We start from the raw sequence: 54,228 nt of genomic DNA on the forward strand, positions 1-54,228 counted from the left end.
CATGGAGGGCTCCTCAACATAAAGGAACACTTGTTCCCTTATCTCAGGGCTGCACTGCAGCTGAATCGGTGCTTGAAAGTTGGATAGGATTGTGCCCTAAATCACCTGCCAAAAATGAAATCTTAGCATTTTAATAGCTTTTTTCCCCATTTATAAGAGCATTACTATGTAGCAGCCAGCAATAATTTTAATAGTTGTGGTCTTGCTGTTTTCTGGCTGTTATTTATTTGTTTCATTTCAGCTCTCTGTATTGCATCCTTATTCTCTATTATGATAATTAAGGTGGCAAGCAATACACTGTGTAACAAAAATTGTTTAACTTGAATTTCTAATGTGTCTTATAGAATTATACATCTGGGAGAATGGGCTGCAAAATGGCAGATGCATTTCAATGTAAGTAAGTGTAAAGTAATGCACATTGGGGCAAAAACCCAAAACTTCACATTTAGGCTAATGGGTTCTGAGCTGTCTGTGACTGATCAGGAGAGAGATCTCGGGGTGCTGATGGACTGCTCGATGAAAGTGTCAACCCAATGTGCAGCAGCGACAAAGAAGGCTGATTTCATGCTTGGGATCATTAGAAAAGGTATTGAGAATAAAACAGTTAACCTTATAATGGCATTGTAAAAATGGATGGTAAGGCCACACCTGGAGTATTGCATCCAGTTCACCACATCTCAGAAAGGATATGGTGGAAATGGAAAAGGTACAGAAGAAAGTGACAAAAATGATTACTGGGCTGGGACACCTTCCTTATGAGGAAGGCTACAGTGTTTGCAGCTCTTCAGGCTAGAAAAAAGGCGCTTGAGGGGGGACATGATTGAGACATACAAAATTATGCAGGGTATGGAGAGAGTGGATAGAAGGATGTTTTCTTTTCCCTTTCACACAATACCAGAACCAGAGGCCAATTGAGTGTTGGAAGAGTTAGAACAGAAAAAGAAAATATTTATTTATCCAGTGTGTAATTGGTGAGTGGAACTCCTTGTCACAGGATGTGGTGATGGTATCTGGCCTAGATGCCTTAAAAGAGAATTGGACAAATTTCTGGAGGAAAAGTCCATTATAGGTTACAAGCCATGATGGGTATGTGCAACCTCCTGATTTTAGAAATGGGCTACCTCAGAATGCAAGATGCAAGGGAGGGCACCAGGATACAGGTCTCTTGTTGTCTTGTGTACTCCCTAGGGCATTTGGTGGGCCACTGTGAGATACAGAAAGCTGGACTAGATGGGCCTTGGCCTGATCCAGTGGAGCTCTTCTTATGTCCTTAATTCAGAGGCACAGAAAGTTTTGTATCATCAAAAATTTTTTAGTTATCCTAAATTTTTTGTTTGTATCTATCCTATTAATACTTGTACGTATTATACAACTGTATCGTGTGAATTGTAACTAAACTATTGATGCCATGCCAAAAATAGCGCACACCAAGATTAATAAAGGAACATCAAAATATTCAGATAAGCACAAATTGTTCAAATGTTATTACACAGTGACATAGTTAAGAACAATCATACTGTGGGGCTAAAAGTTGTAACTAAATATTTAAGACAGTGGCCGTCACACAGTATCAAATATATTGAATGGAAACAGGATGCTGAACAGCAACTAGTGTTACTATACCTTCTTGGGGGCAGCAGTGATGGCTGTTATCTGCCCCTCCCTATCTCCCTCCCTCACCTGCATTGTGACTCTTGATTTTGCATTGCTGTGGTAGTATTGTCATGACTCATGTTACATTGACCTGTATCTTACAGGCTGTTATAAAGATTTACTGAGATAGTGTATACAAAGCACTTTGAACCCTGGTTATGTGTCATGTGAGTGCTAATTATGATTATTAATCGCAAGGATGATGGCCCAGGCAGACAGGAACAACTAATTAGGCTTTGGCTCCATGACATGCCAAAATAGAAAGAGAAATCCAGGATTTCTTATTCACTCCAATGCCAATGTTTGTGCATAATGTGTAAAAAGTTTATGGTTAACAGTTTCTCTAGATTGGTAGGGCAAATACTGGCAACTTTGGCACACCAATGTTGACAAGGGTTTGCTAACCTGTAATCTGTAATGAGATTCTTCAGGTGTGTCACATCTCAGTCAAATGTAAGAATGTTCATATTGGGTTGGACCTCCCATAGCTCTATTGTCTTGCTCTTGGGATGGGCAGTACTAGATGCTTATGAAGGAAGCTGGAACAATTTTCCCAAGCATTGGGGCAATTATCCATTGATCAGGCAGTTCAAACAGCCACACCTATGACTGTTCTGGTCTGTGATCTTCTTAGAGCAGAAGAGACCGTGTTTCTGTATCCAGGCCTTTCAGGACTTGATACTGCTGCCACCTCATTCTGGGATAGAGGCCTCTTGGTTCTTACAGTTTTGTAGCACAAAACAAAATATAACTTACAGAAATAACCAGTTTAAAAAGAAAAACACCAAAAGGCTTAGTATGCTAGTATAGAACTGAATGAATCCAAAGTAGGCACCCAACATTTTATTTCCTTGAAACTCATTTTTTTTAAAAGGGCTGTATTTTGTTTTAAAGGACTGTAACAGCCACCAGGGTATAAAGATGCAGATGTAAAACCTAGACACCAATAATGATCTTAACTCTGCCCACAAAGCAGTTTATAGAGCACAAATAAATAAATGGTCCCCTGTCCCAAAATGGCTCACAATCTAAAAAGAAACAGAAGACACACCAGCAAACGGCCACTAGACAAGACACTGCGCTGGGGTGAATAAGGATAGTTGCTCTCCCCCTGCTGAATAAGAGACCCACCATTTTAGAAGCTACCTCTGCTTAGTTAGCAAGAACTTTATTAAAAGTGTTTTGAAAGACAATATGCATTGTCTGTTCATATGCCTGTTCATACTCTCAAAGAAAACTAAAAGGTTAGTGAGGCAGGACATACCTTTGCAGATGTCATGTTGATTCTCTATGGGCACAATCCTAACCAACTTTCCAGCACTGGCATAGCTGTGCCAGTGGGACATGTGTTGCATCCTGTAGTTAGGGGGCATTCACAAAGGCCTCTCAAGGTAAGGCAATGTTTGTTCCCTTTCCTCAAAGTTGCATTACTCTTATTTCAGTGCTGGAAAGTGGGTTAGGATTGCACCCTGCCTCATAATTTTATCTTTAATTATACTTCCTACTAAAGTCATTAAGGGTGCAATCCTAACCCCTTATGTCAGTGCTTTCAAGCACTGCCAAAGCTGTGCCAATGGGACATGTGCTGCATCGTGCAGTTGGGTGGCACTCACAGAGGCCTCCTCAAAGTAAGGGAATGTTTGTTCCCTTACCTCAGAGCTGCATTGCCCTTATGTCAGTGCTGGAAATCACTGACATAAGGGATTAGGATTGCACCCTAAACTAATCAGCCTGTAATTTCTCAGATACCCCTCAGATACCTTTTTGACTAATTTATCTTACAGGGCTCTTATAATAACTACATGTGAAGTGCTTCAGAAACTTGAATGCGCCACACACGTGCTAAGTGTGATGAATATTATTTTTATTATTATTTAGGCAGTGCAATCCTAGCTTGCCCCTGAGTTCCCACTGGCTCTCAAGTGTAGCAGCATGTTCGTGGATACTCAGAACAGGCAAGGCTAGCACAAGGACATGCATTTGCCTAGCAGCACCAGATCCATGCCCGGACATGTGCCAGCCTGGGCAGGACGGCACAGGGGGTGGGAGAAGGTGGCAGGAGGGCAGAATGAAGGGGAAGGGGGGATTTAGGGTGGGAAGAGGATGGACAGGAGGTGGATTGGGCCCAGGAGGGGGGGCAGGACTGGCTGCGACAGTGCAGGCCATATTCTAACACCCATCCCCAGCCCAACCAGCATTACATGTGCTGCTCAGATTTGTGAAACTGCAGGCGCAGATCTGAGTAGCCCCAGAGGACTGGCATGCAACAAGGGGCAAGGGAACAAAAATCCCCTTACTCCGAGTTACTCTGGACACAGCACAGGTAACTCGGCCTGCCTGTTCTAGCACAAGTTAGGATTGTGCCCTCAGTTGAATATCTCAACCTAGCCTACAATACTCAACAAAAGTCTGTTACTGTTGTTATACACTGTCTGTGACTGGAACAAACATTGGAGGTGTTTACAGTGGGACATACATTCATTGGAAACAGGTGGTCAGAATTGGGTACTTTACCCCAAGAGCTGCCATGGACAGGTTTTAACACTTTCTCAACTCACCCATTCCCCAGCAAGGTAGGCTGGGCAGGTTCCAATGGTGAGGTGCCCCTCTAAAAGATGTAGGAGACTGAAGGACTGCAAGGAGCAGGGCTGGAAAACACAAGATATTGGAAGCTGTAGATATTGGGAGCTGAGATAGTATGGGGCAAAATGGCACACAACTGATTCATATATATGAAGGTGTTTTTTGAAATGGGAGGTGCAGATAACAGCTGTGATCATTTATATATATATTCTCCCATTGACTCTGCCATTTTCTACTCAAGACAACTTTTTACTGCATAGAAGTGGTACAGCTCACATTAAGTTGTGACACCTCTGCACCAGCTATGGGCTTGATTACAACATAGTCACGTTTGCTCTCCTATCTGGCTCTCACATGCTGCCTATCCTGGGTGGATATCATCATCTTTCTTGCTATCTAGACTAGCCGCAAAAACATACGGGTGAATGAGGGAAGGGAAAGGGACTTGTGTGTGAATTGCAGCCCATGTGAGACTGGCAATATTTCTTGGGCTGGCTCTCTCCTCCCTATTGGTCTTCTCTAGAAGGCTGTTGTTATTGTTATTCAATCTGATCTTTCCCACCTCAGTTTCTGTTGGCTGCTTTTTCTGTTCTTTTTGTTTGCTGAGTAATCTGCTCTGCTGTCATTTTTTATAGGTTTTAATGCTATATTTACTTCTGCTTTCATATTGTATTTTTAGGTATTGGTTTTAATGGCTGATTGCTGCTTTTATTGAGATTTGTTTTCTATTATATTGTATTTTAATTTATGATTGCATAATGCCCTGAGCACCCTGAAGGTCGCAAGGCAGAGGAGTCGGAACATCAGTCTTTTAAAGAAATAAAGTTAGTGGCAGAGTATCCCGGGATACTGAAGTGTTCCCCGACCTGTTTCTGATTGAAGGCAATAACAATGTGGTAGATAGACCAGCTTCCATCAGACCCTTTTTGTAGACAGCCTCTTGCCCCATCAGTCCCTATCATCTATTTTTGTTTACCATCCAGCCAAAAGAAAAGTCCCCCCAAATGCATGGCTTTGTGACCTGTTCACTCAGGCTGCAATGCTATGCACAAGGGCTCACCAGATTGTGTCTCATGAGCCACATGCAGCACTTTGACATATAAGGTGCAGCTCTTGGAAATATTTTGGCTGAGTTCCTTTTTGCATCACAATGAATGTAAAAGGTGAATAAGAAATTTTCAAGCTTTATAAAGTTGGTCCTTGGCATTCGAGGGGCTTGGTTCCCAGAACCCTTGCAGATGCCAAAACCCATGGATAACAAAATCCATGGGTCAGGGCACTCACCTGCAGACAAAACTGGAAGTGCCTTCTAGTCGCATCCAGAGGGATCGCACTTTCAGTTTTAGGAAAAACTGGAAGTACCCTTCTGACTCCTCCAGGGGGCTTTCTGAGGCCTGGAGAGGCTGCACACAACTTCCCCAGAACTTGGAAAGCCTCCTGGGCATGACTGGAAGACACTTCCAATCACATCCAGGAGGTCAGGTGGAGCCCTCCACTGTGGATTTGGAACCCACAGTGAGTCAAATCTGCAGGTTCCGAACCTGTGGATAAAAAAGGCCCAGCTATAATTATTTACCGGGTATAAACTGAGAGTCTACTGCAGGGTGACCAACCCGAAATATGCCACGTGCTACTTTTGATGCAGAGAATCTTTGAATGTATCACTCTACCAACCTCGGAAGGTATTCCTGCTGGGTGTGATACCCCACATTGTTCAGAGGGGGTGGGGCCTGGCACCACTTGCTCTGCCTGTGGCTAGACCTATTGCACTTTGACCCACCCTGCTGCACCAAACGCACCAAGGGCTACCAGTCACCCATGCCAAACACTCGGCCAGGGAGGTAGCACCCCAGCATGCCTTGCATGCAGGTGACTGGTGGCCAACTGACCTGTGCTAGTCCTGGCTTGGAGACAGCCTTTGTGCAGAGCCCATCTGCATGGTCAGGCAAGGAAGCTTTGCCCATGCCACTGATTTTGGGATTGGTACAGCTGCATGTGCCATTTATAAAGTGCCCCATTGACTGTAATGGGACTTGCTTCTGAGCAGGCAGGCATAGGCTGGGGCTCTGAGGCTGCCATCCTCTCCACACTTTCCTGGGAGTGAGCCCCATTGACTCTAATGTGGCTTACTTCTGAGTAGACAGGCATAGGCTGGGGCTCTGAGGCTGCCATCCTCTCCACACTTTCCTGGGAGTGAGCCCCATTGACTCTAATGGGGCTTACTTCTGAGTAGACAGGCAGAGGCTGGGGCTCTGAGGCTGCCATCCTCTCCACACTTTCCTGGGAGTGAGCCCCATTGACTCTAATGTGGCTTACTTCTGAGTAGACAGGCAGAGGCTGGGGCTCTGAGGCTGCCATCCTAGCCACACTTTCCTAGGAGTAAGCCCCATTCGCTATAATGGGACTTGCTTCTGAGGAGACAGGCAGAGGCTGGGGCTGCTGATCCCACTGACATCAACGGGGTGACTCCTGCCTAGAGGCACTAAGAGGACTGTCAGTCAGTCCTCTCCCCGCCCCCTCCCTCACTGCCAAGGCCCCGCTTTCGAGGAAACCTGCCCCTCCCTCGGCCGGCCCGTTTCCCCTCCCCCTCGTTCCATCCTTCCGAACGCCGCGTTCTGATTGGTGGCGCCCTGTCACGTGCCGCCGGTCCCCACTCGTTTCCTCTCGCCGCCCGGCAGCGGCGGCTTCGGCCGGGCGGCTGTAACCGGTTTGGGGCTGTCGGGGAGGGAGAGGCGCCGGCTGGCAGGCAGCCTGTCATCCTCCGCGCCGCCAGTTGTGGGTCGCCGACGCTGCCGCCGGTCGCGGGGAAGGAAGCGCCTGAGGGGGGAGAGGGCGAGCGCCGCCGTCAGAACGAGCCTCGCTCCGTCCCTCCCTCCCTCCCTCCCTCCCGGCCAGGTTCGTCACAAAGCCGGCTGAGGAGCCCGCGCGGGCGGGGGGCGAAGAGCCGCGGGGCGCGGGCGAAGGGGGGTCCCTGTGGGGCGCCGCCCTGAGGATGCTGCGGGATGAGCCGCCGCTCTGCTCTGCTCTGCTTCCCGCCCCCTCCAGCAGCACCTTCCCCACTGCAGGCGGGGGCTTCCTTCTGCTGCAGCCCTAGTCCTTACTCTTCCCTAGGAGTAAGTCCCACTGAGCTCAGTGCGGCTCACTTCTGAGTAGGCGGCATGCATAGGGTTGGGCTGCAAAACCACAACCCTGGGGTAGAGCGGAAATCCTATACGTGCACCTTTTGTGGAGGGTGACACCCCATAAACTAAGAGCCCCATCCTGTTCATGTCTACTCAGAAGTAAGTCCCATTAGAGTCTATTGTGGGGCTTACTCCCAGGTAAGTGTTGGGTAGGATGGAAGCCTCAGAGCCCAGTCCTATGCCTGTCTACTCAGAAGTAAGTCCCATTCTAGTCAATGGGGCTTACTCGCAGGTAAGTGTGGATAGGATTGCAGCCAAAGGGACTTACTTCTGAGTGGATGTGCATAGGGTTGTGTGCTATAGCGAGACTGGCTCTGTGTTCAAAGTGTGTGTGTGTGTGGTAGGTTTTTAACCCCATGTTTTGCCTTTCCTTAAGAATCCTGAACTGTGCAAGGTGGTTCTCTCTGCCCCCCACCCTACTTTTAATGTCAAATTGTGTGAGTGTGTGAGTGAGTGAGAGAGAGAGAGAGAGAGATTGTGTGTGCTTGTGCCTATGAGAGAGAGTATGTTTGTGTGTGCCTGTGAAAGAGACTGTATAATCCAAGGCCACTTGCCCAATAATCTTAATAGTTCAGTGGGAATCTGAAGCTGGCTTCTTCTGGTCAGCTCTATCCCATATTCTTCTACTTTTCAAACTGTGAGACGTAGATTGCCTTTAATCTACCCCTGTATGATGCAACATTGTTTAAGTTGTTTTCAGCATGTGTTCCTCTTTCTCTTTTGTCAAGAACAATCAGATGCAAAAGAGGATACAGTATTAACAGCAGTGCAGATGATGGAATTTCAGCAGGTGCAGCTTGCTATGCAGGGTGACAGACCCTGCACTTGATGAAATCACCTTTACTATACAACTGTTGGGAACACATGAGCCTTGTCCTCCTTAGCACTGGTAGCTCCCTCTTTCTGTTTTGTTTAGTCATGCCACTGGGTCCACCGTCTTATAAACTAGCACCATCACAGTGGTGCATAGTTTTTCTTCTCCACTGCCTTTTTATAAAGAAATGGTTGGTGTTACTCGGAGAAGGGACACAATCTAACTTATAAAGCACAGCAGGTGGGGCAAGCAGTGGTAGATTCTGTCTTGCTGGCACTCCCATCTTCTCCTCTTCCTTCCCAGAGGCAGTTGAGGTGTGTGTGTGTGTTGCAGGGGACAAAGGGCAGTATTGACTAGATTCAATGCCAGTTATAACTTAATAGCACAGGTCTTCAGTTAAGCTGTTGGTTTGCAGTGGAGTTGTGAGACAAGTGAGAGCAGGATTCAGCAAGATAAGTGATTGTTCTCTTCCACACTTCCTGCTTTGTAGAACAGGTGCCCCCTTACCCTCCCTATTTTAAACTCTGTAGTAGGTTTCTGTGGAAAGTTGTATGCCCTGTTTGAAAATCTTATCTTTCTTTTTAATCTCACTGAAGTCTCAAGTGGGTGCTTGTATGATTGAATGCCCCCACCCTGAAAAGGATTCCTGTAAATGGAAGACAGCAAGGAGGAAAGCTAGGTTAAATTCCTTCGCCCTGACATGTCAGCTTTCTGTGTGGTGAGAAACTTTTTGGTATGGAAAAGTGTGCAGTCAGTTAAATTCTCGCTTGCACTTTGGATCAGCCCAGACAGAATGAACACCTTGTGAGAACTAGACCTTTGCAGTGCAATCCTCAGTATGCTTTCGCAGAAGCAAACATAGTTGAATTGGGCTTACACCCAAGGTAGTGTGTGTAGGATTGCATCCCTCAGCCTTTCTCTGGAACCTGATGTGCAAAACAAGCAAGTGCTTCTTTACCAGTGGTTTGTTAGATTCCTTTGTTTCTTGTTCAGCAGAATCCTATTGGACAGGTACTTGGTTGATTCATAGTGTTCTTGGTTAATCTGGTCACTCTCTGACCTGTAGAGGAAGGAGGCAAAACAGACAAGAGGTGTGGCTCTTATTTTGATTCCTTTGTCCCTGTGCTGGGAAGCACGAAGCACGTGGTTGAGTATGATGGATCCTGATATAGAGCTGGGAGAAGAAAGAACAACTTTAGTGCTTAATTATTTGTGCTTGCCCTTGGTTATAGCTGTGCAGATGAGGGTAGGAAAGAAATGCGTTAAAGATATTTCCACATTATGTAATGTATATTATGATAAAGAGAGTCTTGTGTTGCTATAGCCAGCTGATATGGAACAACTGACTGGGGAAGAACGCAACCTCTTTGAGAGCCTTTTAAGATGGTGCTTATATTATGGTCAAATTCTTAGGAACAGTATTTATTACCTAACATATGAGAACAAGCATTTCAGAAGCGAACAGCATTTTAAAAAATCGAATCCATTAAGTGGAGTGCTCTGGGTAGGTTCCTTTTCTGTACTGTAGGAAAACTACATTACACTGTTTGTTTGTACTTAAGGTAATCTCTAGTGAAATCTAATACTATAGTTTTGGTGTGCCCAACTTCTAACCTTGTGTTCATTTTGATACGTTTCACTTCTGTGGCCAGATACTATTGCATTAATAGTAGGCCATTGGGGTTTATTGCCTTAATTATGGTGTTTGCTCTGTGTTATGCATGCTTCAGTTCCAATGATTTTTAAACAGAATTACATTGGCTCAGGATCATGGAACTTGAGCATAAATACAAATTTCAGAATAGCTGGCATATTCTGTTAATGGAAATATAGAAGATCCAGTTATAAACCAATGTATAATCATATATTCCTAATGCCAGCAATGCAAACAGTTCATTGGACAATCAATTTGAAGCAATTGTATGCTAACTTTTGTTAGTAACTATTCAAATTGCTGTAACTCCTTGAGCATTTGAAGCATCTGTTTTAAAAGGACAGATAGGTCTCAACATGACTTAAGGCCTTAGACCAGGAGTGTCAAACATAAGGCCCAGGGGCCGGATGCGGCCCGCAGAAGCATTTTATACGGCCCTCATGCTCTCAGCTGCTGAGCAATGCTGAGGTGTTACTGCTGTAAGGGCAGCCCACTTGAAAACTGGGCTCTCTTATACCTTGAAATATGATCAAGATTTGTGTATTTTCTCTTCTGTCATTTGCAGCTGATGAGTTCTTAAGTGAGAAAAAGTGCCTATTTTTGGTTATGAACTGTTTAATGACATCACTTTCTGCCTAATGTCATCACTTTTGGCCCTCAGCAGTATCATGAATGCTGTTCGGCCCTGGTATGAAACGAGTTTGACACCCCTGCCTTAGACCATGTGTACATTTACCTTATCCTGGAAAAATTAAACTAGGATTTTTTTTCTAATCCATTGCTCATTTGCTTATCTTTTCTCTAAAACCAATGAAATGGCTAAGAGAGGCTTGCAGCAATGTATGGCAATTATGTTTTTCCATACAAAACATAACTAGTTAGTAAGTTGTGGTGCCAATTAATTTCCTCTGTAATGTGTCTCTGCAGCAGTACCTTGGTTTTAGTTTGCCACCTTCCTATGGTTTTGTGGTTTTTATTATGGTTTTATTTTTTGGCTTTATATATTGTATATTTTAGTTTGGAATTGTAAACTGCCTTGGGCATGTACTCTGGCATGGGAAAGGTAGGGTATAAATCATTTAAATAAAAATATAGTTTTTCAGCTGTAACTGCTCTACTTGCAATGGCATCTGAAATAAGGACAGGCAACTGGAGATGGGGAGGAGGCAAATCTGACCGCTGGAGACTTTCTTCTAATTCCCACTGTAGTTCCTGATTCCAAGGACCAGTTCACTTGCCTTCACTACTATATTATGCATCTCAAACGTCTTCCCAAATTGAGACACAGGCAAAAGGTCCTTTAACCTTTTTCTGTACTGTAAACAAAATTAGAAACTTTATCAGGATGCTCCACTTATTATGCATTTTGGTTGCTCACTTTCATGAGCATGTCAAGACACAGGCAAGTAGAGAGCAGTTGAAGTAACTAAAGAAGGGATTGATCATAGTGTCTGTTGCTGTGTGTGTTGGGTAGGAAGGCATCATAGACAAGTTCATTGTCTATGTCTTGGCTCAAATGGTTTTGTATCAATAAATGGAGTCAGTGTTGCTGGGCCCTCAGCCCTTGCTCAAAATATGGCCCTTGTTAATTGCTGACTAGGGAGCTAGACTACTGTATGAGCACCTTAATCCTAAATACGCTTAAAGTGCAATCCTGTGCACATTTACTCAGAAGTCCCACTATGTTCAATGGGGCTTGCTCCCAAGTAAGTGTACAAAGGATTGCAGCCTTAGATCATACCCCATCAAGTGAAGGGCTTAAGGTCACTTCCTGTTGGTACTTAAGACATACTTTATGAAACATTTTTTCCCAATTAGATGTAAAATTCAATCTAAGACTTCTGATCAGAAGGGCTTTAAAGTGGAAAAAAACACAACAGCTTATTTCTGGTTTATAAGATGCATTCTATCTCTTATGCAATACTATGTGTGCCTGCCACCCAAACTTGAGCAGACAGTGATACTGCAATGCAGTACTGGAGCTGGAGAACACTCTGATTTTTTTTTCCTGTCAAAGCAAGGAGGAATGAGAGTAGATTAAAAATGCAACATTCTCAAGGCTGCTTTCACAACTGCGGTAGAACTCTAGTCACATGACTTCAGCAAAATGAAAGTTTATGGAAGTTATGTAATTTCAGATGCCACTTTCATTTAAATAGTTTGTTCTAGTTTTAATGCACAATTTGTATCTAATTTTCCCCCTTCTCCCACATAACTGTGCTCAGTCCCTCAATGTTGCTCACTTCCCACTTTGTGTTGTGGTGTTTCAATATCTTTTTGCTTAAAATTAGGGAATACTGTATAGAAGTGCAGAGTGTAATTGAAATCAATATTTTTTCTGTCCCTGCCAGAGGAAGGTACCAGGAGAGACCAGGCTTACCAAAGAAAGTAGCATCTGATGGTTAGTGCACATGCACCTCTTCCTGCTCTCCACTTTCTCTTTACCAGGTTAGCAGCTGAATTAGGAGGGAAACTGGTAGTTCTGTCTGTTTCCACAATTCCAGGCTACAGAGATCAGGCAGAGGGAAAATCTAGGGAAAATTCCCTTCCAGAAGATCACAAGACTCCAGGGGTTCTTAATAAAAAAGCAAATTTCAGTAGTGCCCATGAGCAATCATGACTCATGACAACCCACTAACAACCCACTGATTCATGACAATCCACTGTATTACCCATGAATCTGAATTAGACAGATGGACTCAAATTAATATATATAAACATTGAAAAGAAAAATAATTAAACAAAATGGGGGTGGAAACAGTACAAACAAGTTAATGGAAAATGTCTGAGCTCAGCTGGATGGACACAAAGAAAAAGCTTGCCCAAATGGGTACAATAAGTAGTAACCCCAGCAGAAGAAAGTGGAGTGCAACTCAAGAGCAAGCTCACAAGAATGAAAGGAACCAACAATACAAAATTAATTCCCTGAATGCATCTAGCTAGGGTTAGAGTCCCTTTCACTAGCAACTTACATTACACCAGGAATCCTGGCCCCTTACTGGAAAGTAAGTGGTTGTGCTTCCTGCAAACCAATATGACGAGGGTTGCCCAGAAAGTAATGCACCACATTTTTTTTTCTTCAACAATTATTTATTGAACACAATGAAACTTACACACAAGAAAGAATGATGTTTCTTCTACACTCCCTATTTTTCCACGTAATCTCCGTCCAGTTCTATGGCCTTCCTCCAGCGAGACACAAGGGCATGTATGCCCTGTCGGTACCACTCCTTGTCCTGGCCACGAAGCCATTTCTGCACTGTGCGAATCACCTCTTCGTCATCCTCAAAATGTCTTCCGCGAATGGCATCCTTTAATGGCCCAAACAAGAGGAAGTCTGAGGGAGCTAGGTCAGGGCTGTAGGGTGTATGGGGTAACACAGTCCAACCCTGTTTAGTGATGTGTTCCGAAGTCCTCAAACTTGTGTGAGGCCGAGCATTATCATGTTGAATCAAACATTCACCTGGGTTGTTATGGCGCCGAAGTCGCTGGAAGCGCTTCTTGAGTTTGGTTAATGTCTTCACATAAGCTTCAGAATTAATGGTGCTGCCTCTTGGCATCACATCAATGAGTATGACGCCCTCACAGTCCCAAAACACAGTGATCATGACCTTACTGGCGGAAGCAGTTGCTTTGAATTTTTTCTTTTGTGGAGATTGAGGATGACGCCATTCCATCGACTGTCGTTTTGTTTCGGGCTCAAAATGGTGAACGCAGGTTTCATCACCTGTCACAATCCTGGACAAGAACGCTTCCCCCTCATCTTCAAAACGTTTCAGCAACTCAGAAGAAATGTTTTTTCTGGGAGTTTTGTGGTCCACCGTAAGCGCAGAACCCATCATGCACACACTTTTGAGTAATCAAGAGCACGGATGATTGCATCCACACTTCCTTTGCTGATTGACAGCTTCAGCGCCAACTGCCTAGTCGTTATGTGTCGGTCCTCGCGAATGAGCACATCAGCAAGCTGTGTCTTGTCAGGTGTGACAGTTGTGGATGGCCGCCCCGAATGCTGCATATCTTGGAGCTCTGCCGAACTGCCTTCTAATGGCCTCACCCTCTGTGCCCAGCGACTAACCGTACTTCTGTAGACTGCAGATTCTCCATAAACTGTACACAAACGTTTGTGAATGTTCCCAACAGTTTCTTTCTCCGCAGTGAGAAATTCAATGACAACACGCTGCTTGTAACGTACGTCACTTACAGATGACAGTTTTCAAAACACTGCTGCAGCTACGCTATCTGTCTGAAGAAACCAAAAATTTGTGTGCGCACTCCTGAAAATTCAAATAATGTATATCTAAAGTTTCGCATTCGAACCATTACTGTAGGCTGAGAAAAAAAATGTGGCGCATTACTTTCTGGGCGACCCTCGTAGATTCCAGAGCAGACCTAGCAGAAACACACATGAGCATCCCTGTGTTTTAAATTAATCTAAATTTGCTGCCAGAGAATTGCCTGACTGGAGGAGAGGAGCCCATCTGGCCATTCTGTCCCACCCCTTTACTTAGACAAACATGTCTTGCTGCCCAGTTGGTAGGTACATGTCACAATTAGTAGGTGGCTTGGCTACTCCAGCCACAAAGGATTCTCAATCTACAAAAGCACATAGCTTGGTGATAATGGCATTTCAAACAAAGGCTGCTGCAGGAATATTCCCTAGCAACCTTTTAGGCTGCTGAGCCAGCACAGAGCTTCTGGAGGATTGGTTAGTGTCCAAAAATGAGGAAAATTAGGCAATGGGAAATGGGACACTTATAATCCCTTCTGTGCTTTATGAGACATTTTGTCCTGTCATGTATATCTGCATGCATCTTGAAATTATGCAAGGAGAAGAACATGAAAAATGTACTGTATTTTCTTCAGCATAAGAGCTGCTTCTGAATGCCATCAAAGCCCAGTGTGATTTCAGTCCCTGTTCTTCTCCCAAGTTTGGTCCTAAAGTGAAATGTTGGAGGCTTGTTCTGGATCATGCTCTGGTTTAGCTGTGATGACCCCTCATCAGGTAGATTGACAATGATTTTATAGAAAGAAAAGAAGGTACAGAGTATTTGATAATTGTAGCAAACTCATCAATAAACGTAGATTTGGAATTTATGGTTAGTGACCTTGGATGCAAACCAGAAGCGAGTCATGATTGCTATTTTTAGAAATTCAGAGACTTGGGGAGCCTTGCAGAGGAATCCGGGTTCTCTGCACCCTCTAGGAGACTCATGCGGCCACTGGTAAATACTAACCTCCCCCATTTGTCCCTGGCAATGACACAATCCTGTCAATTGTGTTGCTGCCTTTGCCCATCCCCCACAACAACTTATGGTGGTTCCCAAACTTTTGCCGAGTTTGGGAACTGCTACGTTAAGAGTTTTGTTATTCAAACCATAAATGAGAAGATTAAAATGTGGTCATATTTTGCTCAGCTTTAAGTGATAATGATCAGCGAGTTTATCTTGTTGCTCTCCCCTAAAGTTAAATATATTTGTTTTTGCTCGAAAAAACAAGTGGCACAATCTAAGCAGACAGTTGCTCAGATTTCTCCATTGACATCAATGGAACATGACAATGAAATCAGTAAGCGTTGAGAATATTGAAAATTGGATGCCACCCTATAAGCATTGTTAGCTCACACATCTGTATTGGATAGTATAATGGTAATACCAAAATGATTTTGAGAAGGAATAATTTGAATGCAAATTATTGTTGTTACAGTTCTGTTAAGTGGTCACACTACTTTTGCTTTAGTGCAACACAATTACATGGCTTTTTTGTTATGGAGAAAATTTGCTATAGGACCGGATAAGGTGTAAACCTGGAAGATCAGGTTCAAATCTCTGCTCAACCATGAAGCTTCTTAGGTGACTTTGGGCCAGTCACTCTCAGTCTCGCTTACCTCACAGGGTTGTTGTAAGGACAAAAGCAGTGAAGTAACTATGTACATTGCCCAGAGCTTCTTGGAAAAAGGGTGGTATAAAAATTTGAAAAATATACAGCTGAAGAGAGATACATGCTGTGTGTATATACAGTGGGCCCTTTTTATCCATGGGTTTGGCACCCATGAATTTGACCGAACACAGGTGCTGACCCGAAACTGGAGGGCCTCACATGATCTCTTGGACGCAACCGAAAGTGCCTTCTTGTTGCATTGAGGAGGTGTTCTGAGGTCTCATAAAGCCTGCTGTTGGCTTCTGACAGCCACTTCTGTTTTTTAGGCCTTGCAGATTTCATTATCTGGATATTGGTATTTGTGGAAGGGGGCATCTGGGCACAGATCCCCTAAGGATACTGAGCGTCAACTGTGTATACACAGTAAATAAGGGAGCATGAAAATGCACAAATGCAAGACAAAGGTAAAAGTTGTGATGTCTTCCTTTATAATGTGAGAATTTAATATATTGATTTTAAGGTGCTGTGTTGGTCAAGAACAAGTTAGGGAAGAATTTGGCACAATGAATGTATGTTTATTTTTGCCTGATGTATCTTGTATTTGATCATGTACAAACCAATGGTGATTAAACCACTTATCCTCAAGAAGTTCATGGTAGAGGTGTTACTGAAAACACAAGCTATCAACTACTACTCTGCTATGTGTAGCATTTCTTTAGTTTCTGAGACTTCCTTAAAACTTGCTTAGAACTTGATGAGCAGCAATATTACCTTTCCAGTCAATGTATGTACTGTATAACTAACTAAAATTAATATACCAGCTCTCAAGATTCATACTGGATTAGGGTAGTGTTAACTGAAATATAATGCCTGTTTTCTTCTTCCACAGGCTAGAGTTGCCACTGAACAGTATTCACAATCATGTCGCCCTGTCGGGTTACTTTTCAAGTGAGAGGATCAACTCCACCAGGTACACTATTTGATATTGCTGTCATGTAATTCATGTAATGTCAGAATTCTGAGGCAAAGGATTCAATCAGCCTCATGACTGGGTCAGTCCTGCTTAATGTGTAAGATTGGACTCTGGCATTAATGGACAGGCCACATAAGTGTTGTAGCTTTGAAAATGAAGTTGCTGCTAGTCCCACACCTTGCAAACATTTATTTTGATAAAAAGGAATGGGTGTTGAAATGCAAGTTGGGTTGATGATACGTGAGACCATTATGAGCAAGGTCCAAATTCTTAGATATGGTTCAGGCTTGACTTATGGTATGGTTAGGTTTCTACCCTCAGTTCCAAGCTTCACTGCTGTTTTCAGCCCCATGGTATTTTCTTTTCCATCCTTCAGATATTCTTTTTACTAGGTACTTTGTCTCTTTGGTTCTCTTAGCACACCTTCTCTTCCTCTCTTGCTGTTCCTGCTGCTCTTTCCCACCCAGTGCTGGTTGTTGTGGGCCTTGGGGTAAAGTTCAGCATTGGACTCTCATGGCACTTCTCACCCACCACTGATAGCATGTTGGGTGCTACCACTGCCAGCAGCACAAAGTGATTGCAGGTGTCCTCAGCCAGTGTTTGATCTTGCAGCCCTCATTCCCACTGCCTATTTTGTTTGTTTTGCCAACAATGTAGTTTCTCCATTTCTAGATCATTGGGAAGACTTTTCTGCCACCGAAACTAGTCTTACATCACTGTCATAATAGTTTGCTACTGATCCTCTATACTCAGCAGATACCATGCTCTGGAATATTATATAACTTAACAAGCCCAACTGGTGGCAGATAAGGTGGTGGTGTTAGTGACTCAAATAACTGGAGTTGGCTGTTTTTAGCCTAGTATGTGTGACCTTCTGTATATCGATATTTGCAAGGCTACTAATATATGAATGTGTTGTACATACATTCCTTTAAGGCACACTATGATCTGAATGGAATATCAGCATGCCTTTGACTTTAGCATATCAGTGTATCCCTCGCTCTTCTTTCCTCCACCCCTGTTGGATTCATGTGGTGCCACATGACTCCATCAAGTTGTTTAGGTCAGTCTTTTTACATTCCAAAAACAAATCATCAGCCTCTTGTAATTGCCACTGATGCTTCATTACTACAGAACAACCTGTGTTAGAGTGTTCTAATTAAATTGCAAATCTTGGTTTACAAATTTGGGGTGCTGGAGAAATCTGCAAACAGAAAGTTGCATATTCCAGACCTTCTGCAGACAACATTTTATTGCCCCACCATCTAATAGGGTGATGAAACTATGGCCGTAAGAAAGTAAAATGGAGACATTGCCTGTGAATTTGTCTTGTCTAAAGTTTTGTGACAACCACACAGTTATATAGGCAAGGGCAGGCACGTGTGCGCCATCTTCTGCCAGTATAGGACTTTTCTTTGTATATCACTTTGAGTGTTTTTAATAGAAAAACAGTCTAGAAGTTCTGAAATCTGAACTCTGAAACATTGGTTATGTTTGAAAGCTCTTTTGTGCCCTTTATAATGAATATATTGATCTTCCTAGGAGAAGTTTTGGCCATATGTGGAAGCTGCAGTTCTTTGGGAAGCTGGGATCCTCGAGGTTCAGTAATCCTTCAGCCAGAGGATGATGCTGGTGATGTGTACGTTTCTTTTATTAATAAGTATAAAAATGCACAGCCTTATCCAGACACACTGCAAGAATGACTACCCAGTTCATGTTTTGTTACAGTGGGCCCTTGGTATCCATGGGAGATCTGTTCATGACCCCTGCAGATACTGAAATCCACAGATGCTGAAATCTGTGGGGGCGGACAGGGTCATGGTGCTGCAATAACTTAGAGGCTGCACCTCTGAAGCTTCCTCCAAGGGCCTCTTGGATGCAACCAGAAACCACTTCCTGTTGCATCCAGGAAGTTGCTGGCATGGACTAGAGGTGGCTTCCATTTGCATCTGAGAAGCGTACAATCTTCCCACACCTCAGAATACCTCCCTGTTGTGACCAGAAGTCACCAGTATGGATCAGTTGTGGCCTCCAGTTGTGTTCAGCAGGCCCCTCCAAAGCATGGGCTCAGCATCTTCTGATACTAAACCTGCAGATAGGAGGGTTGTTGTTCTTTTCCTCAACAGCAGAAGACCTCATTTTAGAAAACAAACAGTAGTTCTGACATTTCTAGCAATATTGCTTGCTGCATACTTGGATCCTGCTTAAGGCCTTTGTATTGCTTATATTTGGCTTGGTGTGCCCATGATAAAAAAATTTTTCCTGAATCATCTGCATGGCTCCTATTTAAAATGTCAAAATGGTGTCTTTATTGGGTTCATTCCATACCACACACCCTTCCACTATGTTTTTTTATTTGTTTGTGAATCTTTAAAGAAGCATGCTCACTTTGATCTAACAAGGAGCTTTCTTTGCGTGGAAACAATCTCACATATGCATAAAGACCCACATGTTCCAGTTAGCTTTTGGTGAATGGGTGCTGTAGGATAACATGGTGGTTCCCTGGTTTTGTTGCTTGATTTCTTAGCGTAATGTGTGTGTTTTAAACATGTTAAATATTTTTTAATTTATAATTGCACTTTATTGTTGACTGTCTTAGTTGGTAAAGTGGGATATAAAATAAGAAGTCCATGGGGGGGGGGGGGAAGAGAATGAGGTTAAAATAGAAATGCCTCTTTCCTAGTAGCTTCATGTTGTTCATGCAGCTCTGACCTTAATTCAGTGGTTCAAAAACACAACTGTATCCTCCACATTCATTTTTGTACACTTTTCCTCTTTTCTTTCCTCTCCCTCATCATCTGTTTACTGGAGGATGGAAGCTGGTAGAGCTCCATGGGCTCTGCTGCTCTTGTGGATGTTTGAATTAAGTCAATTATTATTTCCAGTGTGTAGCAAAACCAGCACTTTTACTTCTTTGAGCCACTAACTGTCCTGTGAGGTATTGACTCCATGATCCAGAGTGCAGCACAGTACAGGTCCAGCCTATTTATACACGGATTTGACTTAACACTAATGGCCCCTGCAAATGAGAAGGAATGTGCTGATCCCTGGAGAAGGGGAAAAATGTACTCCTTTAAAATCGGTTTTTAAAACTGAACAGTCCTTTAACAATAGCCTCCTTAATGAAAGAGAGAGAGAGAGAGGGCAGCTGGCTGACAATCCATCAATCCTTCTCTCTCCAGCGGCCCCTCCCTTCCCCCCCCCCCCAGCATTGGTTGGAGGAGGACTGATTTATGGATTGTCTTCTTAATGACTCTTATCTTAGAGTCAAAAGGTCAGCAAGGCTGTTTTTCAATCACTGGAGCAAAGAAACTTTGTTTTTTAAATTGATTTGCTATAGTGCCATCCACATAGTTTTTTGCCATCCACATGAACTCGAATAAGAATAGTCTCAGCCTGTATACTCCACGCAGGCTGTTGATTTTCTTTTTCCAGCCAGGCAGCCCCCTGTGCCACTTGAGACTTGACACAAGATCGAAGATCAAGAATGTGTATATGTGTATGCCTGTGTACACTCGCTTGCTTTTTTCCCTTTGAAGCTTTTGGATTGGTGGTTCCATCTAGTTCTCCTTTTGGGAAACTGGTTGCACATAGTGTTTTCATAATATGTTAGTGTGCTGGTTTCTGAATATTCTGCTAAGAAAACTGTATGTTAGTATTCCACACAAAGTTTTTTTTGTGGATATGTCATGCAGTTGATTTTTAAATGACCTCCAGTGTTATATAAAATGGTCCTTTGAAGCAATTCAGGAAGGAAAAAGTTTTAAAAGTTCCACTATATTTGCCTGTAACTTTGTGCATGCACCTGAAAGTGTTCTTGAGCTCACAGCCGGTGTTCTTCTTAAGCATATGTTCTTGTTTGTTGTTCATCCAATATTTTTTCATAAAATGATCTCAAACATTTTTTTCAGTCTGTTATGGAAAACAACTGTTGACCTTCCTAGAGGAGATCTTATTCGCTATCGATACTTTCAAGGGACTTTTTTAGAACCGCAGGTATGTATACATAAGCACCAGTATTTCTTGTAGACTAGTTCTGAGTTCTTAATAGTATGCATTTGGGAACAGTCTACAATATACAGTAGTCAACTGTTTTGATACATTTTTCTTCAGTTCTCCTGGTGCCAAACTGTATTTTGCTTCAAAAAATGTTCCCAACATGGAGAGCATATATGTAAGCATGAAACCCATGTGAAGATCACAGTGCATGTACTTGGATGTCACAACTGGTCACTGCTTTCCAGCACATGTACTTAAATAAAAGGCACATGTATAGCAGATGCATGCAGTGATCTGTACATCTTAGTTTTTCCTACATGTGTGCTTTGTACAACTTATGAAGCTCCATTTATATCAAGCTTAAATTATATTTAAAATTATGTGTAGGGCTTTAAATTTAAATGGAAATCTTAAATGGGGCACAGGCACTTAATGTGCTAAGCATCACAAGTTCGTAGAAGTTAGGTTGCCATTCTACTTAGCCTGTGACTTCAGTGTATTAAATGGCTTTGCAACACAGTAGAAATTGATGAAAGCACATGGGCTTTGAAAGGCAAGAAATGCAATAAGCTTAGACTCTTGCCACAGTTTTGTTATCTGTGTGCATTCTAATTTGTTAGAAGTCTAAAGCATTGGTCTGCAAATGGGAAATTGCTGTGTCCCAAAAAAGCCCTCCCTGTCCCCAATGGCGGTTACTGTTCTGCCACAGTGATGTGTGACTTTCAAGCTGATCTGGGCACAGGGTTGCAGAATGGTGAGTGCTGCTTGGGGGGGGGGGCAGGCTTTTTTCGGAGTCCCGGATCTGGCCTGCGGGCCAGGGTTTGGAGAGACCTAATCTAAAGTATGGGAGAACACAACCTAGTGTTAAACTTATTTGCTATAATAAGACAATTCCTTTGTAATACATGCAGACTTCACAGTATGTATTGGTGAGTGTGTTTCCTTTGAGTAGGTGCTCTGTATCGTGCACACTGTAAGTACCGTGTGATGCAGGGGCTTCTATGGTAAGTATCAATTTTATGGCTTAGCACAGAGCAGGCATTTGTAAAGTACCTTTTTGATAGCCAACATGTGCCCAGGGCCTAGGAGTTAAGTTTGTCTTGGGGGACTGTTCTTCAGTGAGGAGTGCATATGTTCCACTTCGTAGGTATTTTATAGTGAAAGTGAAATTCAGAGAGATGTATTTTCACCCATTTCTGCCCAGCCCACAAGTGCACACATTTGATCCCTGTTGCGTATATGCAAAGTTGGCCAGAAATGGCCTAAGAATGGGAAAATGGAGCATTGTGAGTTAATATAACTTAATCAGATGCTCTCATGTTATTGAATTGATGATCAAGGTCAAAACTCTTATTAAATGTGCCTTCCTAGCATATATTTCTATCTTTCACTGTTTCACTTACCCTTCATTGCTTTTAATGTTTGAATGATTTGATCTGAAACTGAGTTCACAGTCGTTGGCATTTAATATACCTGAGCAACTACCTGTGTCCAGACTTGCTTGGAATAAAAACCCAATTAGATTTTTGAACCCAGAAGTAATACTTCAAGTTTATAGAAGTATTTTTGCAAATGATAGTAAATCTGGATTAAGAGATGAGGCAGACTGTCTGTGGCTTCTTTTACAGTGTTAACCTTTGAAAACTTTCTTGGAAACAATTCCACTATGTTCAGTTATATCATTATTGCAGTAGCATTTGAGAAAGTCAACAGGTTTGGGGGATTTTAGACTTTGACCGGGAATGGTGGTATATCTTTAACCATGATTAATGTTACAGACCCTCTTATTGTGAGACAGCAATGGCAAAGTTAATATGTGCACCCCCAGCAATATCTACATAGTTAAAGGGAACTTTATTCTTAGCCTCTGATTAGAAATCAAAAAATTGATTAATATAGACCTGATTTACTTGGGAAGTGTGCATGAATTCAGCTCTGGTTTCAGATATTTGGGGCTCTGACATGAGCCTATTAATCCTTTTTAATTATTGGTAAGAAAACAGGCGATTTGTTCAGCATGAGCATACGCTGCAGCCGCTGTTAAGAAATCCTTATGTTTTGTTCTGGATTAATCTGAATGAATCAGTAAGTTTTATTATTGTGAGAAACTGTCCACTAGCTTTGATATAGCAAAACATATTGTCTGAATTTTAGTGGAAGCAGCAACTTATCAAGTTAGGAAGTTCCTTGAACTTCAGTAGCTTGACAGAAAATGCAAGACAGTGCATTACCTCAAGATGCAAGACAAATACAAGATAGTGCATTACACAGTGCAAGACAGTGAAAGGGTTGTTGGCAACCTTCAGTCTCGAAAGACTATGGTATTGCGCTCTGAAAGGTGGTTCTGGAACAGCGTCTAGTGTGGCTGAAAAGGCCAATTCGGGAGTGACAATCCCTTCCACACTGGGAGAAGACAGTGAAAAAGACATAGAAGTGAAAAAGACATAGAAAAGACACAGTGCAAGACATAGAAAATGCAAGACAGTGCATTTATCGTGCCCTACCTTGCTGTCTTGGAGATAAAGCAGCACTAAGAGGTCATAGCAGGATGCATAAAGGCAGAATACTGACTCTAAGGTAGCCCCTTTTACTCTTATGACTGGACAGCCTAACCTCTTAAATGTGAAACAGATTGTCTTTTGTCATGATGAAAAGGGTACTTGTATTGCACAGTATCTTGAGCTCCTTGTAAACTGAATGATGTTTGTTCAAGAAAGCACAGCACAACGTTATTTATCTTCTGTGGTCAGGTTAGAAATGTAAATTTTCATTTGCTAGGTATTTCTTTCTAGAATTGCTTACCTGCAGTTCTACTTCTGAGAAACTGGAGGCAAATGCTTTAGTCAGTAGCCAAAGATGTATGCTAGGAAATTACTAAGCATCCTTCTGAACTGAATTTCATTTGAGTGTTTGCCTCCTCACAGCTGTGTGTTTTGCTGGGTATCATAAAGTTCATTTTAAAAAAATTAGGCTACATTATCGAAATATATTTTACATTTTAAAATGATTGGTTTGGTATATGTTGTATCATGAATGTAGTTGTGGAAATTGGCCTTTGGTCTTGTAATTAAAGAGGATGAAACATGCCCACAAAACATTTTGCTCAAAGGCTTCAGGGGCTTACCTTAAGTGGTGGCAGCAGCAACTGCAGTGAATCTTTTGGGTCAACCTTTTTTGCTGCATCTTGGTGGGAGCAGAGGTTCATGAAGCACTGATGATGATCTCAGAGCAGGCAACTGCTTTTTGTTATGTGTTTCACCTAGAATGAACCAAGATGTGCACCTATGATGTGAAAAGGCAGGTGATATTTATGTTGGGGGGGAATGGTAGCACTAGTCTTTCCCATCATGCTTCTGCAGGGAGCAGTGGCTCCATGACTAATGGCATTCTTGGCAAATGATGGGGATAGTGAAATTTGGGGGGGGGGGCGGGGACAGAACATATGTTGCAGTTTTAGGTGTCATATCAGCTGGAACTGCTCCAGGGTGGGAGGAAGGTAGTAAATAGGTCACCCTCATACTGTTTTTGCAGCATCTCTTTTAAATTTCATCTGGACTCTGAGTTTCAAAGTCATCTCAGATGTTTTGCAGATGATCTGTGGTGTCTTATATGTAAGCAAACACCAAAGTCTTAAGAGTCTTTCTTTACTGTTTTAGATGAGTTTAGGATGAATTGTTTTAATATTTCAACTAAAAATTGTTGCATGTAGAAATGAACTAGAATGAGACTGACATCAGATCACACCACCTTTCTCTTCTCTCCCCCATATTGCTCCTCTCCTCCCCACCTGCTGTGCATTAGTTAACTTCTTAACTAATTAGTTAACTTCTTAACTAATGCACGGCAGGTGGGGAAGAGCAATATTTAAAATCATCACTGAGTTCATAGGATTATGTAGGAAATTTTGGTGATTTTGGCCCTCTTGAATTTGTAGGAAAGAGAAGTCTTTTGAAATCAATGAATGTTCTCATCCCAAGCTAATATCCCAAGTCTTTTGTAGGAATCTCAACGGTAACAAGGATTTTCCTGGCTAGGCCTCTGCCTTCTCCTTTGAGTACTTCCATGAATTCTCTCATTTTTTAATGAATATATGAATATAAAGAAAATTCTAATCTACCTTTAGCTAATTAGTTGCATTCCTAGTTTTTTTCAGGCAATGGGTTGGATCCAAAGAACTGAAGGAAAATAGCTGCTAGTGTTGCAAAAAAGCTTCCCCTTGAGTACGTGCAGAGTAGGTAAACTCTTAAAAGTTTCACTTTTTCCTGATGCAACACTGTAGTACAAGGGATTAAAAACAGTCCTGTGAAGAGAGGGCTTCTTCTGCATCCAGAAGGGCACTTTTGGATCCAAATCCCTGTTTCCAGTGTGTTACTTTTGCATATGTGTATGTGAGAGCTCAGAAGATCAGGACCTGTGCCTTATGGGCTTCGTGTTCTGTACTGTTTGAACCGATGTGAGTAGTAACCAGACTGCTCTGTAGCATCCTTTCCCATTCTCACCATTGCATCTGTCTAGTAGCAGGAACACAACTCCCAGGTCCCTCCTGAAGTTTCCTGAGTAGTTCTATCACATCTAGCTCCAAGCTCTTTTTTCTTATGTTTATGATGTCATTTTTGGGTTCACTTAGCCTCTCTTTAATTCCCCAAATGGTTTTTTTTCTTGACAATTACAAGGGCATTGGGGACAGGACTACTAATATCTAGGAAAAAAGATGCTATACACTAAGTGGGATATAAATAGACATAATAATAGTTATAGTGCCTTGGTTGCCCCTGTGATGTTGAAAAGGTGGGATAAAAATGTCTTAAATTTAGAATGAGTTAAAATAAACAATGAGTTAATTTTTCAAAGTGGTTACAACTGAAGGTAGCATTTTACAAAATACCACCATTCTGAAAATAAGCCTGTTTATATGTATAATGGCCTTTACAAGTGTTATAAAGGCCATTGTAAGTGTTATAAAGCTAGTAACTTAATTCAGAGCCTTTTATTGTCAGAATTTGCCTCAAATTGTGCTCTGTTCATGTGACACACTGAATGCATGGTGGCAGGGAATGGGAACTTTCCTATTGCTCTTGTCCTCAACCTTCACCTCACCTGAACAGGGCCTCTGTTTGTATGCATTGTTCAAAGGATAGGCTGAATTCACCAATGTTTGGGGCAGGGTAAGCAAACATGATCGTGCTTTTACCTTCCTGTAAATATGTTCACTATTTGTGGATATGGCATTGGAAAGAATTCTGACTGTTGGGTGACAAGATGGATCTTAGTGGCATCCATGGTTGTAGTACAGATTGTTTGAACTGAGCTCAATCTCTGCGCTTCAAAAGGGTGTATAAGTGAGCTAGGATCACAAAGCATTGTAAATGGCATCTCTGGTAGAAATGGGATATAATGAAAAATTATTGCAGATATTTAACTTTTAAATTACAGAATTTCGATGGTCCATGCCAAGTCATAGTACACAAGTGGGAGACTCATCTACATCCACGATCAATAACCCCTTTAGGTATGGGTACCACCTGCATCTGTTTGAGGAATATGCATAAGATTACTAATGTGTTACAAAGTGATTTAGTGGGATTGATAGTATTTTGTAAGATTAGTATTAATATCACTGTACTTCAAAGGCAATTTTCTCTTAATACAGCATAAACATGCTTACAAACTTTATGTAAAGCTTTAGTTGCACTTTGTGAACCAAGTTTCTGAAAGTAATGAATTTGAACAGTTAACTATTTTCATGCCTGTTTTTATTGGGGTCCACAAATTTTGGTTGCTGATGGTAGACAATTGGGGTATGGCCTTGGTTGTCATGCTGAATTTTGGTTATGTGACATGAATGAACACCAGCCCTCTTCCTGAGCTGGAAATGGTTGTCCAAGCAGATGTGTTGTGTTTTAGGGATACTCTAGGCTGCAACTTGTCTTGCTTGACAAAGAATTTGTGGACCCCGAAGTCTTTATTGAACATTTTGTTGTCTGTCTTTAAATATTTGTTATGCTATTGGCAGTTTACATAGCTCTTTGAGACTAAGAATCCATGGTTGTGTTTTGCAAACTTCTCTTCTATAGTAGAAACAATAAATTGATGATTATTCACATCAAATTTAATTTTTAAAGAGAACATTTATCTCTGCAGCTAGGCATCCTTTTTCTGAAATGCTACAAAATGTATACAAAAGTACCTAATTGAAAGAAATAACCTATATTTTAATGGGGCAAATAGTGCAAGGAGAAACCTAATAAATGAGTAAACTAATGTGTTCCCTCAGTTCCTCTCTCAAAATGGTTTTATAAAACAATAGCATGCAACCAACTTATTTTCTATAGACCACCAGGATCTGGAAAAAACATTAGTGGCTTTAATCGCATTCATTCTACAGTTAAAAATCCTGGAAGCTTGTCATAAATGGGAATTTTTGTGTGTGTGTGTTTTTTTAGCCCAAACACATTCAGAGTTTCATGCTCTTATTTAAAGTATGTTCTACTGAGCAAACTTAGAATGGTAATGTAAACCTTATTCTTCATGGTCTCTGTGTATTCATACTATTGGGATGCGCACAATGTAGTTTTTGGGACATTTTATAAAACTCTGGTCTCTTCAGGTACTAGCCAAGCCCTGCCTAAAGATCATGCACATATGCCTATAGGGCAGGCGTCAGCAGCCTATGGCCTGTAGGCCAGATCCAGGCCACCAGCTGAAGTCTGGCTGCTTCCTGCATGGGCTTGCATAGTCCTTGTGCTGCTGTGCCCTGCCCAGTATACAGCAAACTGGGTGCAAGGGCTTCCCCTCCCAAGCTGAGCTTCCTGCAGGTTGCTTCTGGGTTCTCAGCAACCTGGAAGTTCAGCAGTGATGTCACTGCAAAATGCCTGACGTTTTTAAAGAAAAAGATTGCTGACCCCTGCTGTTGGGTGTGGCCAGGAGGTCCCTGCTTAGTTTTCTTATGACTTGTAGTCCTAGATGCAGTTCTTAGATTGTTCCCCAAGAAACGCTCAGCACTGTCATGTTTCTCTCAGCTTTTCTTTTTCTCTCTTCTTTAGTCCAGTTCACTATTCACTCTCTTTTCTACAGTGCAACTGGTGGCCTTGGCTGCTGACCTTTCTTTGGGACTTTGGCATATGGCAGTGGTGCATTTCTTGCAGGAGAAAACTCTTCACCTTTAGACATGAACACTATCTTTAGTTTCTCTGAGACACACAGGGTTGATTACTATGGTCCTTGTCCCAGCTTGACCAAACAAGCTAGGCATAATTATGTTCTCTTAGAGGTGAACTTTGGAGAAAGTTGCTTCAGCCTTCTGTGAAGGATGCTGTAGCTGTGTGGCTACTGCCAGTTACCTAGAAAGGTCCCCAGTCCCCCTCTAACCATGAGAATTCTTTTGAAGGAGAAACGTAACTGCTTGTCAAAATCCACCTTGGTGCTGACTCAATTCTATCATGCAAACATATTGCATTATTGAATATCGTACAAGGTTTCAAACTGAAGAAGAAAGAAGTCAAGGTCTCCATCTCACTTATTAGCTGATCAGGTCTTCTCCTAATTTGTCTCTGATACCCACATAAAAACACAGGGTGGTGCAGGGCCACTGGCACATCAGATTTAGAATAGCCAGAACCATTCCTCTTGCTCTCCAGTTTTCACCCTTTATTACAGGGCCACATAATCTAAGTTCAAAAAGAGTAGCATAGCTTTACCATCCTTGTGCCGCCTAGACATCTGCCTTTGGAACGGTTGCATCAGCCATAATATCTTTCTTTGGACAACTCACACTGCAAGACCATCAGCAAATCTACTCTGGCTTGTCTTTCATCATTGTCAACCTCTGCCACCTGACAAAATGCCCGGTGCCAACACTGTTGCTCTGGATTTCTTTGGATTGACACTCCCTAAGAAATGCCTTCATGCTCAAATGGACAGGTTTCCTGTTTTATCTCTTCTACACAGGGTATTATGCAGGATGAGAGCAGACTAAACAAATGCAATTCTTGTAGCTCTGTATTGTCTGATGGCCTTGGTTCACGCTTTGAGTCAATAAGTATACTTTGATATAAGATGTGCCTGAGGCTGGGGGCACAATTTGTCACCCAGACTTCAAGACTTCACCTGTCTGCTTGAAGACTTGCACCCTCTACTAGTTACCCACATTGGTGCTGAGCACACTCAAAATGTAGGAAGTTGTCTACCAGGATATATTATGTAAAATGAAATTCTGTATACAAGTCTGTTTGTGCTCAATAATGGAGTGAGTAACTGACTTCTACCTCTCTTCCTTTTCTTCTTGACTATTTACTATTGCTTAGTTGAGCAAGGCTGCAAGTCTGTGCTACAGTTCACTCTGCCTTTTGTGAATCCTTCAAGGGGCGCACCTTTTCCTTCAAACAGTTTTTGAAGGACCTGACCAACCTCCATCTGCTGCTACAGACTTGATAATAAAATGAACACTCTGCCATTCTCTCAGTTATTGGGGGGGGGTGTATTTTAATAGCTAGTAAAGTGTGACCTATGCCACCACACCTCAAATTGCCTTCCTAATAGTCACCACTATCTGATGAACTACAAAACTTGCCCCCTTCACTGCATTTCTCTGTACCTCTTTTTTCAATAGGGACATGGTCCTCTGTTGACCTAACCTCCTCCTCACTTTGGGCAAGACCTAGTCCTACTAATATTTTTTTCCTGACCTTGTAAATGACAAGGAAGGAGCTCTGCACTTGCACAACATTCAGACTGCTCTTGCTTTCTGCGCCATATATGGCCTTGATTTGGAGGGGAAAATCATTCTTTGGCTATCGTGTAGCTTCCCCAAAGGCTAAATAGGTCTTGACTTACTGGTACTCTTATGAGAGTGTAGATACTATTGCAGTGGCATACAGCATGGCACATCTACCATAGCCTTCTGGCTGTGTAATAATAATTTCTGCCTTGACTCCTTTCTTTTGAGATTCCCCCCCTCCCCCCAAAAAATCATGCCCTCTGTTTTAGGCTAGAACAGATGCAGTACTTGGCTGCTCTAATGGCACCACTCCTTCCTCCAGGTAAACTAGCTTGCTAATCTCAGTTGGTGAGAAAGCACAGAGACTACAAAGAACAGTTAACTTCAGATGCAGGTAAGCTATCTGGCAGCAATTAAAATGGAGTAGGAACTTTCTGGCCACACCCTAAAGGTATGCATGCCCAACCCATGCATGTGAAATGGCTAGTACCTAGAAAGACTAGAAATGTAACAGATCTGCTCTGCATAGACGCAGATCCCCATTATTGTGAGTGCACAGATTCCACTTGAAGAACTTCAGTTAAAGGTAAGCAACCTGTTTTGAATTGTGCATGACATAAATAACCTCCTGCTTAATTCTTTTTTAGCTTGAATTGTGTCCTTCAGTAATCAGGCTTGTTTAACTTTTTATTGACCTAGATCAGTGGTTCTCAAACTGGTGGATCATGACCCACCAGTTTGTGTAACGCTTCCCCGTCCCTTTAAGGGGCGGGAGAAGGGGAGAGAGGCAGTGACGCGATCCCCAGGGTCGCATCGCTAATTGGGGTGGGGGGTGCTTTGCACTTCAAGAAGGCAGAGCTGCAGCAAGGCTGCAGAAAGTGCATGGAATCCTGCGCAGCCCTGCACAGCTCTCCCCGAGGCTTGGAACGTTTGCTGAAAGCAGGAGCAAAGCACTTCCGTTTTGCAGGAGATGCTTTGCGCCCGCTTTTAGCAAACATTCCAAGTCTCGGGGAGCGCTGTGCAGGACTCCATGCACTTCCTGCTGCAGCCCTGCCTACAGAACTTGAGTGCAAAGCACCCCTCCTCGCCCCTCTTAGCAACGCGATCCTGTGGATCGCGTCATTGCCATAGCCCCTCCTCCGCAAGAACTTACTGAGGGAGTAAAGCTCCCTCAAAGTTTGAGAACCTCTGGCCTAGATTCCACCCTCCACGGTGCACCATTATACCTTAAATACAGGTTTACTCTCAGTTTGATGTAATATGTTACGTTACCTTGAACGATTAAACTATGGCTGCACATCATTACCAGAAATGTTCTGGTGCTAGCTAACTAATCTACCATTGACTTGGCTCATTTACTGTACAGTCCTATGCATGATTACTCAGCAATAAGTTTCTGTGTTCGTTGAGTTGTAGATTGTAATGATAGACATTTAAGTACCATTAACCACCTCAGAGAAGTAGAGGCTTTGAAAACTTTCCCCAGTTAACTGCTTTCCAACAAACATTTACCTGTTTAAGAACCTAGATCCAGTTATGTGCTAGGTGAGCAGGACAAAAGTCCCACTGCTCTTAAGGGGATTCTTTGCACAGATATTAAGAGATCTTTGCAGAAGTAATATGAACGGAGTTATGTTAATGCTGGAAGAAATTATGGCCTTCTGCACTCTGAAGGTTAGCTCTAATAGCAAAACATGATAGGCAGATCTCCTAACTTCCAGTTAGACCTTAATTTGGTTGTCAGACTTGTATGATATTGTCTATTGAGTCTAGTCTGTGTATAAAAGTTCAACTTGTATTTCTATAGCATAGAGTGAAAGTAAGAGAGTTTAAGTGTTCCATAAAAGGGGGAAGATAAGAGAATAAGCATTTTAACTGTGGATGACTCAAAGGCTTCATTGGACCCAGAAGCATGTAGCTAAATAGATTGGTTATTCAATTAAGTTAGAAAAAAATTCTGTTGTGTTAGTAATGAAGCATTCTTGTGTTGGTGCAACATATTGGCATGGTATGATGTCATAACTTTATTTCTGTCAGATAGCTCAGTTTGGAGGAAGTGCATTGCATCTTGCCAAGTATGTCTGGAGGTAATGCTTTTGGCATAAGAAAACAAAGCTTGGGGGCATCTTGTAGATTACAGTAAACATGCTTATTCTTTGTCTTCCTATTTAAATGTTTTAGGTTTGGTTGGAAATGAAGTGCAAAAGTTGAACTATTGAGGTAGTAATTGAACAATTATGTGAATATACTCTCATAGCTTGTCTTTTCAATTTTAGAGGATGAAATCTTGCTTGATGATGGACAATTTGGAATCTTTGGTAAGTAATACATCACTTCTTTGTCATTAAGGTTCCCCTCCCCCCAATCTCTTTTCCTCTGAAACGAACTTGGTCACCTTCCTCAGATTTGTGCTTACGCTTGGTGATTCTGGTGGCAGTACTCTTAGTTGACATGCTTTTTTGGCCATACCTCTGGGCAGTAGCAGCTTATTGGTGTTTGAAGAGGTGATAGCACCTTCAGTGGCCAACTGCATTTTTCTTTAACATGTGTCTGGTATGGTATAGTGACATTTCCTGAAGCATTCTATTTTTAAAAAGACAACTGGCAGGAACCAGCCACTGATAATACTGTTGATGGCTGAGGCATGGATAAAGCTGTGATACTTGAAATGAGGGTATATAGTGAGGGTATTGAAGCTGCCAAAAATTAATATTGCTGTGCAAGCCTAGCATCTCAAGTTGCTCTATTACAAGCCATTCTTATTCATCTGGTTAGGATTAGAGTGTACATAGCATGAATTATGTTACTTAGTGTAACCATGGATGAACATTAAATTTGGCTGGATGATGTAGTGCAGTACTGCTTTTGCTTCTACCAAACCATTGTCCTGTAATATTTCCTGTTCTCCTTGTCTGTCATCCTTCAGTGGTCCCAGACATTGGAATCCTCTCCTGTCTAACCACTAGGAGACAGGTTCTTTCCAAAGAAAGACTTGGTTGAGGCTGGGCTGAGAGCACTTAATCTTGTTTAAGTTTTAAATGTGAATGCTTCTTCTACTTATAGAGGGTGTTCAATATTCATGTTATATTGAAGCTGAGAGTAAATGTTGCACATTCTGCAAGAGATTAAAGTTAGCTCTCCCCAAGGAACACCAAATCCATGTTCCTTACTAATGATGATTTTAGTCCCTTTCTCATTTCATTACCTTTTATGGTTGAATGGAATACATACCCCAGTGTTTGGCCAATCTCCAGATACTGAAAAATTTTAGTCACATTCTGTGGTCTAGTGATTAAGCTGAGCTGTGAATCAGGATTTCCCATTCAGATCTCTCCTTTGCTATGAACTCACTAGATGCTCTTAGGCAAACTGCTTCCTCTCTACCTCTCTGTGGAGGATACTAACTTCTGCAGGGCTGTTGTAAGGATTCCATCAAGGTAATACATGCTTTGCACACACAAAATGCTATGCAACTGTTAAGTAGTAAAATTCAGTAATGGACCTACCCCTTGACACACCCTGGGGTAAAGGTCCACAGTGCCGCCCCTTGCACCATGCTGCCCCTTGCTTACCTAGTGCAGTGGAGCCTTGCGTGATGCCAAAGACGACTGGAAAAGCCTTCTGAGGTTTCCCCACGGTCTTAAATGGTAGTTCCAGGAAACCAGAAGTATTGTTTAAGATGTCAGAAGCCTCACAGGGTTTCCTGCATGGTCCACAGCACTGCATGGATGCAGCGCTTGGGGCATTTGTCCCCCTGCGCCCCCTCCAGGCCCGCCACTGGTAAAATTAATTTTCTAGTGTCGTTAATATTGTGGGTTTTTTTTTTGTTAGCTGGTGTGGACCATCTTGAGTCTGGATGGCTGACATGTCAGACAGAAATAAGACTACGCTTGCATTTTTCTGAGAAACCACCTGTATCTATAACCAAGAAAAAATTTAAGAAGTCTAGGTTTAGGTAAGCCATACACTGCCAGTTCTTATTTTTGCTGAATCCTATCTTTTATGTTGTCATTGTATTTGGATAGGTTTCTCCAGGGTGGTGGTTTTGTGTGTTTTGGTATCTTTGTGGGCTTTTTTTGGATGGGAACCCTAAAATTGGAAGAGTAGCACTCCTGTGTTGTATAAAACCTGCTCCTGTATTTCCCTCCCAGGACCCTGGAGTCCTTAGTTTTCTTGGAAATATTTGTCACCATTTTCGTTTCCTAATTTTTTTGCAGAAGGGAATGGATTGTGAAACCAGGGAGAGGTTGTGCTCAGTTAAAACTGTTTCTTGGTGCATGTGGGGTACAGTTTTAAAGTTACTCATATCTCAGCTCCGTGGAATATCTGTATATACAGTATGGTTACTTTTCAATATGGCTATGTTATATTTGGCAATTATTGTTCCCTGTATGAAGTGCATGTTTAATAGCTGTCATGGTTGCACATTGGTGAACTCAGGGGCTTTCTGATTAGAGCTAGATGTATTTGTACTCTGCTTCTTGAAGCTACCCCTTTTTCAATCTTGCCCACAAAATCTGATTTCCTTTCTCCAGAAACTCCTTTCAGCTGACACTTTTCTTCCTTTGAATCTTGAGGAAACTGTGTGCCCAGTCCAATCTAGCATGGGTTTTGGTGCACTTGAGTTTCTAATTCTACAAATATAAGTCTCAGCTATTCAGATTCTGTGAACCTTTAATATTAGATCTGAGGTATGAGATGTGCTATCTAAGAATTGAGGAAGTAAACATATATCTGTTTGCCTGGAAGTATTTGCATTGCCTTGAGTTACTGTGCTATCGAAAGTATAACCCTTCAGTTAGATCCTGACTCCACAATACTTTTTGTGGCTGCTGTTGCTGTTTCCTGAAGATCTATAACTAAATGAAGCATCAGATGCTGCTTTTTCCCTGCTGTTTAGGGTGAAACTCACCCTAGAAGGCTTGGAGGAAGAGGGTGAAGATGATGAGGATGATAGACTGTCTCCTACACGTCATCTTAAAATGGCAAACATATTGCTCATCTCAGCAATAAGTGATGATTCATTCAAATGTCGGCATTCTCAACCAGAGTGTGGTTATGCTTTGCATCCTGAACGATGGACAGAATATAGCATACAGACCATGGAACCAGATAACTTGGAATTGATCTTTGACTTTTTTGAGGTGAGCGTATCTATATATGAGAACATTGTGTCTGCCTGACAAATTCAGTGTGTGGACTGCTTTTTTATTACAGCTTGTTCTCTTTTACATTATTATCTTTTTATTGATCACTCTTTGTCATTTTTCATGATCATAGCTATCTTGATAACTTAGTTATAGATGGAAAACAAAGAAGTAAGCTTCCTAAAAAATGAGGGGCTTGCTCCCTGAGGTTGATCCCAAGAAAAACTGAGACTTTATCAAAGGAGTTCCCACAGACGTTGGCCTAAGAAATGTTTAGAAATTACTGCTGCCCACCCTTTCCAATCACTACATGGTGTGCTTCCTCTTACTGAACTTAAAAATGAACATTTGCACTGGGAGATGCCTTGTTTGCAAATAACTGCAGGATGTTTCTTAACTTAGATACTGGAACCAGGTTCTCTAATTCAGTATCTTCTGGCCATTTGAAACCTTCCCAGGTCATTCCTTATTTCTGGGACATTGCCATCACCTTTTTAAAGTTATTGCTTGGTAACACAAGTGAGTAGAAAACAATTTTCATGTTGAATAAAAACTGGGAGGTAAAATTTATTGAACAAGAAATGCATATTATCCTATCATACTATAGTTCTCTTCTAGTTATAATCACTTCCTCCTGGTGTGTGCAGTATTATTAAAAAAGAGAAAGAGATGGAGTATAGAAACAAATTTAATTTAACATACTTTAAATGTTGTACTTGGATGTCAGTGCTATCAAACATTAGTGGTACCTATTGCATAAAAGCAATACTGTATAAGTTACTTCTGAAGCATAACACATTGTAAGTTGCCAAGTCCAATATGTTCATATTTTTGAACAACTAGTGGTAATGTGACTTCTATAGCAGTCAAGGATGATTGAAAAGTACACTTCTTTGTATCTGCCTTAGTTCAGAGAAATTGTTTCAGTTTCCATCAGTGCAAGAGTTTACATATTTAAACTTTACATTTTCAGGAAGATCTTAGTGAAGCAGTAATACAAGGGGATGCACTTCCGGGCCATGTTGGCTCTGCATGTCTGTTATCCTCCACAATTGCAGAAACGGGTAAAAGCTGTGGTATTCTCACACTTCCTATTATGAGCAGGCTTTCACGAAAAACAATCGGAAAAGTTAGAGGTATGTTGAATACAACATTGGTATTTGCATGAATCTTAAGCTTAATATCAGACCTTCTCTTTCACATTTTAAGTGACATGTACAGTAGGTCCTCTTTGCCCACAGGTTCATTACCCACGGATTAGACCCAACATGGGTTCTGAGCCTGTGGCTGTAGGACCCACTAGGACCTCCTGGACATGACCAGAGGTCGCATCCAGGAGGTCTTCTGGGTTTCTGGGAGGCTGTGTGCAGCCCCCATGCAACTCAGAATGCCTGCCGGAGCCTTCTAACAGGCACTTCCAGTGTCCACAAAAACCAGAAGTGCATGCTAAAACCACAGATTTTATTATCTTTGGTTGTTGGCATCCACAGGGGTTCCAGGAAAGGAACCCCCGTGGGTGTTGAGGACCATCCTGTATTGGTACAAGGCACTTCATTGTATGCAACCAGAATTCATGAGAGAGGTGATTTTAAATGTGCATGTTTGCAAAAGATGTATCTGATACAGAATGGTCCTATCACTATTGTCTAACTTCTGATTTATACATCTATTGGATGAACAGAATACTTTTCTATTTTAGGCCATAGCTTTTTGTGTTGGTTCTGTTTTATATTTTAGATTATTTTGGTTTTTTAATTGTGGTTTTATGAGCCAACTTGTGGTGGGTCTTACCTGGGGAAAGGCAGTATATAAATAGTTTTGACATCCAAGTGATGTTGCTTTCTCTTCATAGTTGACTACATTGTTATTAAGCCAATTCAAGGATATGCCTGTGACATGGAAGCTTCATATGCCAAATACTGGAAACCAAGAAAAGGGTTAGATGTTGGCCACAGGGGTGCAGGAAACTCTACAACAACCACAAAGTAAGTTTGCAAATCTTGAATTGCAATGCATGTTTATTTCCAGTGGATATTCTTGTGTTGAATCCTGTGAACCACAAATGAATTCCCACTTATGCAGTGGAGTTTTTCAGGTCTCCCTCCTCATGTATTGCATCCAGTTGTGCTGTACCTCTTTTCCACTCCCCCCCCCCCGAAAATCCAGGCACCTTCCAGAATTGTATTGTGATCTGGGGAGCTGCAGCAATTAGGTACTGGTGGGGAATCATTTGAAGCTGGGAAGCTACCATTCTGGAGTTGCCTTTCCATACATACGGGGCACAGTTGAATCCAATCCCTTGAATGAACAATGCCAGCTCAAATGAAGAAGTTTACTGCCTATGAAATCACTTGCACCTGGACCAGCTGGTGAAATACTTTATGGATTGGGTTTAACAGACTTGTTCGGGGAGTTTGGAATTTAGGGAATGGAAAAAATGTCGGAAGAGAGGGGTGTTATGTGCTGAATTGGAGCACTATGTGCTGTTAAATTTGAAAGAATTAGTAGAAGATACGCTTTTTGTTACTTTGGTACATGTGACAGTTTTAGGCCTATCATATTAAAAAGTGTACTGGGACAAACTGGGTCCCTGTTACTATTGGAACCCCTCCATGTCATAATTACAAATTCTGGACTTCTAAACAGTGGAATTTGTCCCTTGAAACTGATTGTGTATCTTTCTAAGATAAAGCCATGGATTCCACACGAGAGCTAGTTGTTAATTCATTACAGTCTACTAGAAATAGCAATTTGACTTTCTAATTGAAAATAAAAAGTCTTTCTAGTATTCTACTTGCAAAGTTTCGCTGGTGGCTTACGTGTAAGGCATAGTGTTGATTAGTATATAATTGGTAAGCATTATAGTATATGGTAAATATATAGTTGTTGATTGATTGGGGTCTTTTAGTATTTCGGTCATGTATGTGAAATAAACTGGTGACTTACTTTTTTACTCCTGTTTGTAAGTAAAATCCTTTTTCCTTGTCACTTAGGATGGCCAAACTTCAAGAAAATACTATTGCTTCTTTAAAGAGTGCTGCTAAACATGTAAGTGTGGAATGTTGTACTTCTATGGTGGCATGTTAGCATCTATGGAACACAGGTAGAAAAGGTATAAGCTTGTGTTCATATGATAGAAGTAGTAATTTTACTGTAGGAAGACATAATACTAGTTGTACCTTCTTATGCTTGCTTGTTTTGAAACTGCAAACATTTTATTTTCTAGAAACATAGAACATGCTCAGTGTTCCGTTGTCACTCCTTATTCCAAAAATGTGTGTAGCATATTTTTTTCTAAATAAAATTCACTGTATAAAATTGTATGAACACACTTCCAAGGGAGGAAAATAACAATTCTTTAAACAAAACCATGCTTCTTGAATTGTATAACTACGTATATAAAAATGGGGTTGCTCCTGTGTTTGGAATTTATAAAGGTGTCAGATGCCTCAAGTCGCCTTTTGGTGCCATTGCAGGCTATGAAACAATCTTTAAATTGCTTAGAATTCCACCTAACATCTTCCTCTGCCTCTTCATAGTTGTTGAGAATTCTCCTATATTGGAAAGAGTTGTAGCTGTGAATGTCTTAAGCACACTAAGGACCAAATCCTATCCTACTTCCCAGTGTAGAAGCAGCCCCAAGATAAGGGAACAACCATTCTTTTACATTGAGGAGACCTCCTTGATTGCCCTTCCACAGCAGGATCCAGCATGGACTCTATTGGCACTGCTGCATCAGTGCTAGAAAGTTGGATGGGATTGGACCCTCATTCTCCCTTTCACTGGGAAAAAAAACACCCCTTGACAGATATCCAGAAATCTTGCTCCTTAAGCATTTGAATTCTAAAGTTTAATGTCTGCAATAATACACACTTCGGGAATTCTGCCGAGAGGTGCAAGCTAGATTGATCCACTGCATCTTGATCCTGACTGGAATATATGCAAAGCATGGTGTGGTATAGAAATACTGAAATGTGAATGGAATTATTTGAGATCAAACTATCCCCCACAAAATTCTGTAAATTAACTTTATATTTCCACAAATATTGGGGAGGGGTTTGTCAACCATGTTTTGTTTTTTGTCTAAGCATCCTGGTGCTTGTACTGTACCCTATTGTACCCTATAAAAACTGGTTGAAGTCTGCACATAAACCTCCTAAACTGCAGATTACTGGGAAACCTATGTGTTCCCACAATTTCCCTCCCTTTTGATTACCATCTAGTCTGATGCAGGATACTATAGGTTTTGAAAGTGTGCTCCTTGATGCCTGTTCTTTTGGTTGGTCCCAATTCTACCTTTTTTGGATCAAAATAAAGTGCATAAGCAATAGAATGGTTATTTTACTATTGAGTGACTAAAGTGCTCGCTAATGAGGTACAGTAACCTGTAAATGAGAAGAGTACTAGTTCCAGGTTTGAAACATCCTGGAAGCCTTTGCCCATGTTTGTAATCAGAGATGGCAGTTGCAAAATATTGCTGCTTGATGGCAGTATGCGTATGGAGGGGCAGGGGGTGGCAGCAGTTTTAGAATATGTTTTGGGAAGGGTAAGCTCTGGGAAACTCTTCTGCAAACATCTCTTTACTTCTCTTATGACATGCTTAAACTTCAGAATTTGTTCCAAGCAGTTATGAAAAGTACTGTGCTCTGTTATTTTGCCTGTAACAGATGAATTGTAAACAGTTCAAATTGTACAGTTTAGCATTGCCAAAACCTTTATGAAAACTTCAGGAATTTTTTTCTTAATGTGTGCCATCTGTGTACTTTTCTTCTGCTTTTTTTCCCCCTTAAATGTAGGGAGCTGCCTTTGTGGAATTTGATGTACACCTCTCTAGGGATCTTGTCCCCATCATATATCATGATCTTACTTGCTGTATTGCTATGAGAAAGGTATTGCTGTATTGCTATGATCTTACTTGTTGTATTGCTATTTTATTGCTATAAAAATGTGTGTGAAAGTATTTACAAGTTGGAATGGCTGGTAATGTGGTTTGATAACTCAGAGGCTAGCATTAAAGTAGTAATATACAGTAATGGACATAAATTCTTCTGAGATACATTTATTTATTTGAAGGATTTTTATCCCACCTTTCAACTGAATGGTCCTTGTGGCAGCTTGTGATGAATTGCTGAAATTTCTTTGTTTTTAAAAAAGACCCACGCATATGAAAACAACTCAGGAGTGCCTCCCTTTTTGTTTCTGCAGTCGCTGGGCAACCAGCAATTGAAGCAGAGCCAAGTGTTGTCTGTCAGGGTGGGGCTTGTCTTACATTGGAATCATTTGCTGTGCACAAATGTTCTTGGGAATGGGATGGAATGGGTGATAATATGTATTTGGAGTGTTCAACATCCAATGGCATCTAATCTAATCTAATCTTTTTTTCCTGCTTGCTTATAAAAGAAAGATGAATTGAACCCATTGGAACTGTTTGAGATTGCAGTGAAAGAGCTCACATTTGCCCAACTGCAGTTATTAAAGGTAATGAACTAGTTCAAGATGCATTTTTCAAAGTGTTAACAAATAGAAGAATTATAAAATGTTCTATGCCACACTTCAACCCAGGATGGCTCAGTACAAGGTCAGTAGCTGCAATAGCAGCAAAAACTATTCTAAAGTGGCAGCATCGTTGGTTTTTTCTTTTTTTTAAAATCCATGTGGGTTATTCTGCCCCAAATGTTGCGTGAAGCAAAGCTTTAAATAACCTCCTGAAAGCTTGAATAGTACGAAGTCCATTTCCCCTTTTGACATTCTATGCAGAAAGGGCTGTGTTTTTTGTGACATCCATTTGTGCATCTAGCAGAAAAATAAAAAGCTGGTCCTCTCCGGGTGACAGCAGTGTACCAGAGAAGGTCATAAAGATGCATATTTTTTAAATATGCTAGATCTATAAGGCTTTACAAGCATGAACCAACATGTTGAACTGAGCCCAGAAAACTACTAGCATTCAATTGAGTTTCTTCTTATATAGTTGTAAGGTAATTCCTGGCATCAGCTTCCAGCTACATTTTGATCAGCTACAATTCTCAGACTGTCCAGGTTTAATCCTGTAGTAAAGCACATTACAGTAATCAAGTATTGTAGATACAGTAATTCAGTTTGGAGACAACTGTTAGTTCTATGAGACAAGCAAGTAGAAAAAAGCATTCTTTTACTTATAAGTATTATACAATGTACTTGTTTTGAAATGTATGCACATACACTGTTCACATGTCTGGGCCATGTCTGTTGAAAAGCCGTATATAAATACTGTTAATAATAATAATACTGAAGATGGTTTACTTCTTTCCAGCAAGCAGGGTTTTAAAAGCAAGTTTTCCTTTTATTTGTAGTTGTCACATGTGACTGCATTGAAAAAGGATAGCCAAGGTACGTAGACATTTTGAAAGCCTTCATAATTCTTACTTAAGATATTCCTTCTCTAATTGTGAAGAGTTTGTGCAATAATATATCAAAGTATTGAACAACCATAGCTTTTGAAGTGCTTTACCGTGAGAATCAGTATAGCTCTGGTATAGCCTAACTTGGAATTAATGTAAGGTCACACTGAAGTCCCGCTAATGGAAAGGTCTTAAATCTTGGTAGTAATGGTCTGCAGGAGAAGTAAGATTTCTTTCATGTAGTTTTTACAGTCCTAGGTCAGCAAGTATTAGGAACGCAATTTTCAGTGGGTGTTATGGTGGGAAAGCATACACACCTGAGTCTTACCAGCACCATGTTACTCCCGTAGCCTTTTAAAAAGCACAGCAGGGAGACCAAGTAATAGGTACGTTTTTGCTTGGCACTTTAAAACTATTGGAAGCAACTTGCAAACTTCTCTTGCCATACCATCCCTTCTGGGAAAGGCAACTAGATCCAGTAGACAACATGACACCTGTGTGAAAGGGTAGCTGCATTCCGTAGTGTAGAACAGAGTAAACCTGTAGTTGCTGACTTGTGTTGTTGTTGTTGTTGTTGGTGTAAGCAAATTAACTTAGGTTAGAAATTCTTTAACAATTATTGTAACAGTCTCTGTTTTAGCCCCTTCTTTAAGACATGTTTTATATCCTTTTATTCCAGAATCATTATCAGAGAAAAATGCTCCTTCTGAGATGCAACCATTCCCCTCTCTACAAAGTGTAAGTACTATGGTGTAAGCCAGTGGTTGTGGGTCGGGACCCAGCAAGTGGGTCCAGACCTGAGTTTTGGTGGGTTGCTAAACAGACAAGCTGATAGCTGAAAAGGAAAATGTATTGAGCTCAATGGAAATGGAACTGAACAGCATGTGTGACTATTCATGAGTAGGCAATGGTACCTCAGTCCCCTTCGAAGGGCAGGCCAAGAGGAATGCAACACCACCAGAATGGTCCTGATCTAGTGAACGCAGGTCCCAAAAAACACTTGAGGGAAGTTTCATCTTTTGTCCTTAGTGGTTCATACTCTTAAAGGCAGACTTGCTCATTGCAGTATGTCAGGGAAGTTACTAGAAGAAGGCAGGCTGAGTGAGGGAAAGTACCATCCAGTGATTAGTGTTCATACATCCCTTCTTGCTCCCCCTTGTTACTGGTCCAGCAGCTGAATGGAGGAAAAAACCGAATGTTCAGTCCACTGCCATCATACCAAGCTAAAAGAAATCAGGTTGAGGAGATGGGGGGGGGGGATTCTTAGTAAAAATCAAAGCCACAATAGTGCCCATGAGTGGAGAAATAGAAATCAAAATTCCTGAATGCATCTAACTAGGATTACATTCCTTTTAGCTAGCTAGCTATTTTGTTGCAGGATTGATCCCTGCATTTACTGGAGTGTCAGTGGGTGTGCCTTCTGCAAACCAACACTAGACTTCATGGCAAACCTAGCAGAAACACATGCAAACATCTCTGTGCTTGAAGTTAAGCAACATAGGTTTGATGTTGTTGAGTTACCTGGTTGGAGGAGTGCACCCCACCTGGCTACTCCATCCTACTCTTTTACCTACAGATAGGCTTGGCCACCCAGTCAGTAAATGTGTGCCAGTTTCAGTGGGAGGGTTAGCTGCTCCCAAACATGAAAGAGGACTCAAATCCACATAAGTGCATGAGTATGGGGTTTCAAAGAAAGGACAAAGTCTGCTGCAGAAGCAAGTCCCAGCAGCTTTTAGGCTGCTGAACCTGCACAGGAGTTTCTTGAGGCTTAAATGTCTAAAAATAAGGGAAAAAACAGGGCATACATCACACACTTGTTTGCTGTGCCCTTAGAAATAATTGGGTGCTATTGAGGGTCATAATTTGGAATGTTATGTGGGCTACCCTTGGCCAGAATGCCTACAGGAAATTTGCAGACAATTCCTGTTGGTCCAACAGAAATGGTTTGAAAGCTTACATGATGATAAGATTTTGGCACTTTTTTCTGACAAGTAATGTCACTAGTGGCTTTGAGTTAATTCAGTAATCCTTTTCCATCTAGGTATTAGAATCTATTCCTGAAATTGTTGGGTTTAATATAGAAATAAAATGGATCTGCCAACAAAGGGTAAGTAACAATATTCTTAATGTACATCAGCTGCAATAATAGCAATAATAATAATAGCAATAATAACAACTTCCTTGGCCTAGGACCACCCATGACTCTGACTCGCTTTCTGCAGTAGCGAGTACACCCTACATGTGGTTCCACTACCTCATTCATTTTCAACCACTGTGCCATGGCACAGTGGTGTGCTGTGAATGGTCCTCAGTTGTGCTGCAGAAATTTGGGAGAGGGTCATTTATTAATAGGACTATTGGGGATGTGAACCCCCATTGCCAGCACAGTGTGCCTTGTCAATTATCAAAAGACTGATGGTGTGCCTTGACAATTTTAGTGCCTTGCCAGAATGCCATGAGGTGAGAGAGGTTGAAAATCACTGCACTAGCTTCTCTGTAAAACTCTTGCAAGGAACTTAACTTGCATGTAGTAACATTTCAGTTAACTTCATTGTTTGACAGTAAGTTTTGCTAATGATAAAAATAAATTAACATCTTTTTAATATTAAAATTTGTTTCAACCATTTTCACTAATTTGCTCAATTTGACACACTTTTGATTGACATTCTGAAACCTATCCTGAGTATAACTTTCCTAACACCCTGATTTCCAAAAGGAAGAGAGTAATCCCCCCAACTCTCAACTGCTAGAATCAGCTGAACAGAGGGCATTTGACAAATCAAAGGTTGTTTTGCATTAGATCAGTGTTTCCCAAACTATGGATCGTGACCCACCAGTGTGTGGTGGGTCGCAATGCAATGCTCAGTGTTGCCTCTCCCAAAAACCTGGAGTCTGCTTCTAGGTTGCGCCGGACTGCAAACCACTCCACCGGCCTCAGAATGCTTCCTGGGCACAACAGCTACTTCGTGTTTGCAGAAGTGACTTCCAGTTTGCAGAAGTGACTTCCTTTCATGTTCCACATGTCATGTGGAAGCTTTCTGAGGCCAGTGAAGTGAGTCACGGGCTAGCTCAACACAGAATAGCCTCTAGGGACTCCCAAGTAGGGCTTTTTTGGCACAGCATTGAGCACTGTATCATGACCCAATGTGGAGCACAAGGTGGGTCATGGTGCTCAAAAGTTCAGGCACTACTGCATTAGATCAATAGCATTTTTGTAGCCAGTATAACGTTTTTTGTGGAGAATTTGAAGATATTCAAGGTCTGTACACAAATTAATAAAAAATGTTGTGTCTTTGCAGGATGGTGTATGGGATAGCAACATTTCAACCTACTTTGATATGAATCTCTTCTTAGATATCATTTTGAAAACTGTTCTTCTTAAAGCTGGAAAAAGGAGAATTGTATTTTCTTCGTTTGATGCAGATATATGCACAATGTGAGCTGCTATAAACACTACTTTAGCATCACTTTAGATAAACTTTTAAACAGTTTAAAATTATTTGCAACTTTAACAAAACTAGCATCCTTGATGAAATTTTCATAGTCTTAACCTACATGCACCACACTGGAATATTATGTCATCAGATGCCAGTACAAGTAAGCCAGCACCATGCCTGAACTAGTTGTGTCTCACTGGTGCATCCAAGAGATTTGCTGCTGTAGATAACCTTTTTGTCCAGGATGTTTTAAATAGAGTTTGTGTTTTGTAAAGGATGAAGATCAGATAATTTGTAACTTCTTTGTTTTTAACTATAGTGTATATATAGTACTCATAGCCTTTTTGAGACTTTTAACGTGGTGGTATTTAGCTTTTAAATTGTGCAGATACATTACTCCTAAACTGAACATGAAATTTTCATCTTGTCTATGAAAGAACTATATTGCAGACACTTTTCTACTGACATTGTAACTTTGTTTGAATTTTTTCTACAGGGTCAGAAATAAGCAAAATAAGTATCCCATATTGTTGTTAACTCAAGGAAAATGTGTAACTTATCCAGAACTCATGGATCTCAGGTGTCGTTCAACGTCTATTGCCATCAGTTTTGCACTGTCTGAAAATCTATTGGTAAGTCATAATGCATCTAGACCAGGGGTCTCCACAGTACCGCCTGGGCCACATTCAGCTTGCCATAGAATTTTATCCAGCCCACAGCAACTTTTTTCAGAGCATTGCTAATGTTTGACATTTTTATTCATTATACAGGCTAAGTCTCATTATTCGAGAGGGTTCTGTTCCGAGAACACATGTGGATGGCAAAAGAAGGAGCTAAAGCAAATCAATTTAAAAAACAAAGTCCCTTTGCTCTGGTGATTTAAAACAGCCTTGCTGACCTTTTTTTTTGAAATGCACACAGAGGCAATCAGTCTCTCTCCAGGCTTCACTAGGCGGAAGCAATCCCTACCTTCACTAGGAACCCCATTGAGGGGGAAAGAATGGGTGATAATCACTGCCATTTAGCCTTCTTTCAGTGCTCAGGGGGAAGGGAGGAGTGAAGCCTCCCTTAAAAGCCTCCCTTTAAAAAAACAGTTTTTTAAACTGTGATTTTAAAGGGGTGCATTTTTCCCCTTCTCCAGGAATCAGCACAGATTCCTCCTCATTTGCAGGGGCCATTCATGTTGAGTCAAATCTGTGTAAAAAAATTTATATATACACAGATATACACACAGATAGGGCAAAGGGCTTTGTTTTTTAAATTGATTTGCTATAGTGTGATTTTTGCCATCCATGTGAGTTCTGGGAATGGAACCCACACGAATAATGAGACTCAACCTGTATAATTTCTCAGTTTAAGCATGGCATTGTTTCTTTGTAATCGTCACATTTCACTTTTGTTCTGAATCATATTATATTCTGATTACAAAGAAAATCCAAATAAAACTTATTCATTTAAATTTCATTCATTTATAAAAACAGATCTTTTTTGGCCCATGGAAATATGTACAGGCATAATCTAATTATCCATGGATTTTTTACCCACAGTTTTATATCAATGAGATGAGAAGGGCCCTTTAAATTAAAGGAAAAAAGTCATTTAACAATAGCCTTGGGAGACGGCAGTTGGCAGACAATCAGTCAGTCATTCTCCATGCACTTAGAACAGCTTCACTCCAAGGCAAGTGACCCCTCCTTACCCCTTGAGCTCCTGAAAGAATACAAAGTGAAAGAGATTGTCATCTCTTCTTTGCATTCTTTTCCTGCACTATGCTCCTGGTGAAGGGAGGGGTAGGTGCTTCTAAGCTCCTGGAGAGAGACTGATTGGCTGCCTGATGCCTCTGTCCTGCATTACAAAGGTCAGCAAGACAGTTTTTAAGTCGATAAGCAAAGGGGACATTGTTTTTTAAATGGATTTCCTTTAACACGATTTTTGGCATCCATGTGGGTTCTGGGAACAGAACCCTTTGAATACAGAGACTCAACCTGGAAATAAGATGTAGCCCTCAAACTGAAAAGTTGGAGGACCCCTCTCCCCCAATCTAGACAATTATGTGGTGGTTTCTAAAATGATGGAGCTTTGGCTGTATCATTCTCAAGTGATCTTAGAGTGTGACAGTTGTCCTCTTAGTTGACTGGAAGAATTCACTAGCAAAAATGACATCAGAGTGTAGCACCTTCTGCTCAACTTCCAGTCTAGTCCTGCCTGGTTAGAATGCAGCAGGGTTCTGACATGGCTCATACGCAAGCTGTTGGGATGCTCACTTACTTCCCTAGAGAAAGGCACCATGTGAAGTAGACTGTTGGACAGTGGACTTGTTCCATCCTTACACTAAAGCTTGAGGAAAAGAGCATTTCTAACAAGATAACCTTTTTGTTCCTGGTTTGGCACTTTACACTACTTCCTTGTGTGGGGCAGGACAGCAGTTGGCACTGAAGCAAAGGAAGCTTGTGTTTGCCACTGTGCACTCCATACCCTTGTCTCCTTCCCCCATGCTAGGAGCAAAGCAAAGTGACTGCTGGGCCACAGTAACCCATGTGTTGAGTTGCTTGGTCAAACCCCACAACAGGCAGACTCCATTTCGAATGTGTGGAGAAGGCAAGCACCAGTGAGTGATCTCTTTAGTTGCTGTTTGGGAGCCAGCACTCCAATTCTGGTTCTTCTGTGTCTCTTCATCACCTATGAGATGTTAAGTAATACCCCAAAAGTTCCATGAGGCCTCTGCTGTTAACTGCCTTTTTAACCTTGTTTCTGTGACTAGCAGTGGGAAGCTCCTACTTTCTCTAATCTCACTGTAGAGGAATGTGATGCTTTTGCCTAACCACATCACCATTTATAAAAGGATGGCAACTCCACACCTGAAGAAATATCTCCCTTGTTTCCCTTTATGAGGTACAGAGTTGGAGTGTGGCATGAGACAAATGGCAGCCCTGAGGTCCAGCAGTTGAGGCACAAACAAACAGAAGAATGACCACTTCCAATCTCTATCCTGTCCTCAGCAAGCTACTTTTTTATTGCCTCTCTCCAAGATGAGCATTGCATTGCTGCCTAGTGACTGAGGTACAGATTGGAAACAATACAAGGATCATGACTTGAAGAACTAACTTTGCAAGGGTTTCCCACTTTCCTCAAGATATTTCATGACCAATGGTTCTCAGTCATAGGCATTTAGGATTATGTCTAAAAAATGCATGTACACATGCAGTGGTTTAATCACAGTATGATAAATTAATGATTTAGAATTTTCCATCCTGGGTCTAGAATAACAGTAGCAGCACAAGGATCTGTAATCCTTTCAAAGTCTCTCTTCAAATGTTTTGAATACAGAAGGTTTCTTGCTATACAACCTCAGGCTGAGGGGAATCTCTGACTGATCTAATGATGCACCTTGACTTGCAAGAAGTAACTCTTCCCTATCTAGGCAATATACTTGGGTTTTGCCTAAACAAGCATAGGAAGATAGGCTTGAATATCTCAGAGGCCACTGCTTCATTTTTAATCTTGCTAATAGCCCTTCTGCCAAACAGCTACAGCTTTAGGTTCTTGCTGTCTTGCTTCCTTCTCCAAAGCAAAAGGAAGAAATGGCTTTTGCAAAGCATTTGCAAACAAGATTAGTCATGAGTGAGACATGAGGGAATTTGAGTGGTGTCCATGGTTTTGGGTATCCACAGTAGCAGCATTCCTGGAGGATATGGGGGCCGCTTTTTTTCTAGTACTTGGGATTCTTGAATGTTTGTACTTGTCTGAATCTATTCTAGTCAAACACTCTTGAATTTCAGGGCTTATACTTCAGTGGTGGCTAGATAAGAGTTTAATGAACTCAGGATCATTTCCCATCAGAAGGCATTATAGCTCAATGAGAGGTTCTGCTCTGTCTGCAGCTTACAGAGCTTGCTCTTTGCTTTAGTATGTAGGGTGCTATTTAAATCTGTTCATGCATCCACTAGACACTATTGCCCCCCCAGGCAACCTCTAGCTGGCATGTCCTCCTAAATGTTTTGTCTAGCAACTGAACAAATGTGATTCCGTTCTTGGGATGAAGTGTTTCTGCCTCTTCAAACTAAAGACCCTGCATATGCCTGATCTTGGAAGCTAAGCAGGGTTAGGCTTGGTTAGTACTTGGATGGGAGACCACCAAGGAATACCAAGTGCTATAGGCTTATACCATAGTCTTTCAAGACTGAAGGTTGCCAACCAAACTAAAGACTGTCCCACCACATAATTACTTAGAGAAATAAAAGTGTGATCTTTCTGTAAATTTCAATTCATGAGGCTTCTGGGTGAGGCAATTTCTTCCATCCATTTTAAGGGAAGGGGGGGAATCTGAACAACTGGAGGTGGAAGCGTGACCCAGTGGCCTCTGGTTTATTCTGTTTTTGGATATTCACACTTTTTAGCTTTAGATTTCTATCTGGGATTCCTTAGGTTTCTCTTTCTTAGATGGTTCTTAAAGTTGTGTTCCTCTAAGTGTGTGTATACATTTTTGAACATGCTTTCTTTATACATAAATTTCTTGCATTTGTGAGAACTAAACCTGACCTTTGTGATGTGTTTGCTGATCTAACCCTGCCTGTCAGTCAAGAGGGGGTATTTCCCAGGCTTTGATTGTCCCACCACTAGAACCTATGAGAATTGAGCTTCTGGTAATTCAGAATTTTTTTAGACTTGGAATATGTTTCACCTTGAAATGCAAAATGTTTGGAATATATTAATTCAAAACTATGGAAGATTTGTCCTTATACTGCTAGTATCTCAACTAAGTATGCTTAATATTTTGTTGTTTTTTTTTAGGGGGTTAATGCACATGCAGAGGAGTTGCTGCAGCACCCACAATTTATTGAAGAGGCCAAGGCTAAAGACTTAATTGTCTTCTGCTGGGGTGATGATATGAATGATCCTGAAGTCAGGAGGAAGCTGAGAGAATATGGTGTTCAGGGTCTGATATACGACAGGTATTGCAAAATAAATATGGTTTGCTCAGAGCACTGACCTGTGCTGCTAAGATTCAGGGTGACTTGGAATAAATGCTCCTGAAATCCGATTCACTGGATTTCATTGGATTTACCCCTGCTAATTGGGTAAGAGGCACTTTTTCAAGTGGGTGCTCCTTTTTTTAGCAGGGGGAGAGTAACTGACCCACCTCACTGTCTGTTCTAGTGGCTGTCTGCTGGTATTCATTTGCGTCTTTTTAGATTGTGAGCCCTTTTGGGACAGGGAGCCATTTAGTTATTTGATTTTTCTCTGTAAACCGCTTTGTGAACCTTTAGTTGAAAAGTGGTATATAAATACTGTTAATAATTGGAGCAAATATACATATCTGACCTCTTTATCTTGTCCAGTTTGTTTGTTTGTTTGTTTTTTGCATCCTGCATGAAAAGCTTAGCTTATAATTCTTTGTGTTCAGTATACATTGAATTCTTCCTTTTGGCATCGGATGGCTTTTGTATATTGATTTATTGATGTTCCTGATGGTCAACCGTAAATGTTGTATTCAAGATGTGTATGTTCTGAAGTCAACCTATAGCCAACTTCCTTTGGGAGGTAATTTTGTTCATTGTAATTTGAGTAGTCTGTACATATTTCTGATTTTTTCAGGTGCTTTTGCTCTGCCAGTCTCTTTTCCAGTATCAGTGTGTGTGAGTCAACATTTCCACTTCTGTGTTCTGGAACATGTGTGCAGTTCTGTGCATAGAGGGTGTTCTGGTCCTCAAATACTTCCAGGTAGCATTCCAATAGAATTTGAATGAAAAATGCCATGACTGGGTTCACTAAAGGGCAAGAGCTGGCGTACTGGCTTCAAGGAAGTACAGTGCTATTGGACCATGATCCATGGTTAGGTGCCCCCTCATGCTTGCCTGCTTCTCCCGTCTCCCTTCTTGCCAGCTTTTACTCCCACATCCCTGTCCTTTTCCTTTTTGAAGCCAACTTGGTTAGCACTATGTTGAGTTAGAAATAATGGTTAGAAATTTGGCTGCTTTTGGAATTGTGGAATGCCCATGCAAAAGGGAAGGAGTTAAGCAGTAGTGTTCCCGATTAAGTGTTCCATTTCTACCAATTTGTTTAATTTTTGTCCTATAATAAAAGGCACTTTGGAAGGTGGAGAACTGTGGCTCAGAATGTTCCTGTCTCTGGCTGGCACTGTGAGCTGGAGGCAGTTTGCCTCTGGGAAATTTTGGCTGAGCTTTAGTATTTCCTGACTTCTCTTGCTGTATTTGTTGCAGGATTTGCTCTGAACTAAAGTCGGTTTGCCATAACATATTCTATGAAAGCATGCATGTGCTTCATAGTGATTCTTATTTGAAAGGATTGCATTTTACAAAACTGTAGCAACTGGTTGCTTTTAGAGCAGGCAGAGTCTTGAGCATAGTACTAGTAAGAAGGCTGGAACATTTTGCAGTTCAAGGCTTTGACTGCCCAAACTTGTGGTGTGCAGGGATGGATTAGCCACACTTCTGAGGGATAAATAAGAGTAGCACTTGTCAATCTGTGTTTCTTCATACCATTTTTCTCTTCTGCCCACCACCTGGACTGGTTCTTGCAACGTCTGGTTTACTGCCTCCCTACAAATCAGTTGCTAAATATTCAAAGTTGCAGCCTGTTTTTTATAGCCTAGTGGCCCTTCTCTCTGCTTCCACTGATGCAAATTTTAAAAAGTCAACCTGGCGTTGTAAGCATCCCTTCTAATGTCCAGCCATTAAATGCTTGTCAGTTTTTTTAAAGCTGGTAGCTGTACCTGAAGGATGCTTGGACTTTGTTGGGTGGAAAGTTCACTGCTTAGAGACTTTACGGTATAAAAACTTGCTGCATGCCAAGAAGCTGAACTTAGCAGATTTTTGAGACCAGCATATTAGCTTAGGGCAGTAACAAATCTCTCTAAAGTAGAAACTGCATATTCATAGGGTGAAACCAGGATCCTGACTGTTGGTTTTTATACTATTAGCAGCTGCAGCTTCTGATGAGTGTCCAAGGAGAGTTGCATGTAAGATAGACAAATTTACATACATACGGTAGACAAACACTAAAGTAGACAAATCAATAGTAAAAGCTATTTTTCCACTGATTTGGTATCCACTCTGACTCAGCCCAGGGTTCTGTGTGGCTAACTAATGGTCTACCCAGCTTCCTTTTTTTCCTGGGAGACAATGTAATGTTGGTTGCTGTTGCTTCTGCAGAGGTTCAACCTTTTGAGGTGGCTAGTGGCTAGTAGAGTGCCATTGAACATAGGGCTGCAATTTCAGAAAGCATTCCAAGGATGACAGTTGAGTGTGTGACAGTTTGGCTTTGGAGAAGCAGGCGAAAAGAGTTAATGAACTGTTGTAAGTTACGGAAAGGGCCTTAAAAGAAAAAAAGTCATCAGTTCTGGACTAAGATTTATAACTTATTATTATTATTATTATTATTATTAACAGTATTTATATACCGCTTTTCAACAAAAGTTCACAAAGCGGTTTACAGAGAAAAATCAAATAAGTCAAATAAATAAAAATCAACTAGGTGTGTAATATAGTCCCTTACACCTAGATTCCTTTTCCTCCCAGACATCCACAAGATTCTCAAGTTCCAAATGATCTGACAGGTTTGTACATGCTTCCCAGAATGTGTTTTCTTTTAAAAGTATGTGATAAATATACATGAGAGATCACTAAGCTTTCTTCATGGTTTCACAAGAGTGCAATATTTAGAATGCTTGATTTGGAAGAAGAAAAAATGGTGTTTAGGCTATCTTTAGAGACTGAAATTGGTGCACAGCATGGCATGCAAACTTTATGCGTTAACTTTAACTTTGACATGCTAGATGCTTTACTTACAGAATGTTCATCGTGTAACTCACTTAAGTACGCAAGAATATAAACATCTACTTTGTTAAGTCTAATTCATTTACTTTAAGGCATTCATCATAGCAGTGTCTTGGCATTAAACTTTCAAAAAATGTTAGCTGTGGAAGTCTACAGTTTGTATATGATTTCAAATGTCCCTTTGTAATAGAATGGCTTTGCGTTAATTACTTTTCTTTCTTTATTGTAGGATTTATGATTGGATGCCTGAACAGCCAAATATCTTCCAAACAGAGCAGCTGGAACGACTGAAGAAAGAGGTGCCAGAACTGAAAAGCTGTTCTTGCCCCACTGTTAGCCACTTTAGTTCTGTAGGTCTGTTGTGTAAGTGTGGTGATAGCAACTATAAAGCAAGAATAGTAGACAGTTCAGACAGTTTATAGCGAATGCCACATAACAGAATTCTTCGTGATGTATAAATCGGATTCTCTCCACTGAACGCTGCTTCACTTTTCTCATATCCAAATGAAGCAATAATACATGGTCCACTGTAGCATATTAAAAGTCATTGCTAGATTGTCAATTTCTGCTAAAATGCTTGGTCAGTTATAGTTCTGCCCCTGTATATTCTGAACTGGCCATCTGTGGAATCTGTGTACTGTAAGATACGCACCTAGTTCCTGTGCAATCTGAAGTGTAAACAGTTGCATCAGTTGCTAGAATCTCATTTGCCAAATATCACTATGTGATTGATTTGACTCCTATACTAGTCTGACAGATTAGTGGAGAGACTGTACTGTACAAAACTATATTTGGCCTGGGGCAAATGTGCCTCAGTTTTGTGCACTTGTACCGATGAATGCATCATACGAATGTGTGTGCCATCACATTGCACAACTCAGAGATGATTTCATTTTTTTCTGCCTTCATTACTGTTGTCTTTTTTGTTTTGTCTTGCCAGATATAATGATGAATAGTGTATTCTAACAGCCTACTAGTGCCCCCTCTTCACTGTTTGTATCTAAATATTGCTGAAGTTCAGAATATTGCAAATCAGTATAAGTCACGTTGCCAATCATTGTACTTAAAGGAGCAGATGCACAATACAAAAGCCAGTAAGCACTAAGCATGAAGCTGTAGATGTTTGCAGCACTCTGTGTCCTTGTGGTGCTAGTATGGTGCAAGGGCAGTAAGGGCTGAATGAAAATGCTTAATTTTGGCTGCCGAAAAATCAGACCACTGTTTAGATAGTGAAAGCCTCAGTTAATTATCATCTTTATTTCTGGGCATTTAGTTGTAGGTGTTTTGAGAATCAAATCTAGATTTTTAAAGGTAGGCTCTCAAACTTTTTGGCTAATGTACACTGCATACAGAAATTATGGTAAAGAATATATTGTTACATATGTATGTTTGCATGTCCTTAAACTCATACCTCTCTTCAGTAGTGGGTAACTGAAACACAATACCTGTAACTTTTTACTGTGTTAAATGCATAATATTTATTTTTTCCTCTGATGGCAAATCAGCAATTGAACCAATAACTTGTAAGATATGAATCTTGTTACTGCTGTATAGAGCTGATTATATAAAAGTTCAATAAATGCAATATGTCCTGGTTGTTGGTGTTTTGCCAAGTTGTTTGGGGACAGTGGTTTTTGATTGCTTTGTACTGAAATGTCTTCCACAAAAAGCACAGTCCTTAGTTCTCTAGAAACTATATTTAAATTTTTTAATGCATTTTATACCTAAATTCAACATAGTTATGCACTTAATTTCTCTGATCTACAGGTATGCAATAGTGTATAATAATATCTAAGCCTAATAGCCACCTGTAAGCTTGTACTTCAGGTTTATACACATTGGAATTAATTCTAAGCTTTAAAATAAATAGCCCTGTTCTCCTACTCTGTTTCATGTGAACAAACAAATTTTTAACTGAATTCTCTCTAGTTAAAGACATTCACCTTTTATCTGAATATTTGCACTTTGGGCTCTGTGAAGAACTTCTGTTCTGGATTGTTCTAACTCCTGGAGTGTA

At 41.2% G+C, this 54,228-nt stretch overlaps 1 protein-coding gene across 3 annotated transcripts; it reads left to right on the plus strand.

Annotated features, from left to right (window-relative positions):
• Nucleotides 1-6,895: 6,895 nt before the first annotated feature.
• Nucleotides 6,896-53,805, plus strand: GPCPD1 (glycerophosphocholine phosphodiesterase 1). 3 transcript variants are annotated; one of them, XM_066610988.1, is made up of 21 exons: nucleotides 6,896-7,131; nucleotides 16,656-16,736; nucleotides 18,282-18,378; nucleotides 20,651-20,735; nucleotides 26,172-26,247; nucleotides 31,731-31,772; nucleotides 33,286-33,409; nucleotides 34,355-34,598; nucleotides 35,575-35,737; nucleotides 36,454-36,586; nucleotides 37,595-37,649; nucleotides 39,398-39,490; nucleotides 40,002-40,079; nucleotides 40,931-40,967; nucleotides 41,658-41,716; nucleotides 43,020-43,085; nucleotides 44,278-44,414; nucleotides 44,912-45,047; nucleotides 49,207-49,367; nucleotides 51,954-51,991; nucleotides 52,441-52,601. In XM_066610988.1, the coding sequence occupies exons 2-21, from the start codon at nucleotides 16,688-16,690 to the stop codon at nucleotides 52,500-52,502; spliced, it is 1,935 nt and encodes a 644-aa protein (XP_066467085.1). In that variant the 5' UTR covers nucleotides 6,896-7,131; nucleotides 16,656-16,687; the 3' UTR covers nucleotides 52,503-52,601. The 3 variants fall into 3 exon arrangements, with proteins under 3 accessions (XP_066467085.1, XP_066467034.1, XP_066467045.1); XM_066610937.1 differs by lacking the exon at nucleotides 51,954-51,991 and having other exon boundaries at nucleotides 52,441-53,805; XM_066610948.1 differs by lacking the exons at nucleotides 6,896-7,131; nucleotides 51,954-51,991 and adding an exon at nucleotides 12,267-12,287 and having other exon boundaries at nucleotides 52,441-53,805.
• Nucleotides 53,806-54,228: the final 423 nt, after the last annotated feature.

This window comes from Tiliqua scincoides, chromosome 1 (genome assembly GCF_035046505.1).
Source record: "Tiliqua scincoides isolate rTilSci1 chromosome 1, rTilSci1.hap2, whole genome shotgun sequence".
Taxonomy (NCBI): Eukaryota; Metazoa; Chordata; class Lepidosauria; order Squamata; family Scincidae; genus Tiliqua; species Tiliqua scincoides.

Bases quoted from the DNA above. Each gene is read 5' to 3' on its own strand.
- GPCPD1 (XM_066610937.1), top strand. From the start codon at position 16,688: ATGTCGCCCTGTCGGGTTACTTTTCAAGTGAGAGGATCAACTCCACCA. The intron at 18,379-20,650 runs GTACGTTTCTTT...CATTTTTTTCAG, and splicing joins GAGGATGATGCTGGTGATGT to TCTGTTATGGAAAACAACTG. The intron at 43,086-44,277 runs GTAAGTAACAAT...GTGTCTTTGCAG, and splicing joins AATGGATCTGCCAACAAAGG to GATGGTGTATGGGATAGCAA.